Source organism: Mesocricetus auratus, unplaced genomic scaffold (assembly GCF_017639785.1).
Source record: "Mesocricetus auratus isolate SY011 unplaced genomic scaffold, BCM_Maur_2.0 Super-Scaffold_100040, whole genome shotgun sequence".
Classification (NCBI taxonomy): Eukaryota; Metazoa; Chordata; class Mammalia; order Rodentia; family Cricetidae; genus Mesocricetus; species Mesocricetus auratus.
In genome coordinates, this window is record NW_024429217.1 from 3,404,903 (window position 1) to 3,476,991 (window position 72,089).

Sequence of the window (72,089 nt, forward strand, 5' to 3'; positions counted from 1 at the left end):
AGAGAATGGGTCTTTGCTTAGTTGAGTGTAGATGTGTCGATGTAGGACTGGTATGTATTAGCACAAGGCAGTCTTGGCTATCTCCTATTTCCACAGCTCCCACTGCTGCCATATGCAAATATTTTCACAGTTCACAAAAAGGAACTTGAGTCTAAGCCCAAAATGACTAGTTGGACACAAAGTGTACTTTCTGTGCTTTCAAAACTCTGTGGTCAAAACCTGTCATATGTGTACATAGATTTATTTTAGTTTTTTAGAGGAAACAGCACAGTTCTTCACAAAGGCTGTTGGTATTTATACTTGGATCAGACATATAGGTTTTCTTTTTCTCTACATTTTTACCAGCAATGTTTTTTGACATTCTGATAATAGCTATTCTAAATGATATCTGTTAGGATTGTGTTTTTCATTCATTTGCATTTCCTTGACAGCTAATAGATTTTTTTCCAAATACATTTAGACTGTTTCTTTTGGAAAATATTTATTCATAACATTGCCCATATTTAATTATAGCTTTGTTGTTATTGAAAGTCTTGCATTGTTTTATTCATTTATTTTGCTTCTTTTTAATTTTTTTTATTTAAGTTAAAAACAAGCTTGTTTCACATGAAAATCCCTCTCCCTCCCTTCCTCCCCTGCCCTCCCCACCTGGTCCCCCAGTCCCCCACCCAATCTCCACTCTGATCCCCAGGGAGGGTGAGGCCATCCATGATGGATCTCCAGTGACTGTCATTTCATCCAGGGCAGAGCTTAGGCCCTCCCCCAAGGGTCCCAGCTGAGAAAGCATCCCATATTGTGGCATGGGCACTCAAAGTCTATTTGTACACCAAGGGTAAATACTACCCAAGGCCCCATAGATTACCTAGGCCTCCTCACTGACACCCACATTCAGGAGGTCTGGATCAGTCCCATGCTGTCCACCCAGCCATCATTTTGGTGTTCAAGAGCTCCCCCTTGTTCAGGTCAACTCTTTCTGTGGGTTAAACCATATTTTGCTTCTTTTATTTTCTTTTCTTTTTATTGAATCTTTGATCAGTTTTCATTCAAATAGGCTGTCTCTATTTGTTCTGTGGAATGAAACAGGTTTCAATAGATTCTGTAGCAGGCTTTCCTTTTGTGGTTGGTTTCTTCTCTGCTGCTTTCTTCTCAGTTGCTGGTTTCTTGGTAGCTTAAGGCCCCTCACCTCCACCCTCCTTCAGCTTCTCAGCTTCTTGTTGCCCAGAGACTTCTTTATTTACTTGCTCTCTGACTTCTGGGTCCATCCTTTCTCTGATTTGGAAGGTGGGTGACTTCTGGGGCCATCCCTTCTCTGATTTGGAAGGTGGATGGCTGCTGCCTTTTCTACTTTCTTCACTGGAGTTTGGACTTCTGGCCTGGTAGAGAATGGCATCCCTAAACAGTCTGCATAAGGTATAGCTTCTACCTGAATCTCAGGATTATCACTGGATTCTTCCTGAAGACAGTTCAGTGAATCTTTTTGAGTGGCACTTGGAGGGCTTTTTGGATCTCTAGGGCCTTTCAGGATTCTGTTAGTGACTGTATTCATCATCTTGGGCAGGCGAAAGTTACAGTTATTCTTGAGGGAAACAGTCTTATGCCAAGTGCCATACAAGTTATCTAACTTCTGGAAAGCACTTTGAGGGAAAATTCAGAAATGTCTCATAATCCCCCCATGAGCAAATACCAAAATGTTCAGGTGGCTTACATTAAGCAGATTAATACTTGGGGTATTTCTGAAGTTCCTGAACTGGATATGTGGTCACTTCCTCATTTTGTTTTGCTGACTGTCTTTCCCAGAGAGGAAAAGACGTTTTCTTTTTTTAATTGCAGTTCAAGCTTTAACTTCCTCATGCAGCAAAGTGGCCTACTCTCTCTCATAACTGCCAGCCTTATCTTCATTATCAGAGATAGTTCAGGGACTTCCTAACTTATCTTCAGTTATCAGAGATAGTTCAGGGACTTCCTAACAGGATTTCTTTTAGACATCACCAAAGCTGGGAAGGCTGCAGCAGCATCAGCAGAACAGAGGATTGTGGTACTCTGTGGTGGCAATGACTCCATGTTTTGGTTGGTACAAACATTCAGTCTCCCAACACTTATTAGTAAATGTACGCTGGCCAGAATGGTGAGCTGCAACACTTCACACTCATAAAATTCAAGCCAAAGCTCTGCCAGTACCCTGAAACTCAGCATTGGTATGGCAACTGACCTCAACGGGATGTCTATTGCTCCCAGCCCACCCCGCCCACCTCACCCCATCCTATCCCACCACATGTCTGATGGGGGATGTCCTTCTGTTTATATGTTTCTCTTACTTGTTGATGAAAAATAAACACTGACTGATCAATAGCCAGGCAGGAAGTAGAGGCAGGGCTACAAGATGAGGAGAATTCTGGGGAGAGGAGGCAGAGAGAAGCTCCCACAGCAGACTCCGTGTAGCTGCTGAAGAAGTAACATGCCAGATTATGGGTAAGAGGCAGCCTTGTGACAATACATAGTTTAATAGAAATGTGTTAATAATTAGGAGAAACCTTGCCAGTAAAGAGCCTGAGCCATCAATCAAACAGTTTATAATTGGTATGTCTCTGTGATATTTGGGGCTAAATTAAATATCTCTGTGGGATGAGATAACAAAGAAATTACACCACACATCCCACCCCACACCTGCAAGATGCTGTGAAAAAAGTTCCCACTATCTGGTCAAACAGGTTCTTTGAACACAGCTAACAAAACGGCATTTTGCCAAATGGTCCTACCTTTTGAGGGTACACCAATATAAGGGGATAGGTACATCCCTTGGTGTGGAGAGGAGGGCTTGTTCTATTTTGTCTTTTAGAGACAGGGCATAATTTTGTAACCCTATCTGGCCTGAAGTACCAGGTAGCTAACAGCCAAATGCATATCCTATGCTACTTCAACCTCCAATGTGTTGGGATTACAAGTATACACCTCCACACTCAGCTGTTGTTATTCAATTTTTAATGTTCTCTCTCTCTCTTTCTCTCTCTCTCTCTCTCTCTATCTCTCTCTGTCTCTCTGTGTGTGTGTGTGTGTGTGTGTGTGTGTGTGTGTGTGTAGTTCACTGAAACTTTTGTGACTTCAGTAAAGCTAGTTGTTTAGCAAGCTGGACTAAACATAGAGACAAATAGAGACAAAAACATAGAATAAGTTCTACTATTCTGTGGCTTGGCTTGGTAAGGTGATTATGTATCAGGATAAATTATTATATATTTTGTGAGTAATTATGAACAATGACCTGTAATATTTCAATCTTAGAAATTGATGATAAGAGGATAGAAATATTTCTTCCAGTTTATCAATACATATTGTACACTATTTTTGATGTTAAATTGTATGTTTATGTATTTATCACATAAATACTATGTTAATAAAGCACTTTTATGTTTAAGATGTGACAAGGGTTAAATTTTCTCCTTTGACTATTTTACACTACACTTATTATCAAATTATGATGTCTTTTCCTCAGTACATTTGTACAATCAAAATATAAATATACAGTGATTCTAGTTAACAAGTTGTTTATCAATCCCTGACATTACATTCAGAAAGCATATACTTTCAACTTTCATTACAGGTACACTTACTAGTTATAGTCCAAAATAGTATGAAAATTGTTAAGTGACATAATTTTGTCATGAATTTTATGCCATGGATCACCCACCTGGAGATTATCAGCCCCCAGAAATCCCAAGGCTGCTCAGACAAGATGTACTTAGCATTCCACTAAGCTATTGTTATTTCAGGAAATAGTGTAAGGGAATTTTTGCTAAAACTCTCTTTATTACTTCATTTCTATAGGAGGCAATAATCCAGTCCTAATGAAATGGAAGCAATTTTGCTGGCCTGCCAAGCTATGTTTATTTCTTTCTACTTTCCAAAATAACTCATGAAAGAAATGAGAGCTTGATATTGGTGTTTGCTAGGAGGAAGCAACATCCTCGATGAGGAGCTGTAAAATGGGCAGGAGAGGCTTCGATAAGAAGAGGGTTTGCTTTGAGGGGGAAGCTCTACTTCAGATCAACCTGAATTAAGTAACTGGAAATTTTAAAGATATGAGTTCAAGTCCCATCCTTTGTGCCTGGCCCAGGAGAGTCTCTTGTGTTTATGTCTGTCTTACATATTTTCCTGTTGCTGTGGTGAAATACTGTGAGAAAGGAGAAAGAGTTCTGGCTCACAGTCCATGATGGCAGAGAAGTCAAGCAATGGGGCAATCATATATACAACCATGGAGTACAGACCAATGAACACGTGCATTCTGGCACTTGGGTCCTTTCTATACTTGCACAGTTCAGGAAGGGAATGGCCTGATCCATGACTATATGGATCTTTGAATAGCAATTACAGTAATCTAAATAACCCCCCATATTGCACAGAGGGCATTTTTGACTGATTCTAGATTTTGTCAAATTGACAAAAATAGTTATCATAATGCCTTATTACATCTTGCATCATATTAGTGAAAAAAACAGTTAGAATAGTATTTTTAATGTGGACTACAAAAACAAACCACATAGTGATATTATTACAGTGTTAATCACATGCAGCAGGGACAGGTGAAGCCTGAGAATCCTCCTTTTTCATTTTTTTATTTTTTGGTTTTTTAAAGCAGGATTTCTCTGTATAGCCCTAGCTGTCTTAGCAGTAGCTCTTGTAGACCAGGCTGGCCTCATACTCAGAGATCCTCCTGGCTCTGTCTCTCGAGTGCTGCAATTAAAAGCATGCACCACCACCACCCTGCTGAAACCTCTTTTTTAAATAAGCTTCTATTAATTCCAGTGCTGTGTGGCAAGCTGGCCACCAGAGACCAATGGGTGTGGCATTTTCCAGAGTGCTGTTTTAGAAGAATGGGTACCTGGGACTTTCTGTAGTGTCGGGGACAAGCCAAAGGTGATTTATTGTCTTCCCTCAACTCCTCTGATGTAGTTACTACCTTACTTATTGCAGGAGCCATGGCAAGTTTGCCAGGTTCCTGTTGTTCTGAGTGGTTTTCCAGATACATCATGGCACTTGCAGCTCGATGAAAGTCAGTGTTCCCGTGAAAATGAACATGTGACCCTGTGAATGTCCAGTAGCATGTTATACCTGTTTTCAAATACTTGCCTGTGTGTGAGAGGGTGGTAGAGGAGAGAAATATTTGCATAAAAAGTAAAATATGCCAATAATGAAGCAAACCACCATTTATGTCTTCAATGAAGAGTAAGCATTATAGGCAATGTGCTTTCTGAATGAATATTCGTGAGTACGAATTTACAAGATTACATGGAAACACTTCCTTGTAGGCTTTAGATTTTATCACTGATTTAAAAAAAAAAGAATACTTTTGTTTGGACACTCTAAGCTTTACTCCCTAGGAGGCAGTTGCCTAGACATTTAATCGTTAGATCTCATTGATCTCAATATGCAAATAAGCCATATAACAAAAGAATTGAGAAGTCATGTGCTACTCAGAGGTAAATGAAGTCAGTGAAAATAAGAGTGTTAGGATTGCTCAGTGTGGGTGTTACAGTCCTTTAATTCCAACACTCAGGAGGCAAAGGTTGGTGGATATCTGTGAGTACAAGGCCAATTTGGTCTACACCACAAGTTCCAGGAAAACAGGGCCTTAGGAAACAGAAAGAAAAGAGCCAGTAGTTGCAGACATGTTCTGAAGGGTTGTAACACGAGTTCTAATAGGTCTTAATAATAACAGCTCAGAGTCAGATATTAGGGGGTGAAAGCTGAAAGATCAGAGAAGCAACATGGTCAGCCACTAGAGCTCTTACTTCTATAAATTCCTCAGACTGAAGAGGCCCAGATCCTGTTTCCTCCAGCCTATAATATCCTTTCTCTGCTCAGCCATGTCACTTCCTGTCTGTGTGTACAGACCTCCAAACCACTGTGGTTGCTAGTGACTAGCTCCACACTGTGATATCTCCAGGCAGCTTTTATTTCTTAGAGTGTAAACAAGATATCACTGCAAAGTGTCACTGTGAAACATGCAGAAACTACATTTCTATCCTATAGGCAATTGAGAACATTAGATCAAGTTCTACTGAAAAACATTTTTGCAGTTTGTCAGCAGTGACACACCCTTCTACCATATTTCTGTGTCCTGAGCCACTGAGCAAAACAGACCTTAGTACTTTGATGATTCTTTCATATAGCTAAGAAGAGGCCTGGACTTTGTGTTAGGTAAGGCACTAATGGCCAAGAAAAACAAAGCTATGCAACAGGAATGATGACTTCTCTCAGACTTGGAGTGTGAATTCACTTTACACTCTTTGTTGTGTAAGAGACATGTTATATCCTAATCTATCCCCATGGCAATTAGCCCTGTATCTCAGTTGTTGAATCCTTCATCAACCTTAGAAAAAAACACATGTGCTCACTCCTGCACAAGTAAAAATATGAAGCATTACTCCTGTGAGGATTTTTCTCTCATGTGTTGCTGTCTTACAGATGCTAGAAGGATTACATAAAAGTAGTAAGTACAATTACTGGATGATAAGTCTTTAGTAGTTAGTATGCCTTGACAAACACAAATTTAGCTCAGCAACTTCTCTGCTCAGGTTTCGTCCTAGAAGGTTACTTAACGAGATCCTCACAAAGGCCAGCTAGCATCAATACACTCAAGAGGAACCCAGCAGTTTCCATGTTTAGGGCTAATGTCCTCATGGGGCTGCAGGTGCTGCTTCCTGGGCTCTAAACAAGGAGAACTTCTTTGGATGGAAAGCCTAGATGCTCTGATGACTCATCAGTGTGGGTGGCTGATATTGTTGGATGTTTTCTTGGGTTCAGCAAGGGAGTGAAGCACTCCCTGGCTATATCCCAGGAGTCTTGCTTGGCCAGGTTCTGAGTAGAGTTGCTCTGTTGCTTCCTGTGGTAACAACTGTTGGAACTAAACACCATTCTGACCCCACCACCTGACAATGGGCAGGGCATGCACAGTGACATGGCCATGTCATCATTACGGGTCTCAGTGCACATGATCGAGCTCCCCTTTTTAAGCTCATGACTTCATCCCTCCCCCAGATCGCTCTCAGCTCAGGCTGGCCAACCCCTAGCCCCCCTTTCTTCCTGTTCTACTAATAAACTCCAAGTGGGTTGGTTGACTCAAGGTTCATGTTTCATTACCGGTCGCTGCAGCAAAATAATAACAACAACAGGGAAGTTAATAGACACAGTTGGATGCAAGAGGTAAATTAGGCCGTGACTACAAGTCTAAGAGGACAAGGCTGGCCAAGGTTTTGGTGGAGAATATCAGGCTCCTTCATAAGACCCTGTGTTGGTGGTATTCCCCAAAAGTGCTGACCACTAGGATCTTGTGTAAACACCATGAATATTGCATAGACACAGCTGTGAACATTTGCATGTTGCAGCACTATGCTATGGATTACTGAAAAGTTTCCCTGGATTCTCTCAGGGCTTGTGAAAGCTGTAAGTTTCTCCCACAACAAATTCCTCAGATCTCTGTGGTACTAGTGAGAGTAACATGGTTATTGTAGCTTACCTTTCCTTATTTGGCTCAGCTGCAGGGACAAGACAATGGATGTTATTTGCTTGGTAGATCTTGTGGGAATTTATGTTCTGTGACATCTTGGCCTTGTCACTGTTTCACTCTGCCACTCAGGCTTAGGCTCTCCAGTGTAGTAAGACTGGTTCTTCTGCTAAGCATCCTCTCAGTGGAGGGATGTATTCCAGCCATCTGGGGATGTCCATTTTGTTGGATTGCTAAACTTGGATATATATTATTACTTACCCTCATTTCCTTTTATGAATTGTCTTAATATCATTTCTTTGTCAATGACAAACAGCAGTATTGAAAAGAAAGTGTTCCTTTCACCTCACAATTCTAGGTTACATTCCAACACAGTAGGCAAGAAGTTACAGCATCAGGAGTTTGAGAGAGCAGGTCATATCACATTCACAACCAAGAGAAGAGAGAAAGGACACATACATGCCCCTCCAAATCCAATCCCCCAGGCTCATCCCTGTCTGTGCAACAGAACTCCAGCTGCAGCTTCCCTTCCCTGTAATTCTCCCAAGCCTACATTTCCTGTGGATCCCACAGACCATACCCTCTCAAGCTCCCTTCCACTGCTCATGGCTTTATTCCAGCCCGTGCCTCCAGCTGGCACCCCCGCTAACCCACAGGTGTCACAGGGCAGAAAACCAGGTTAGCTGACTTTAGATCTCTTCTCCCTGTGTTCTGGAAGCTCCATCCACAGTCTCCTCCTCATCTCTGCAGCAGGAACACCGTGGCAGCCTTCCCTGCACCCTTGTTCCCACGTCCTGTGGGTCCCACAATTCTTCCTGTTCTAATTCCCTGCCTCCACCTGTTGCTTTGTCCCAGCTCTTTCTTTTTCTTTTTTAGTACTAAGACATACTCCGTTCCTACCAAGAGCTATTCCAGGTGTTGTGGAAAGATCATTTCCAAGGTTGACTCCTTGGCAAGCCTGAGGTGTAGAGGGTAAGTTTAATTAAGGCAAGAATCATGCGCACACATGAATAGTGGCTATTTCTCAATCTACATACACGCCCTGGCTGAAAGGAACTTTCAGTTTCAGTACCTGCGGAGGGTAGGAGTGGAAAGCCATGGCTGGTGAGTTTTCCCTATTGCTAAACGGGCTAGTCTGCTAAATAAGTCGTTTGGGAAGGAACCTTTCTGGAAGCTGTCATCAGCCTCTGCAGATACTTAGGAGAGCTGAATCTGGGGAAAGAGGAGACTGTGGGGAAGAAGTCTGCACACTAGAAAGCAAAGGCCAGGGCCAGAAAGGAAATGGCGCTTTGCTGGTATCTGGCTGGCATTTTGCAATCTTAACTATTACGTGGCCCTAGTCTGACAGAGGCAACCAGGGGAGTGACAGATATGGAGCCTGCAAAGGAGTATGGTTTATTGTTAGTTCTTTGTTTTATTAATCTGATTTGAGAACACGTGAAACCAGAATGAGTGTTTATGCTTCTTTAGTTCTAACAGAAAGATAGTAACTTGATACTCCTGCATTTCTCTATTGTGCAATGTTGAGGGGACACAGGCAGCAGAGATTAAAAAAAAGAAAGGGATAAGGAACGTACATGAAAGAGTCCTTTTACTCATTCAGTCTGAAAGAGGCCATGCCCTCTTTACAACATGAAAGGTGCATGTGGCTATTTTCAGGACTTGAGAAATCTTTGTGTCTTAAACAGACAACATCCTCAAGGCAAAGAGGAAGCAGTTCATCCGTTCAGTGGGTGCAGGGACAATAAATGGCTTGCTGGATGAACTTTTGGAGAAGAAAGTGCTGAACCAGGAAGAGATGGAGAGAATAAAATTTGTAAATGCCACTGTCATGGACAAAGCACGGGACCTGTGTGATTCTGTCACTAAAAAGGGGCCTCTAGCAAGCCAAATCTTTATCACTTACATTTGTAATGAAGACTGCTACCTGGCGGGAGTCCTGGAGCTCGAATCGGGTAAGAGCCTTATCAAAGACGATGCTGACAGTCAAAACCTTTTAATAACCAATGCCTGCTTCACGTATTTTTCATGTGATTTGAAGACAACTCCCTCACCTAAGATGCCAGAGTGCCATTGTAGTGTCAATGGCACTATTTGCATGTCTCGGGTCTCTGCTGCTCCTGTTCCTTTTGCCTGGTATCGTGTAGCTCACAGTGGCTGCAAACACGCTGTATAACCAAGGATCATCTTGTAATGGTGAATTAATTTCCTTCGTCTCTCTTCAGGTCCACCAGCTGAAAATTTCGTTAGAATGGACGATTCCCGGGGAGGATACTCTCCTTCCTCAGGTACACATGCTTGAATGTAAAGGCAAGAATGCCCTTTAGACCTGTATCCTTTTGACCATCATCTTCACAGGGTAAAGCAGCTTGAAGAGCTGTGAGTAACTCCCAGGCACTGATTCTTAGATTTTCCTCATCTTATCTACATATCTTGCTTGAACCACAGCAGTTCTTGTGGCCTCACCAACTATAACTACACTAAAACTTTCTGAGTTTGTACCTCAAGTCTTAACTACCTAGTTGGGTACCAAAGATTACCATTCAAGTGCCCAGTGCACATATTCCCGTCTCCTTTGGAAATGTATTTCCAAACACCCCCAAGGGTGAATTTCTCAGTCTTCCTCTTTCTACTTCTTTTCAGTTTTCGCTTCCTTAGCTAACCCTGACATCACTGGCAGTTGTTCAAATATGAAACTCAAAATGCATCCTTAGCATTTCTTTTCCTCTCTTGCCTACTCTCAGTGTGTGTTTTAAGTTTTAGTGGGTTCCCCTGTCATGTTCAATAGCACCTTATCACATACCTGTTATTTATAGCATTTTTATAGTTGTCAAATCACTCTACGGTTATCTGTGTCAACTGTAATTTTCTTGGTCATTAGAGAAATAGTTATCTCATGTCAATTGTACTCTAGGCATTGTTCTATAACATCTTCAAAAATAATATCTCTGAATTGAACTTGAATGAATAAATATTACATGAATATTTATTTAATACTATTTTTAACACAAAGCTACCAAAACTTAAGCATAACAATTATAATGCAAACCCTAATTAAGATGACATGGAAGTCAGTAAGAACGTCAGTATTCACAGTGGTTCTTGCATGATAGAAAGTTGTTCCTTATTCATGATGGTTATAAAAGTTATTCACAACAAACAAGTAGCTCTCTTCTATGCCAGAGATAGTCCACACTGTGTCTCACACACCTGCAAGAGACAGCACTAACAGAACTGTGCTTATACCCATCCTGTGAGGGTCTTTGGGAAGACTGTGAGAAGATTGTGCAAGAGTTTGTAACTCAGATTAGATGTGCCCCACCAAATACATGCATGTTTTCTACTGGCTGCCACTGATCACTCAGACAGAGGTCTGGAATGCTGATAACAAGGATAACTTTGTAGCTCAGGGGGGGCTGGATCTTACAGACTTGGTACAGATTCTGAGAGGATACAGTAAACCTTTACTGGAGGAAAAAGGCAAAATAACCTTAATTTACCCAATTTTAGAGGAAATATTTACACCCCAAATACCACATTAATATTTCAGTGGTCCTCAATAAAATGCCGCCTCCACATTATAGAAGCTAATAGATCAGCTCACACCAGACCCATTGTTGGTAATGTTAGTTTTGAATAAGCCTGTGTCTTCTTAAGAAATGACTAGCATTACATGTTGCAAGAGAGATTTTCCACCACAGTTCTGAAATAATTTCATCCAGAAGACAATGCTTTCCCTGAAATCAAAAAGTCAAGTGTTAAAAAAAACAACTCAATTATTCTCCTGAATCTATTAATGATTATTAATCCACATTTTATTATGTATTTCATGTGATGTGACATTTCTATATAATTGAACACTTTAATTACTCTAAAAGTATTTCTAATACAATAAATATTTGTTTAATTTGTTGTTGCTTTAGAATTACTTGTGCTGAAGCAAGACAACTTTCTCCAGTTAATGGGTATTTTACACATTTTCATACTGTATTTGCATTAACTAGTCCATATTCTTGTCTACAACCAACACGTTTTGATGATTTGGCCCAACTCGCTAAACATATAGCAATTTATCAAAATGCCTTTCAAAATTAATTTAAATCTCCTAATTTTAATTGCTTGGTTTCCACTCTTGAGGCTCCTAAATAAATTATTTCTATTTTGAAAATTACTAAGTGTACATCAAATTATTTAGGAGTATACCACTTGATTTGACATATTGAACTTGGGATTCAATAGGAGCCCCAGAAACTCATAGAAACTGTTTTTAAAATACCCCTTTATTGATTTGTGCAATCAATAAACAGTGACATGCATTCACAAAATTTGCACATTAATTTTAGCACTTACATTCTGCTCCACTTTCATTGTAGTAAATACATTCAGTGTTGTTCCTCCATTGGTTAATCTGCACATAGTGATTAATCTGACAAAGTGATTCCCAAGGGAGAGGACAAAGTATCATTTCTCAAAATTAGTGATGCCTACTAATGTGTATAAGTTAATAAAATAGGAAAGCATACTTTTAATTTTTTTCAATGTAATTAAATGAAATATATTTCCTACCACCCTCACCTAAAATCTCATCCTAGGCTTCAAATACTTTCTAAAATAAATACTAAACATTTTAATACTCCATGCTTTGTTATCTAACATATTTATCAAAATACTAATCCCAAAGTAGATCTCATATCACACTACTGGGGATCTCTGGCTAGCAATATGTTCGTTAGTAGTGGTGTGTATCTCATTCTACAGTATGTAATGAACTCATGTACCTCATCTGTCTTCACACATGATAAGACTGGAAGGGATTTGATGTGAGACCAACAGCCTTCAATACAACTGGATCATTTTTGTCTCTTACAGAAATAAAGGAAGAACAGAAAAAAGAAGATGGTGTATGTCCAGGACCAAGTGGGAGCCTCAAGCTATGCCCCTTAGAAACAGTCCAGAAGATACGGGACAAAAATCCTTCAGAGGTGCTGTGCACAGAATCCAGGATGGAGCAAGCTGAAAAATACTGAGGCTGTCCTGAAGGGTGGTGTTGCTTTGTCACAGCCAAGTTCATTACAGTGTCCCCAGAGACTCAATGAGTCACTTTGCCTTACATAAAGACCTCTACTCAAGATTTTTGGATTTTAGTCCAATTCCTTGATATACAATAATAGCAAAAGGAAATCAATGACTGACAGATGCTTACTGTGAGTCTAATATTACTCCATGCACTTGTATATATAATAAACCTGTTATCCTTCAAAACAACCCATTTTAGAGATTAAGAAACTGAGTCAAGTGTGGGTAAATATTATGTCTACAGTCAATAGAACTCGGAGGAATCAGTTTTACAATTTAGGGATCCCTAGCTTTGTTTTTCAAAATTACACTTTCAAAGTTAAGGGTAGATGCTCAGAGACCACCTGGGTATTCATAAATACTTTGGTGCTCCTGAATTAAGACTTAGTTCCCTTCCTGTTCTTAATCTAATTTTCACAGGTTTGATTTCTTGAAAGGATTAAAAGGAGAGAATTAGGAAGGATCATAAACACATAGAGTAGACATTAAACTAAACAAGGCTGTTCACTCAATCTGCCCCTCCTACAGATTTACCCAATAATGGATACATCTGTGCGTACACGTCTTGCTCTCATTATCTGCAACACGGAGTTTGACTATCTTCCAAGGAGGGACGGAGCTGATGTGGATGTCAGAGAAATGAAGTCACTACTGCAGGACCTGGGATATACTGTGAAAGAAAAAGAAAATCTCACAGCTCAGGTAAGATTTCTCAAAATATGGAAAAAGGCTCATGTCTTTGATACCATAGATGATACTAGAAAGCATGTTACAGTTGCAGAAAACAAACTAATGCTAGTTTGTAATGATGAAATCCTTTGCTGAGAAGCCACTGAAGATTACTATGCCTACCATATTCTACATTGCTTTAGCTAAAGTCTCCTGTAACATCTAATTGGAAAATATTTCTACCACCTCAATGACCTCAGCATGACTCTGTATGATCTTTATAGCCTTGATTTTCATAAGTGGAAAGTTAGAAATTTTCTTTTCCATGTCACTCATTTTCATGGAATTATTCAAGGACTCCCTTTACCATTTCTAGTGAAATCTCACAGTGAAATGATAGCTCCCCTAACATCACTGGTCTGTTCTCTTCCAGGAGATGACTAACGCAGTGCAGGAATTTGCTGGCTGCCCAGAGCACAGGACTTCGGACAGCACTTTTCTTATATTCATGTCCCATGGTATCCAGGAAGGAATATGTGGGAAGTCACATTCTGATAAAGTAGCAGATGTTTTAAAAGTTGACACTATCTTTCGCATGATGAACACTTTGAAGTGCCCAAGCTTGAAGGACAAGCCCAAAGTTATCATCATTCAGGCCTGCCGTGGAGGTGAGTGCTGGTGGTTTAAATAACAGGACATTCACAGTCTGACTTTATCATTTACATAGACGGAGTACTTTCCACTGTTTGGGGATTGATACCTAAATAGCAAACTACTATTGACTACTCAGTTAATTATGCACTCTGTAGATTGTATTTCAAATTTGTAGATATATGCTTCATTTTCCACTAGAGACTGTCACTATATCACTATCAACAATCAATGCATATATATATATATATATATGTGTGTGTGTGTGTGTATATATATATATATATATAATCTTTGGATGTTATTGGATTCCATTTAAAGACTAAGAGCTAAGAGAGAAAAGAATCACTGACCCATGGCCCACACATATATATTCACATTCATATATGTATATATGACTAAAAGTCAGACTAATACTTTTTTTTTGGTTTTTCGAGACAGGCTTTCTCTGTATTATTTTGGAGGCTGTCCTAGAATTCACTCTGTAGCCCGGGCTGGCCTCAAACTCACAGAGATCTGCCTGCCTCTGCCTCCCGAGTGCTGGGATTAAAGGTGTGTGCCACCAAGTCCCTGCTTTTTTTTTCAGACTAATACATTTATAAATAGAGTTTACTAAAAGTTTCAAAGAAACAATAACTCCCTTGGAATTTGTTAGTAAAATAAAACCTATTTTGTCTTCCTAGAGAACCGAGGGGTGGTGTTGGTGAAAGATTCAGTAGAAGACACTGGAAAGAAATTCTTAGTGGATGCAGATTTGGAAGATGATGGCATTAAGAAAGCCCACATAGAGAAGGATTTTATTGCTTTCTGCTCTTCAACACCAGGTAAAGGAGTTTTTATGCAGATGATCTTTGTCAGGGTTACTGTTAGAATGGACCCCATACTTACTATTACCCAAGACTTTCACTGACAACTTTAAAAATTCATATTCAATCCCCCTCATCCACAAAGACAAAATATACGTATATAGTAAATTCTTCCATGATGCATAATGTTTCTCCTAGATTATCAAGGATAACAGAGTAATAAACAGAGGAATACGTAACCTGAAGTTGATTGGAATCTGAAAGGTGTGCACCACTGGGCTTAGTCAGGACACCAGTTTGCACAGGCATCAGGTATTTATGGAATCCTGAAGCTTGAGATGTGGAGACAGAAAAATGTATGACTGGACCTCAGATCCTCAGAGCCCAGGCCAGACAAACACCTGCAATCCCAATGTTGCTATGAGTAGTTGGAGGGAAGACACAGGAAAAACTACTGAAAACACACAGACCAGCTATCCTGTGCTGCATATTTGAGATAAAGTGGGTTTAATGTGAGAGGGTTTGATACATGAAAACAGATATTCATAAATAATTCAAATGTGTGTGAAACAGTAATAGTCAGATCACATCCTGACAGCTCCATTTACTACATCTTATATTAAATCTAGTTGTTTCATATTGCTGAGATTCCTTTGAATTTCTCACCAATATTTGCAAATATCCTGCCATTATGGAAAGGATTGAATAAGATGATACATGTGTGAATCACTGGACAATTCTTAAAGTACCTAACATAAAGTTGTTCTTTTTATCAAGGTTCTAATTTGTAATCAAACTCAAGTTACTTACCATGTTAAGGCTTAAATAAAACTTACTTGAGCTTTTCATTTACTGAATTTTGCATTTCCTGAGGCCTTCATTCTTTTACTCAAATGCATCCTTAAAACTCTGACTCTGATCAAATACCTTACAGATTATATTATTGACTATGGTCACAAACTCCAACACTGGGTAGACCAGGCCTTAATATAGGTCTCAGTACACTATTTTCCAATGATAAATGTCATGGTTATTGACACAATCTAGGCTCCTGGGGATTTGCAGAACTATTGGCTACTGATGTATTCTGGGCAGACAGAGAATGATCTTCAGAAATATACCAAGTAGTATGCAATGACACTCCACTGCATAGTTTCATACCATTGGTCAAACAGACAACTCTGATTACACCCAATAAATCATAAAAATTACAAAATGACATACACACAGGAAAGAGACATGTAAGGGGGAAGTATTGATTTATGAGTGGGGGGGACTTAATGAGAGGGCTAGGAATAAACATAATCTGATGCATTCTACATAGGAAAGAAATTGTCAAAGAACAAGTGTATTTAATTTTAAAACACCATAGCAAAACACCAACACATTTCCAGCTGGTTTTGTGTGTGTGTGTGTGTGTGTGTGTTTGTTTTTTGCATTGTTTATCTTTTCAGTTTTTCGAGACAGGGTTTCTCTGGTGGTGTTGGCTGTCCTGGAACTCAACTCTGTAGACAAGGCTGGCCTCAAACTCACAGAGATCCACCTGCCTCTGACTCCCAAGCGCTGGGATGAAAGGTGTGTGTCACCACTGCCCGGCTCATTCCCAGCTCAAAAATGCAGGGAACTTTATTGTTAGGTTTAACTGTCGTTTTATATAATCTCCTCTCATCTTGCATCCCACGTTCCTCTCTGGTTTTAGACTCTTCTTCAGGCCTTTCCATTCTTGCCACTCACGCTGCTGGCTTGTGTCTCTTTCTTTGGCTGCCTTCACTATTCTTTGTAAATGGCTCAGACTCTACCTGTCTTCCACACCCACTACCACACCCAGCTCCAATTTGCCCATGTAAACCCCAACCACACAGTAAGACCTTTTTTGAAAACAATCTGGCCTTAGTAGGACTTTTATGAAAAGAAGCCTTTTATTCTCTTCACTGTCCATGTTCATTCGGAAATACCTGCTTCTTCTCCTCATTTCATTTACCCTGCTCAGATATTTGTACTTATTATGTAGCCTTCAAATATCTCCTTTTTTTACTAGAAATAATTTCTCTCCACTTGTTGTTAAGAACACTGTATTTCAAAATGTGCACCAGACTTAAACCAGAGCCATTGCATGGCATCCTGGAGATGCACACTGAGATTCTTATTCTCCCAAACATAATCACTCTCTTCAATAGGGTCTGTCTCTCTGCCACGGGCAGACCCAGTTAGGACCTCTTAATTTGGGAGAATTAGGGATTTGGTACTTAGGTGGGCAAAGAGTTGGCGACTCACAAACAGACACGAACACAAGACAGTGGTAAATTCGAGTGCAATTTGTTAAAACATGCATTAGATTTTATAGTTATTATATGAGGAAATAAGGAAGTTAATTTTGAATATATGTTAAGGTATATTGAAATTAGCAAAATTGACACATAAGTCACATTATGAGATTAGAAGTTTAAAGTAAAAATGTTAATTTGGTATATATGTTAAGGTACATTGAAGTTAGCAAAATTGACATGTAAGGCACATTATGAGATTAGAAGTTTAAAAAAGAAAATTAAATACATAAGAACTGGCAGTAGCCAGGCAGTGGTTACAACATGATAATATTAGTTTTGTTTGAGATTAATTTATTTTTAGAATTATTTTTTTCTTTTATTGGCATATGCCCCAGCCATAGTTTTAATTTTTGGTTTAGTGCTTAACCCACCATTGGCCTGATTTTTTTAATTTTTTATTATACTATTTTGCTGTGCCTTGGATAATAGACATTAAGGGTGTTTTGCTTTAACAAGCCTTTTTTATGAAATTTATGGTATAGTACAGCATATGTTTTCTATATTTACTTATTATATTCATTATAAATTTTAGTATAAGGAAGGGAAGCAGCCATTATTTTAAGCACTTAGGGAGATTTTTTATTTAGTTGAAGAGCCCACCATTGGCCCCTGATTTTGTTAGTCTTGTTTTTGGCAAGGAAGATAGAACATGAGTCTTGGCCAGAGGAGGAACATTTAATTTCTCCCAAACCTAATCACTGTCTTACCCTAGGGACTGTCTCTCTACTAGATTTTTCACATCCTTGACATCAAGAAATACTGCTCCATCTGAAAATCTGCAATTCACACAGCATCCACCTTGAGTAAGAAGGAAGAAGCATTCATCAAATTTTATGTGTATATCCATTGAAAAATGGCAGGCAGATTATAAGATACAATATGAACTCTTTAATGATTCCAGCTAGAGTGGAAACGTGGAAAGGCTATGGTGGCCTGTATCCAGGATAAGGACTGTCATAAGATTTGAAATATATGTTATTTACAGACAATGTTTCTTGGAGACATCCTCTCAAGGGCTCTCTTTTCATTGTGGAACTCATCAAGCAAATGAAAGAATATGCCTGGTCTTGTGACTTGGAGGACATTTTCAGAAAGGTAGGACTAATGCTTTAATCAATTCTACTCCCCTGGTCTTTGGCTATTTAAGCTGCTCAGGACATGTTTGTCATGTAATAATGATGTCCTTTCTAAAGAACTTTGTATTATTACTTCTTCTTTTTAGTTAATCAACTATCCCTAAATGGGGCCAATGTTTTATGATCAAAAGCCTTAAGAAATAATCATTTATGTTAACCCCTACCCTGTATTTAATAGAAAATGGAGAAGAATATACTATCCCTGTGTTCATCATATTTGTCAGTTCCTGAAAAAAACTTAATAGTCTGGGAGATATTCTCACAGCTGAGGTTCTTACAAATACCTTGAGCTGTTGTTTAGTGTCATGCTAATCGGTGCAGTTTTTCCATCTCAAGTCAAGATTCTACTTTCTTAAAAAAGTGACTATAAATCTCTCTTTCTCTTCTAGGTTCGATTTTCATTTGAACAACCACAATATAGTTTGCAGATGCCCACCACTGAAAGGGTGACTTTGACAAAACGTTTCTACCTCTTCCCAGGACATTAAAACAAGTATGTTGGATCAATGTCTTTGTGTGTGTGTGTGTGTGTGTGTGTGTGTGTGTGTGTGTGTGTGTGTGTATGTGTGTGTGTGTGTACAATAGGGAAAGTTTGCATGAAGAGCACTAGAGTAATAAAACTCATCCTGACCCAGGTTTCTAGGTCTGACATAATTATTGGGGAGAACAGGGAAACAGTGAAGAGTGCATTGTTTCAGTATACTAAGGATGTTCTTTTTTCTTAATGTTCCCATACTTGGATTGTACTTTCTCAGGGTGGGTTGTTATGGGCCCGAGTTTGAAAGGCCTATGTTTTATATGTCTATATTTCATCTCTGTAGAGCAGAGCACTTAAACATCTCTGTAGCACTTAAACACTCTTGGGTTCTTCTCTGTTATGAGCATATATGCCAAAATTACAGGGTGATATTATAATCTGCACATACCTCAGCAGAATACTTAGGTTTGTGTGATTTTTCTTCCCTACAGGAAGCCAAGAGTTCCATTATTCTGTACCTGTTTTGGGAATCATGCCAATTAGAAGTGACATTTCTCTAAATGATGCAATAAATCTCAAACAAAACTTAAAGACTACCCTGGTTGTTCTGGCTATTGTTGTTGGTTTTTCCTTTGAGTTGATGCTCAGAACAATATGAGGAACTTATATTTTTTTAATTGAATTTAGTCTTTGAAAGTGCAATTTCATTACTATAACTTTACACCCTCTTTGCTTTTATTCTATCACTATAATTACTCTCCTCCCTAAAGTTCCCTTTCATATACCCTTGTGTCTTTTGTTTTTTAATGCCACCTAGTGCAACCATGGGAAGGGACTGTCCACTGGAGCTTGGTAGATACCTTAGTAGAAACGCAACTGCAGGCAGTTAATTGTTCCTTTCCCAGAAACCATCAGTAGCCAGCTTGTCAACAGAGTTCTTAGATTTGGCACTTAAGTCTGAACTGGTTTGGCACCATTATTTCTTTTAAGGTATAATTTGCTTGTGTTTTTCTATATAAAAGGAAATGTGATATCTTCACCACAGGTGTCTGAATTCCACAAATTTATAGCTTGGCAGAATATATTTAGGAGACAGAACTGGAACAGTGACAGTCAAAATGATAGATGACATCTCAAAATGAAGAGCTTGCTTGCTACTGCTGCTTTGAACAAAACCCAACAATTTCCACATGCTGATACACTTCATGGTTTCAAAGAAAATATGTATCCAGCCCATAACCTTAAGATTTCACATTTCCATTGAGATGAGAAAACAGACAGCACCCCTAGCAAATATGGTACAATTAGCAGACTCACATGACACTAACACACTGTCAGTTGTGATATCGCTTTAGCCATTTACTCAGTGACATTGATTAGGTTCAGGAAGACATGAGAGATGGCCACTGCACATGCTCCTTTCCAGTGCATCCTGTCTAAGCTGACATGCCCTGTATCCTCCAAGTTGGTCACAGTACAATCTTTGTCTATTGTCCATTGTCTAACTATGTCCCTGATATACCTGTTTGCTGAGATCATGTGACCAAGCATGCATTCTATTACTGCCTGAGACTGCTTCTGTGAGTAAGGAGCAATCTATGTTCAGAGGATACCACACACAGTGGTAATCAGTCTCTCTCAGCAAAAATTTATGCATAAAGGCAGTCTTGCACAGTAAATGAAACACACTCAGGGAGGATAAAATCAACCATGATATTAAATATGCTTAAAGAGTTGAATCAATCTTATAATAGTATTTGTTCTTATATTTAGTGACCAAGTGAGTCACAGAGAGTTATTGATGACCACCTTACTAGCAGAAGTAATGGAGACTAACTAATGACACAGGGCTTCCCAGAGCTTAGAATCTAATGGTAGAGTACTGATATGTAGGATGGAATCATAATTATGGGGCAAAAATGTCAGATTATAGAGAAACAGGTTCCTTAGGAACAAATACTGTTGATATTTAGGCAAGGTTGGAAGCATCAAGATAATATGGCAAATTTAGTATTAACAAAGATGAGATGTAGGGAGTAAACTGTAGAAAATAGGAAGACGAAGAAAGGAGTACTTAGGAGAACAATATTGCAGAGATTTGTATGTAGATTTCTAGGATAAAAGAGGATGGGATGCTCAAAAATCAGTGAACAAAATAGAAACTATATCAGAAAATGAGGCTGAATGATGAGGTCTAGTTTTTTGCCATTTTTTAAATTTTCATTTTACATGCAAACCACAGTTTTCCCTCCCACATTTCCTCCCACCCCACCCCTTGCCTCCTCCCACCAGCCCATCCCCAGTCTGCTACTCCTCATGGTTAAGGGCTCCTATGACGCATCAACATAGTTTGGCCTAGATTTAAATTGAGATCTTAGAATACTCAGTCTCATTGTCAACAATAAATGAGAAAAAGATGAGAAATTTCAAAGTCCACAGAGTAATTTTGAATAGAAGGATTTTGATGTATATGGGAAAAGCAAAGGGAAATAAGAAAAATGCATGGATTCTGCATATATTTAGCAAATATAATGAAGAAAACATAGATTTAAGTAGAAAATAGGGCATAAACTAAATACATTTACTGACATAAGGCTTAGCTGCTTTTTATATATTGGAGATAAAATATTATTTATTAGTAATTATTCAAAGAAAGATGATTAAAACGAGACATTTTCATTTTTAAATTCAATATAATGAGATTGTGGGTTATGGAAACACGATAGTTCATTGATTATTGAATATGCAACTCTAAATGATGAGATCCAGGTGTAGGCTGAATCTATTAAATCAAAAATTACTTATTATTTAAAGTTTATAATTGGTACACTGAGCATGTGTGGCTTACAAGTGTGACTTCTGGTGCAAGAATTTGCTTTTATGTGATAATTTATGTATTCATGTAATTGGAAAATAATATATATTTTAATTATACAAAATGTTTTAAAGTAAGTGTACACTACTCAACACCTAAGTAGGATTAGGATTAATTAACATATGTGTTGTTTCTGATCTTTTGTTGTGTGGTGATAAATACTTAAATTGCAACAATATGACATATGATTGTTAACACAGTCAATGATCTCCAGAAGCTATGGAATTTACTTGCCCTACTAAGGAATGGTAACTTCATTTCAACAGTATCTCCCTGAGCTACACCGTACCCCACCTCTCTACTCTTTTCCTGGATGTAACATTTTTAGATTCCACAAATAAGTAGAACCATATTGTATTTTGCTTTTAGTGCATGGATAGGTTAATTTCACTTAACACAATGTCCTACATTTTCATCCATATATTTACAAATGTCAGAACTTCATTAAAATACTAACCTTTACAAATACTAAAAGCACCATATATATCCTTTTCCTTATATGCTCACCTACCTGTCCACAAATACTTATTCCGCTTCTATACCTTGGCTGACACAAACAACTGCAATACGTGTTAAACTTAAAATATCCCTTAACTATTCTTATTTCATACATAGGATACAACCAAGAGTGGGTTTGATTGGATTATTTTATTTTTCTAGTGGCTATACTAGTTTATACTGCCACCAATAATGTATAAAGGCTCTCTGCCTTAGCATACTCTACAATACTAACCTTGTATAGTCTTTTAAAGTTTTGTTTATTCTTCTTATATACAATATATCCATACTTCGAGTCTCCCACTTCCACTCCTGCCGGTTTCATCATCACCTTCTCTTTTCCCCAAATCCACTATTCTCTCACATCTCATGCACGAAAAAAACCAGGCCTCCTTAAGGCATCAGGCAAACAGAATACACCAAAATATAGTAAGACCATCACAGACCCTCATATCAAGCTGGACTAGTATCCAACAGGAGGAAATCAATCTGAAAATAAAGTAAAAGAGTCAGAGACACACCATTAGGATCATTCCCAAAAAAACCAAGCCAAAGAAGCTGTGCATACAACCTAGTGCAAACCCATGCAGGCTCACCAATTACTACTTCAATCTCTGTAAGCACCCATGACCATGCTTAGTTCATTCTGTGGACCTTGTTCTCCCAATGTCCTCCCTCCTTCTTACTCCCTCAATTCCCCTTCACCCTTTTACATGTGGTTCCACAAAAACTCCAAACGGAGGGATCCAATGGAGACCTCCAGCCTGGACTCTGTCCACCTAATGTTTGTTTGGCTGTGGGTTTATGGTTCTGCTACGGTCAGTGTTTCTCAGATGATGACTGGCCTAGGCTCCAATCTACGTGTATAGCAGAACATTAAGAATCATTTCATTGTGACAGACTCTAGATATCCCCTATGTGGAAGGAAGTGGCGATAGGGTGGGAGGCTGGGGAGGATGGCTGGGGGGGGTTGCGGGAGGAGGGGAGAGAGAGGGAACTGGGATTAAGATGTGAAACAAGCTACTTAAAATTAAAATAATAAAACAAAATTAAAAAGAGAATCATTTCATTGTTTTTGTTTTGTTTTGTTTTGCCAGATGTGTTTGATTCTACCCTAGATTTCTGACCTATCTAACCACCAGTTCCTGGTCATCCACCTCCTAGCATGGCCCTCAAATTGGACCAGTTACTGGATGGTCACCCTCAGAACTCCAGTGCCACCACTGTCCCAGTACATCTTGTAGGCAAAACAGAATGCAGGCTGAAGGTTTTGTGGCTGGGTTGGTATCCCTGCCCCAACACTGGAAACATTGCCTGGTTACAGAAGATGGCTGGTTCAGGCTCCGTGTCCTCCATTATGAGGAGTCCTCACTAGGGTTACCCTGGAGGTTTCCATTGAGAGTCCTTTGTACAAGGTTTCCACACCCCTATGTCCTCTAATTCTCTCCATCCCTGTACCCATTCCCTCCATCTCCTCAACTACCTGATCCCCCCTATTCTCTCCATACTTGCCTCCAGTACACCTGAAAAATCAACTCTATTTCTACTTCCCAGGGAGATCCATGCATCATCTCCCTAGAGTCTTCCCTGTTTCTGAGCCTCTCTGGATCTGTAGATTGTGGCATGATTATCATTTACTTAACAGCTAATCTCTAGTTATAAGTGAATATATACCTTGTTTATCTTTCTGTGTCTGGGCTACATCACTCAGGATGTTTTTTTTCTAGTTCCATCCATATGCCTGTAAATTTTATGATGTCATTTTGTTACCAGCTGAGTAATACTGCATTGTGTAAATGTACCATATTCTCTATCTATTCTGGCATTGAAGGACACTTAGGTTGTTTCCAGTTTCCGACTATTATGAATAAAGACAATGTGAACATAGTTGAGCAAGAGTCCTTGTTGTAGAATGGAGTGACCTTTGGATATGTGACTAAGAGTACAGCTGGGTTTTGAGGTAGATCAAGTCCCAACTTTCTGAGGAACCACTGAATTGATTTCCATAGTGGCCACACAAGTTTATCTTTTTGATAAGGCCCATTCTGTTAGACATGAGATAATCTCCTCACGACTTTAATTTGTATTTCCTGGTTGCTAGAGTTAATGAAAGTTTGGTTTGCTTTGTTACATGCATATTGGCTACCATAATTTTCTATAAAATCTATCTATTCAGGTCCTGTTACTGTGTTTTTTCTTTAATCTGTTGTCTTGCTATTAAATAGTTTGGCTCTCTTATATAATCAGGATATTATATTCTTATCAGAATGCAAATCTGCAATGTAGCATGCTGTGTTCACTCTCTTCTTTGTTGCCTTTGGTTTTAGCTGTTTTTTACATTAATTGTTTTAAACTGTGCTTTTTAAGGTCTTGGGAGTAAAATCATTGCACAGACTAACATGAGTGAATATTCCCTCTATGTTCTAGCATTGCAAAATTACTAGTCTAAAGTTTAATTATTGACATAAGTTTCTAAAAATGTGGTCAGAGATAAAGAACTAATTTCATTCTTCTGCAAGTGTGGACCCAATTTTCCTAGAAATATATTTTAGAGGAACAATATCTTCAATATTGCTGGTGCTTGGAACTTTGGTTGAAAAGCAACTGAAGCATAACATAGCTGTAATTATGCTGTATCATATGGCTTTTGTGTTTGTTTTTCTGTGGATCTCAGTCCCACTTTATTTTAGATTTATAGCTATACAGTGTGTTCCATACAACTTTATTTTTTTTATTTTATTTTCCAGTTTAAATTTAGATAAGAAACAAGGTTGCTTCACAAGTCAGTTCGAGGTCCCTCTCCCATTCCCTCCCTTCCTCCCGTGCCCTCCCCCCCCCCCGTTATCCCCTCATTTCTCCAGGGAGGGTGAGGCCCTCCATGGGGGTGTGCATAGTGTGTCATTTCATATAGGGCAGGGCCTAGACCCTTCCCCAAGAGTTCAGGGTGAGAGTGCACCTCACATTGTTCTATGGGAGTCCAAAGTCCATGTGTATACTTGGGATGGGTACTGATCTGCTGCCCAAGGCTCAATAGATTCCCTAGGCCTCTTCACTGACACCCAGATTCAGGGGGTCTTGATCAGTCCCATGCTGGCTTCCCAGGCTAATGCCTGGGATTCAAGAGTTAACCTTTTTCTGCTCAGCTGTTTCTGGGGGTTAAACCAGCCCAGTCTTAATCCCTTTGATCATCAGTCCTCCCTCTCTGTTACTGGCTTTCTTGAGTTCAGCTCAGTACTTAACCAAGGGAGTCTGCCACTTCTTCGATCAGCCACTGAATGAAGTTTCTGTTTCCCAGACTCTCTGGCCATAGGATTGTAGGCTGGCACTCCCCAGATCTATGTCTAAAATCCATATATGAGAGAGTGCATGCCATGTTTCTCTTTTTGTGACTGGGTTACCTCACTCAGGATGGTTTCTTCTAGTGCCATCCATTTGCCTGCGAATCTCATGATTCCATTATTTTTTTCTGCTGAATAGTACTCCATTGTGTAGATGTACCACATTTTCTCTATCCACTCTTCAGGTGAGGGACATCTAGGTTGCTTCCACCCTGCTCTTACTCTCCCTGCTGTCTTACTCCCCCTGCTCTCTTACTCTCCCTGCTGTCTTACTCCCCCTGCTCTCTTACTCCCCCTGCTTTCTTACTCCTTGCTCTCTATCCCTTCTTGCTCTCATTCTAGCTCACAACCTAATTTTTAATTAATTTTTACATATGCATATGTATTTTGAATTTTAAGATATGGTATGAATTTTAATGGTTTTCCTACTTTCTAAAAAATGACAGTTGACTTTTGAGAGTGATTCCATTAAAGCTACAGTCTGCTTCAGTTGTGGCTATTTTAACAATTTTAGCCCTACAGTTCCACAAATATATGGTATCTTTCCATGTATAAATGACATTTATAATTGGTATCTTTTACTACCTTGGATACATGTATTTTTAGCTTTCTTTTTATTTATTCTTTGTGTCTTTCACATAATGCATCCCTATCCCATTCGTTTCCTCATCCCTTTGTATCTGCCTTCTGCCCTTGCAACCCCCCAGCAAATAAAAAAGAATAAAATTTAATAGAAAACAGGAAGGAAAAAAAAGGGGAAAATCAATCTCATCATGGAAGCTGTAGTGTGACACAGTAAGTCATACTGTAAGTCATTTTGTCCATGTGTACTTACTGCAAGTGTTCATTGCAATAGTCTTTGGTCTAGTTCCAAGCCTCTGGTTTTTGCTAATCTATCAATGCCGGGACCTCCCTGAGACTCCTCTTGGAAATTCTGTTTTGGCCCTGCATTGTAGATATCCTTCAACTTTGGATCTGCAGGACTAGCTTCTTCACATGCTCCAGATCACAGATGGGGTGGATGTTGGAGTGGGCCAACTCATAACCTTGATTCTTTCTGGACCTGGGTAGCTGTAGACTTCATTACCACCAGCTCTCCCATATCCTGACTACCATGGTGAGCCCACCAGCATTGCCCTGGCTAGTTCAACACTTGCAGCCATGAGCAATGGATGGGGCCAGTTCTCCTGTTTTCACATCCTTAGTGTTGGCTCTCCCACGCCTACACCATCAAGGTAAGCTCTACTGTGTTGTCCAGGTAACCTGCTCCACCATGCTCCTGAGTGCTGCAGCGGATGAGGGGCAGGACCAATCTTATGACCTCAGGGCCAGCTCTCTTACCAGGTGTCTAAGGTTGGGAGGGATGGCATCTCTCTTGTGCCCATACCACCATAAGGCAGACGAGGGGCAGGATCAGATTTTCCACACTGATGTGCTTGGGGCAATTCCCTCACACCCTTGTCTGTTTGGGTCAACTCTGTTGTGCTGCCCAGGTGAGGCGCAGGGCCTACTTTGACGAGTAGTGCAGCTGGTAAGGGGGGGGGGGTCAGCTCTCTTGCCCACCACAAATGATAGCGGTAATGGAGGATTGCATTGCAACTCTACCCATGCTGCTTTATGGCAGATGAGAGGTGTGACCAGATCTCACAACCTCACGTTTGTGACCCGCTCATCGTTGTTCCCATCACCAGAGTCAACTCTGCTGTGCTGCCCAGATGAGGGGCAGGGCCTGATTTCCTTACTGTTGCAACTGGTAAAGGGAAGGGTCAGCTCCCTCACCACAGATGAAAGAGGTGGTATGAGCTGTGCCCCTCTCAGACCTCAGGGCTGGCTCACCTGTGCCTTAGCTGACAGAGTCAGCTATGTGATTTTGTAATTTCTCATGATTTTGTAGGGCTAGAAACATAGTGGAAGTAGGAACTTGACTCCTCAAATGCTGGCCCTCAAACAAGGTTCTTTCCTCCAGACTACATACTCTACTCTTCCTGCAGAGTCACTACTTCTGTGAAGATGTTCCAATGTTTCATGAAATGAACATTCATAAAACGAAACACTGTCTTCCCCGTAGAAGTAATAAGCTGCTTTTCCACAAACCGAAAGAATCTCAAAAGCAAAGCTAGAATAGAAATAATGCATGCAATAAAGGTCATAATTAGATAAAGGTGCTCAAAATGCTTTGGCAACCTTAGAAATCACATCCAAATTCTGAGCTAAAGGGAAGTGCATGCTCAGCAGAGAGGAGGAACAAGTGAGAAATCTTAGGGAACCCTAGGTAATATCTAGAATGGAATCCTCAGGGTGACATTAGGACAATGTGACTGCACTGGCCCTGATAGACCAGGCCACATTGGGGAAGATGAAATATTGGAACAGGTCAAGTCTCCAGAGAGCCATGTGGATATGAGTTTAATTCTGAGGGATCTCAGTGTAGGTCTGAGAAGGAAGAGTGAAGTATAGAAGGAATCCAAGATATTTGTTTCATTGAACAACTTTTGCCAGGCAATTTTAATCATAGAGATGAGTACTCTTTGCCCAGGATGATACTTTTGTCTTATTCTACAGGACTCCCTCATTTTTATATCAATTTTATTGGATTTCTACCCAACTTCTGAAAATTGGAAATTAAAATTTATCTAAATTCCTAGGTTTTAAATTTCTTCCCATGTAACACAGTGACTCAGAGCTACTTGAGAACAGTAACACATGCAAAAAATGGGGAAAAATTATGATACATTGTACTAATGAGAATTACTAAGATTATTTACTTAGTTTTTCTCCCTTCATTAATTATGATATTAGAAAAGCTAAGTAGATGACACCGTGGTGAGTAAATTATTTCTCTTAAAATACAGTTGAAGTAAACAAAAATGGTGGGACATTTTAATATAAGACACCTGGAAATTTCAAGTCCATGTTGGGTATGAAATGTCAGAGTTGGTCCCAAATTACAGTGGTATTCTCCCAAGAATTATCAGAATTTAGGAATTTGTCATTGGGTTGTTCTACTCTCCACATCAAGGACTTCTCAACACTTTCCTAGGTGTACAAGGTCCTGTACTACAGATTAGCTATTTTTAATCTTCATATATTAGAGAGTTATTCCCTTTAATATCTTCTAGACTATTCTGCTCAGCCAGAAAAGAAAATCAATTCTCACAATCAAACACAGAAATTTACATTGTGTGATTTATTTTGCTGATGATCAAGAAATGAAGAAATCAGAAGAACCTGCGGACACTCTCCTGAGCAGCCCATGAGACCTATGTGGAGAAAAGACTCAAGATGTACTCTCCTTCATGCTCAGAATAGAGCGACAAGAAAAAATTGTTCATTCTAAAGACAATATTTTAAAACTCTGAGTCCAAGGTATGCGATTATAAATGCTGTAGATTACTATTTTTATATAAAAAGATTCTAGTTGTCTTTTATTCAGTAATTAAATTTATGGTGTTCATTTAGAACTTTTATTTTTTCTCTTCTATTCAGGGTTTATGAGAATTTTGTTTGCAGTCATGGAATCAAAATAATTATAAAACAACAAAGTTGAGTAGTAATTATCTGTAGTTTAGTTAAAAAGCACACACACTGAAGACATTTTATTATTAAAGCATACAAAGCTTGATGTTGATATACTAAAAATTGTACCACAACATTAATGAATGCCCTGTGTTTTACTACTTGCTTAACTTTAGTTGATAATATCTTTATATTTTAGATGTGACCAAACCTTGAATTATAGGGAATTTTAACTAGGTACAAAAAAGGAAAGAGTAGTTATTTTCCTGTTTTTCTAAAGACTTTTGTGTAACTACCCTAGCTAGATTCTTGTTATGGCCTGAGCCCTTGGGAAGCACAGAGACAGTGTCTTTTGGGGTAGAGGTTGAGGCAGAAGGAAACTATCTGAGATCTTAATACAGCAATGTTTATAATGGACAGGTCTTCAAATGCTCAAGTAAGACAAATTCACTGTGTGTCCATTTCCTAGAGATTTACCCAATAAAAGAAGTCAAAGGTCACACTTTAAAGGCTCTTATCATATGCAATACAGAGGTCAAACCTCTCTCTGAGATATGGCATTAACTTTGAAATAATTTTCATGAAAGGCCTTCTTGAAAACCTGGACCATACCGTGGTAGGGAAAAAGGAACTAATGACTGAGATAAGAGCCACTACAAACTCATATACAGTGAACATGTCATGTTTTACTCAAAAATGAGCATCAAGGACACTAGATACTGTACTCCATCATGAGACTTGCAAATGCTTTAGCATGACTCCTTCAAATTCCTTTAATAAGTAAATTATTCCTAGTGGACCCTGTCATAGAATTATTGCATGTAGAATTTGACAGAATGTTCATAAAAATTTGTTGTGGTAGAGTATTTGAGAAAAGCAGCCAGTCCTGTGATCTATGACTTTTTATACAATAATATTGAATGGATTTGCTGGGCGGTGGTGGCACATGCCTTTAATCCCAGCACTCGGGAGGCAGAGGCAGGCGGATCTCTGTGAGTTCGAGGCCGGGATGGACCGATAGCCTCCAAAACAATACAGAGAAACCCTGTCTCGTAAAAACCAAAAAAATATTGAATGGATTTGATACAAAAATGAATCAATTGTGTGTGTGTGAAGTAAAAGACATCACTGTGCTGGAATACCTCAGTAACTCCATATGTATTTCACTATACAATACCCTAATCACGGTAAATGGCCATTCTTAAAGACTATGTATTGGAGCACATTTTCTCAAAAAGAAATTAAAATTTATTTAGATGAAGGGGTGGATTCAGGACTTGAGTCAGAGCATTGCTATATGAAGGTAGTCTTTGGCCTGAGAAGCTTATCAGAGAGAAAGCACATATGTAAGGTTTAGAGTAGAAGGCAACAAAGTCCTTCTCCACATGGCTCAGCTGGACAGTGTCTGCCTCCACATTCCTAGGTGGATCTGTATCTTGGCTTTTGAAGACTCTCATTCACTTCCCCAGGGCTCCCTGCAGAGAAATTGCTTTCTGTATTGCTGGGATACACTTAATAAGACCTCCCCAATCTCCTACCTCAGTAAATTTTAGATATTATACAAATTAGTTTCACATGGGTGTGTCACACACACAGAGAGAGAGAGAAAGAGAGAGAGAGAAAGAGAGAGAGAGAGAGCTGCATCCTCATTAGGATCATTGAGAAATATTCCAATTTACTATAACAAGATTGTTTTACATCATCAGAACACCTGGCTGTAGCTAAGTTATTTCAACTTAAAATTTTTAGTTACTTACAGCTTCATGGTAATTTTCAGTGAAAGTTATTGGATGTGTTAGAAAGTGACTCATCCCAGCTCTCCAAAGACTAAGGCAGGAGATTACTATTAGTTCTTGGTGAGCTGAAGATTAACAGCAAAACTCAAAGGAAAAAAATGCACTCGGCATACACATGCACCCATATATTATTTCACGACTCATCATAGCCAAGTTGTGGCATCAACACAGGTATTCATTGATAAATGAATGCTACAGATAATGAAGATTCAACCTTATTTTTTTGAAAGAAAATGGGTTGAACTGGGGAGTCATTGTGTTAAGCAAAACAAGCTGCATTGAGAAAGGCAGTATGGTTTTGCTTATATGCTGAATCTCGATTAAAAGCTAACAGGACACAAAAGTGCAAGTGGCACTATTTCAGAAAAGGGTGTGGATCAGGAGGAGGGAGATGGAAAAAGAGGGTGAGTGTGATATAGAATAGTCAAAGCACATATGAAAGCATAAAAATATAATGAACCAATTACATTATCCATTTAGGACATGGTAAAATAACAGGTTATAATTACATATGGCCATAGTGGCCTGCTGAGTTTTGTATGTAAGTTTATATTTTATGCAGGGACTGTACCAGTAAATGTAACTTACAGTGTGCCCTCACACATGCCTTGACATTTCCACACTCATTTCTGCTGACTCATTCTGCCTTGTTTCTTGCCCCTTAATTTCCTTTGTGTCCCAGCCCTCTTTTATTCCCTTAAGAACATGTTTATATTTTCAGATCACATTTTGTATACTTTTATTCAATTTCCAATATATGAATATGTGAAACAGCATTTCACAATCTTCATTCTGTGACTGGTTCTTTTTGCTTAATCTGAGGATTTAAATTGAAAACTATTTTCCTTCAGATTTCAGGATGTTATTACTTTGTATGGTTATATAGTTATCAATTGTGTATAAACACCACATTTTCTTTATCCAGTCATGGTAACCATGGTAACCTTAAGGTGCCTTATAGCTGATTTGTGTAATTTGTAAATTTTCAGGTGTTCTTTTTGAAAATATTTTGTGGAGGTAAATTTGATAACCTCAAACTAGTCTCAGGGTTTTGGTCACCCAAGAAGTGTCAGGAATGAGCTCTATTTTGTGGAGTGGTATTGCAGTCAAGTGAGCTGTTCGTTTGTTATGCCACAAAATTAAGGCACCATTGCACTAGCATATCTTGTAGGCCCAGGACAATTTTGGATAACATTTTGTATATTAACTGTCTATCAGATGTATAGTTGATAAAAAAATCATTTTTTTCAATTCTTTAAGATGTTACTTTATCTGAATGACAGTGTCCTTTTTCATGTAGGAACTTCTCAGCCATGTCATGAGGTCCCATTTGTTAAATGTTGATGTGGCTGCTTGTGGTACTCAATGTGTTCTGTTCAGAAAGTCCTTCGCCAATGAGTTCAAGGAAATTCCCCACTTTGTCCTCTATCAAGTCACTGTAACTGGTTCTATGTTGAGATCTTGATCCATTTTGGGTAGAGTTTTGTGCAGAGTAGTAAGTATACAAACATTCTGCATGCAGTCATTCAATTTGAAAATCACCATTTGTAGCAGATTCTTCTTTTTTCCAGTGTGTTTTTCTGCTTTTTTATTTATTTAAGAAACATCATGTGTATGGATATCCAGTTAGACTCCATTTATCAGCATGACTTCTTTAGCCAATAGTATGACATTTCTATTTATACAGTTTTGTGATGTAACTTAAGATTTAGAATAGATCTGTAATGAATCTGCAGTTCTTTTATATTTCAGGACTGTGTTAGTCATCCTGCATTGCATGTGAGTGAGTGTGTATGTGTGTGTGTGTGTGTGTGTGTGTTTGTGTGTGTGTGTTTCCATATGAAACTGAAGATTATCCTTTCCATATCTGTGAAGAATTGTGTTTGAACTATAGTGGCTATTACATTGAACCTATAGATTGCTTTTGGTAGGATGTCCTCTTTCGCTATATTAACCCTATTTTAACATGTTTGATGACACATGATGAGTGATGGGATGGATTCTCTATGGCATGAACATGATCACCATCTGTTCCTTGTCTCCTCTGCAGAAACCACAGGCAACTGAAACTCCTTTCATCATCCTGAAGAGGTGATTTTGACCAAGGATCATGTTGTAAACCTACAATCCCAAAACTAGGGAAGCTGAGGAAAAGATAATTGTGAATTCAAGATCAATCTGAGAATTATATTGAGATTTTATCATAGAAAGAACAAAAATCATTTTACAAAAACATAGCATACATGTATTTAATTGTGTGTTTAAATAAAATAAGGCAAATAATATGTCTCTTGGTTTCTTTAATGGAGAATAATATTTAAATTAAACTAATAATGTTGGAGAGAAACTAATTGTAGTATCTAATGTTGTGGCTCATATGATGTCCATGGTACTGGAAAAGTTAGTTCTCACAGTATGATGAAAACGGTGACTGTGATGGTTGGCTTTAACAGTCAACTTTACAGAATCTAGACTCATGTTGGAGACAAATATCTGACTATATGGGTGCAGCATTTTGTTGATTAGATCATCTGAGATAGGAAGGCCTAGGCTAAAATTGGGGAGCACCACACCCCAAGCCTGAGTCCTAGAAACAATTTGAACATAGGAACTCATTGCTCTTTTCTCAAGCGAAAGCTGCTACATGGCTGTGACTACCTTACATGAACTTACTTTAGTATGACTATGTTTCATGAACTCATTGTGGGGGGATATACTGCATGAAGTCATTGTAGTTCTATCTTGAATGAAGTCACTACAACTGTGGCTATCTCACATGAATTCACTGTGGGTGTGACTATCTTACATGAATTTACTACAATTGTTACTATCTTACATGAACTAACTATGGTTGTCACTATCTTACATGAACTCACTAGAACTGTGACTATTTTACATGAACTCACTAAAACTGTGACTATCTTACATGAACTCCCTGTACTTGTGACTATCTTAGCTGAACTCACTACAACTGTAGCTATCTTACAATTCAGGCTCACGATTGAACCCATCAACATTTTATCATGGGTAGAGGAGAGGTCCTCCCTGAAGGACTGTTGACAGCTGGGGTTCTTTGAAGAGGGGTTGTCAACTTCTCAGTGGTATAACCACTGCTAAACTTCCATTAAATAATCTCCCACCAGTGATCAGGAGAGAAACTAATAAAACACACTGGGATACTCATAGAAAGGGAACATGACAGGAGGGGACTTATTGAGAAAGTCTTCAGCAGGAGAGACATGGGGATAAGAGTGGGGAATAGGGAGTGAAAATAGATGAATAGCTACAATTCATTCTGTATAAAACTAATTTAAAAAATTTTACACTCTTCAAAAAACAAATAGCTTAGGGAATTTGTATCTAAAATACAGAACAGAGGCAAATTGGAAGATCTTATTTTAATTCTAAGCTTCTCTATACTTTGCTATTCATTGAATTTTGGATGTACTAGTTTGACAAACATTTTGAAGTTATAGTCTACCAAACTTGATAGTTTTCGATTTATCAGAATATATGCTATTCATTATGAAGTTTTAAAGAACAAGTTAATTGATTTCTGATACTATTGTATGACACTGTCTTTGTGGTAACTTTTTGATTCTTGATTTGATTGGATTAAGAAAGGCTTGTGGCCAGGTGTTGGTGGTGCACACCTTTACTCCCAGTCCTTAGGGGGCCAGAGACAGGTGGATCTCTGCGAGTTCGAGGTCAGCCTGGTCTACAGAGTGAGTGCCAGGATAGGCTCCAATGCTACACAGAGAAACCCTGTCTCAAAAAATCAAAGAAAAGAGAGAGGGGGAAGAGGGAGAGAGAAAGAGACAGACAGACAGACAGACAGACAGACAGACAGACAGAGACAGAGAGAGAAAGAGGCTTGGGCCATCCTTGAGAGAGTGATGACTGAGAGGGAGTTTCTGGAGAGGACTGACTGTGGAACAGGAGGGAGAGTGGGCCTGAATGTGGCTCCTTTCATTCAGAGCTCCTGAAGTGAGTAAAACAGAGAAAAGGAGAATTCCAACTGTCTTCTCCTTTCTCTTCTTCCTGCTCTGCTAAGAAATGGGCAAGCTCTCCTTTTCCTGGAGTCACCAGGTAATCTGCCTGAGTGTTCACGTGTCCAAGCTGTAAAAGTGTACAAGGTTTTGTGAAGTCAGGATCTGAAACTGCACATAGTTCTTTGAGGGTGATGTGTTAGCCACACCCATCAACTCCTGAGGTCAATAGATCGAGGGACTACAAGAAGGCTGGTGTCAGGAGTCAGCAGCATTAGAATTTTGTTGAGTACTTTACAAAGAACCTGAAAACATTCACAAGGAAGGCAGGTAGCATGTAGCCCATTGCATCATGAAAATAAAGCAGCTGTGTAACATTCTTTTCTATTTTATAAACATTCCCATTATTTAACTTTTACTGCCATCATTTATCTATAAATTCTTGAAAGCTAGAGTGAAAGACTCTCTTTTACAATTTACAACCAAAAACACCTGCTTGTACCTCCAGATAAATAATATACAAAATTGGCAAATAAACATGCTGACTCAGAGAGAAGGTTACTTACTTGGGTTGGAGTTGGTGGTATCAGCATCAAGGTTTGACAGACACCAGCATATCTTTCCTCTGGAGCTGAGAGGTGCCACTGCTGTCAGGTTTCTTACCTGTGCAAAGGCCCACGGAGGCACTGAGAAAAACAGAGGTCACAGTGCATTTTGAAATTGTGCTGAAACACAGACTGGACTCAGAATGTATCTGTATGTGAATATGCATTTTCAGCCAGAAAACTTTGTTATGTCAAGCGGAAGCATTGCATACCAAAGTAATTCCCTGATTCATGTTCTGGACAAGGAGCAAGAAAATTTGCCAGGCTGGAGTTTCCCAGTGAGACAGCACCATTGGAATGTTTCTGCAAAGGAAAGGCAACTGGTTCTGAGAATGCTTTCACTTTCATTGCTTCTTATGCCCAGGAAGCCTGCACAGCCATGGCAGGTGAGTCCTTTCTTTGTTTAATGTTGTATTCAGGGAGTTACATATGGGTTTCCAGGAGAAGAAATAACGGTGTGGAGGGACTTCGTAGGAATGGAGTTGTTTCAGTCTGACAGTGGAGGGGTTTTGGCAGCCCACATTGCAACGGGAGCATGCAAACACTCAGAGGCCCTAATTTAGTATTTTACAGCTGCTGTAAAAAAGAGGAAAATGTAACAGACCCAGACCCATCATTTCAGTATTTTCCTGTGGGTTAAGGCTTGCCTTTTGATTCCTGACTTAAAGCTCTCCCCAGCTCTGTGGGTGTTCTGCTGTGAGGGCAAAAAGCTGTAGGACTGAACAACGACTTGCATGTTCTCCATCATTTTAGTCGCCATCAAAATGCTTGCAGCAGCAAGCAAGCCAACTAGCTTGATTTCTCCATCTCTATACAGTCCTGGCAATATAAACAGAATGAGTGACACTCTAGCTGCTACATGTTCACACCTCACTATCCCGTATATGGAATACAATGCCTTTTGAAGTTATTAAGAAACAGGAGCAAAAGTGGGAGGACCATGGGTGATAGACAGAAATGCCAGGTATCAGATATCTATTACCAAATTGCTTAATGGAGTTTTCTCTCCTAGCAACCTCAGTTTCCTCCTGTATAAACTTGAAGAGTGTTGGACAAGACAGATGCTGTGTGCTTCTTAGACAAAAACAAGTCACTCAGACATCTCAATAAATAAAACAAACAATTATGAAAAACCACATGGGTCTCGTCCTGATGTATTAAGCAGAATTTCCAAGAATTCAATTCAGGGAGTCCTGTTTATTTAGCTATGTAGGTGATTCTTATGTGTCTTAAAATGTGAAAGCTGCAATTGTGGGAACAGATATCTAAATTTCTTTCCATGATTAAATGCTATAATTTTCACAGGCAAGAGGACATTTGAAAGAGATCCAATCTACAAGACCAAGAGTTTTTGATGACTTGGTAGAAAAGAATGTGTTAATGGAGACTGAGAACACGGAAAGGCGTGAGCTTCCTTCTCAACCACACTGAGAGCAAGGTTGAGAATATCTTTGAGAAAACAGAAATGGCAAACAAAATATTTGCAGGCCACATTGTCAGTTCCAAGGAGCAGCTGAGTTTAAGTGAGTAGTTCTGGCCAAAGCGCCATCATCCCACTCTTCTTCTATTGCCCATGAGGCTTTTATCTTCATTTCTCCTCTTTTCGAGGGAAGCCTAACCTACCCACATTCCTCAGGATGTTGCTTGTCTATTTGTTTAACAGATTAACAAACCTCCTTTCCACCCTAACTACTTTTGTACTCCTGCATATTTCATTATTGGTTTAACAGTTGTACCACCAATTACCCCCATCGAATCTACATATCCATTCCCTTATTGCGTTTCCCTCTCCAGAACATGGCGTGCATAAGGCCGGAGCCTTTGGTTGCTTTATTCATGAATACATATTGATCTTGTAAGGGGTGGCATCTGACAGATGGCACGTGCTCAGAAAGCATTAAGTCATGTTGGGTTAGGAGACAACATCTATAGTGATCTAAGTTTCTGGTTACTCACAGAAATTTAGACTTATTCTTAAATAAAGACTTTTGAATGGGGGACTGGAGAAGTCCCCACTCCTCTCTCAGCTATGGCTTAATTCCAAAGAAGAAAGCTTCACCTTAATTTCTACTGGGAAAAATAAGACAAACAAAAAACCATAAATTTGAAGACTAGTGAAATATTTATTTACTTAAAAACAGTAAATATTGTGAGTTTTGTGTATGTAGTTGTCTCCTTCACACTTCAGGTTTTCTATTTTGGCTGGACAATGTCAATCACTGAAGAGCAGTGAGTGTTCATGTGCTCCATTAAATACTTAGCACAAGGTGATAAGTGGTGCTTGTTCTGCACGTCCACAGATCCTAACCCAGCAAGTGATGCAGAAAATGTGTATCTCAAGTTCCTGATGTTTTCTTCTATGTTATTTTTGTTGTACAAAGGCTACCTCTTTATGTAAAAATAATTTCTATTATAGAGAAACCCTGGTTATAGATTTTGGCTAAATCTGTATTTGTATAATAATCGCAGAAGAGAAAAGTTCTTGCTTCATAGAAGAAATGCCTACTCTTTTTCTTTGGAAGAGAGCACATAAGCAAATGTGAACCTTGGGAACAGATGGAACCTCCATGTTTCAGAGAGCAACATCATGATTTACTTAGCAGTGCTGTGACAGGGCCCAGATATTTACTTACATCCCTGCAAAACGTACTGTTCGTATTGTTTCAGAATTTCATTCTGATGATGAGGATGATGAATCTCGGAAAATATCTACATCATCTTCTCAATCAGGTAACTGCTCCCATGCTCCAGAGCACCACATAAACCATTTGATCTCAATATTCATATCCCAGTAAAGAACCAGGGAACTGTGGTCTTACACATTTTCATTCTTAGAAATGACAACAGTAGATAACTGCTTAGGGAGAGACAGTCACTTTGCACTAGGTGCATGGCCAATGGTTGTTCATATCTAGTGGATGGCCATACACCCATGTGCAAAGTGGCACATTATTTATACTCAGGGTTAATAATAACACAATATAAAAAGCAAAACAAGGGCATGACTATGGAGGGGAAAGGAATGGGGAAATGAGCAGTAGTGAAAGAGAGATTAAACCTGAGAATCTCAAGGAAGAAGGACCAAATCCACTACTGTCCAATAAAATCAATCCATATTTTGGGGTATAACTAGGGCTGGTCAGTGACTGTCTCACCCTAAGTCAAGATTTGAGAGAGCACCCCTATTGGTCTCTTGTGATTCCTTTCATAGTAGAGATAAATGGTGAGATAGTAGGCGCTTATATGGGGATATACATCATATGAATGGAGTCACAGGTTTAGTGTAGGTTGAGAAACATCTTTTGCTTCTTAAATCAGACCTAAGAAGGAGGAACTAATTCTTAGTTACAAATAGATTTCTTAAGTTATTCCTTACCTACCTTAACTGCAAATAGAAGTCTTAACTTTGGTCTCACAGGAGTGGTGGATAGGTCTGGCCAAAATGTATTGTATAACCATATGGATCTTTAAAAAAAACACATAAACAAGAAAATGTCTTTGGAACAAAGAGCACTGATATTCCTCCTTTCTCCAGACTCTGAAAATAGAATTAAAGACAGCAAAGATGAAGAACAAACTTTATCGGAGCACACATCCACTTTCTCTCTGATGAGTAAAGGCACCAAACCCTTTGATTCATGGGATCTTGCTTATCACTACAGGGTGGGGTTACAGGTTCCCTGCATTACAGAAGAGACCATTTCACTGAGCCTTGTTTAGAATGTTTGGGTTTTCTACACCTCCACAACTAGAAAGCTCTTCAAATCCTTGTTCTCCACTTCTCTGCAGAAGCCATAAAAGAAAAAGAAGAAGAAATGGAGGAAGATGCTGGAGTGGCCCATGCATCAAATCTAATAATGAAAGGTAATATCAATCCCAAACTGTATACATATGCTATTTGTGATAAAGTGGATTTTAAAAGCCTTTATTGGCTGCAGGGTTAGGATAGCAGTCAAGAAGGTCATGCAGCAAGGCTGTCATTATCACTAACTTATGTCCTCAAGGCTCACATTTTTAAATGCTGCTAGTAATAACTTTACATTTATAAACACTTAAGATTTCAGAAACTATTAGCACAAAGAAGATTGATTAAGTTTGCAAGTTTACTGTGTTTTATAATTTATATAATACACATGATAACATAACATGGTATGAGTCACACATTCCTTGTGTTCATCAAACTGATTAACTCTTGGGGTTTATTGAGGAATTACACTTGTATATAAGGAGTAGTGATAGTCTTGATTGGCTGCTTTATCTTCAGAAGTTCTTGACAAACTAAGGAATAAAAACTTTTATTTTTATGATTGTTTTTATGTTGATGTTTTTATGCTTATGCCTTATATTAAGTGAAATATCAAACTACTGTTGTCGATATTTGGTTTGTATAGCACCAAGAAAAATAGCTCAAGGTCAAGATTCCCTTCCCACTGAGATTATAATTTAGTGAGTAGTGATATACAATAATCATGTAAGAAGGATATGCACTCAGATGTTTAACCAAGCACACCCCCACTGAGAAGATACGCTAGCATATAACTTAAAGCTGTGAAGGGAATCGTGCAAAACTGTTGAGCAAAACAGGAAGCCTGGATAGAAGTCCTGAGACAAGAATGACCTTGCCATGTCACAGGTCCATATGGAAGGCTAAGATCTGACTGTGAAGTAGGAAACTAGGAGTGAAATAAGTAAAGCTGTAGGTTCAGAGTCAGAGGTGAACAGCCTAGCAAATGTATTCAGTGCAAAAGGAGTGTTATGACAGGTGTGTGTGTGCGTGCGTGTGTGCCTGTGTGTGTGTGTGTGTGTGTGTGTGTTGCTTTAATTAGGAGTTGTCATTCCTGAAAAATTCAATCAAATGGTAGACCCAATGCTCATCCCAGTCATCCTCAGAAATTGACACCAATCACTGAAATGTGTTTCAAGCATTTGTGAATATTAACAAATGCTTTGTGTGTAAGCTGTTTGTTTCATCCCAGCTTGCGTACCATAAATCAGCAAAAAAATAAAAATTAAAGTGAGAGATATAATGAATAGATTTCTCTGACTGAGAATATAATTATCCCTTCTTGCTAAGATTTAAAACAGAAGGCCAGCGAAAGGTTTAAAGACAACTTTCAGTCCTCCAAGTCTCACCTTCCACTTGGCCTTTCTTTCCTTTCCTCCCTTTCCATCATATTTCATAGTGACACTTCCTACCCCTTTTACACCTTTGTTTTATTTTGTGTTCTATTTTAATATCTTTGAATATATTCACTTTCCTTTCATACTTTAAACTTCCCTTTTACATCCCTGTGTTAAAATTAGCATTGTTTGTGGAGTCAAACACATTTTTAAAAAAAATCAAGAAGAGAGAGGGGCAAGGAGACAGCACGTTTCTTCAGGTCAGACAAACGACACACATGTTTTCAGTCTCAGATCCTATCATGTCACCAGCGGAACATAACCCCCATCAGCAACAGTCTGTTCACTATAGCTATTTTTGTCAGCTTTGTTAAGATTTTGGAGGCATGAGGAGGGCACGTGATTAAATCACTCTGTGTCTGTTGACTGCAGATATATCCAGTGATGGAGACAGAACACGCTTGGCTCTCATCATCTGTAACAAAAAGTTTGACTACATTTTTGATCGAGATGATGCTGAGGTTGATATTTTGAACATGCAAGAGCTACTTCAAAGCCTTGGATACTCAGTGGTGATAAAGGAAAACCTTACAGATCAGGTAATGGCCCTAGAGAGCAGGCCAACCTTCCCTGAACTATTTTCAGTCCCTCCTTTGGTAACAACAAGAGCAAATATGTCAGAGTACAGGAATTACATCTGCTCCAGGATAGGATTTCCTGGGTTTCTACTGTCTCCAAAGTATAGTGTAAGAGACTATTTGCAGAATACCTGTGCAACGTTATCTCAACAAGATGGGGTCTTTCTTAAGAGTCGGTCTGACTGTTTCTATTACCTGCCATTCTAAGAGAGACAAGAATAAACACACGATACTTTAAAAATATAAGAACAAAATGTCTAATTATTAAGAGTTATATAAGCTTTTGTAGTCTCGGTTTTGTCTAAAGCAACCTGGGTAAATTTGGTTAAGAATGTAAAACTTAATAAAAAAGTGTAATTAAAAAAAAGAATGTGAAACTTGATGATTATTTTTTGGTACCAAGAAATTTCATATTTTTAATTTTTATCAACATATTTTTGTCTGTCCCTTCTTTCAATGAGAGTTTCCCAAAACCTAATTTTAATAGAGTTGGTTTTGATTATATTCCATCTCTCAGAGTCTTTAGAAATCCAAGATTCTCTTGAAATGCATACTATAAACTATGTAAAACAGAAAAATGTAGTTTTCTCTTACAACTCTGCACAAATCACTTAACTCTAGAAGTTATTATTTTCTGTGAATGTCCTCTGCTACTGAGAGTGACTCTAGACTCTTTTCCGGAAATGGAGACAGAATTAATGCAGTTTTCTGGCCGTCTAGAGCACCGGTCCTCTGACAGCACATTCCTGGTTTTCATGTCCCACGACATCCTGGAAGGAATCTGTGGGGTGAAGCACAGGGACAAAGAGCCAGATGTTCTTCATGATGACACCATTTTCACAATTTTCAACAACTCTAACTGCAGGAGCCTGAGAAACGAACCCAAGATACTCATCGTGCAGGCCTGCAGGGGCAGTGAGTTGGAATCGGGCTCCAGGGTGTGGTTCTGAACTTCCTTATGAGTCTGGCATATACATGTCAGGCTCCAGAATATAAAGAGGGGGACATTTTAGTATTAATGGTGCATTCTGTCCAAAAGAAACTACCTTATGTCCTATGTTTTAAAGTAATAACAAGTAGCCTAGAATAATAAGAAACATCTCATTGTCAACATTGTTGTTCTATACATGATGGGTATTGTATTGTCGTGGTCAATGGGAGTTTCTCTAATAGTTTGGTATTTTCTGGTCTGGGGAGATGACTCAGTGAGTAAAAGTGCTCACTGTGCAAGAACAAATCCCAAGAACCTATGTGAAAAGCCAGGCATAACATGTGATCACATATCCCCAGGACCACAGAAGACAGAGACAAGCATAGCATGTGATCATGTAACCCCAGGACCACAGCAGGTAGAGACAGGCATAGCATGTGATCATGTAACCCCAGGACCACAGCAGGTAGAGATAGGCATAGCATGTGATCATGTAATCCCAGGACCACAGGAGGTAGAGACAGGCAGATTACTGATGTTTGTTAGCTACCAGATTAGCTCCAAGTCCACAGTGAAATCCTGCCCAGAGAATAAGATGAAGAGTGAGAGAGCAAAACAACTGATACAATTCTTTTTGGCCTCTGAGTGTGCAGAGGATAACTTGCACCCATGTATGTACATGCACCCCACACACATACAATATGCACTCATAGATCTTGATATTTTCAATAAAATCATCATGCAGTGTACCAAATGAGAACATAACGGCGGCAGATGTACTTTGTCTCTGAGGAGTGTGTGTGTGTGTGTGTGTGTGTGTGTGTGTGTGTGTGTGCGTGCGTGCACAAACATGTGTCACTTTTGTTGAAGGAGTTCATTCTCTCCTAGGACACCATGAAATTGTTTGCATATCCACAAGCAAAGGGATAGCCACTGCTGACACATGTGAGGAGAGTGTGCTGAGCTATAATTGGAAGAGCAGCATGACAAAGGCCCATGTGGAGAAGGACTTCATTGCATTCAAATCTTCTACCTCACGTAAGTGACTCCAAATGTTCCGGATCCATTAGTAGTATTTTTATACAACACGCTTAGCTGAGCTAATATGCTTTCAGTGAACATTCTGTGTCTAATTATTGGGATATTTTCATTAGTGGAGATATTTAAAGTATTTGGATTTTCATAATTATATTTGCTTAGAAATTTTTAATATAAATAGGCTGTTTTGGGGAACCCAAAATTCAGATATTTTAACTATAAAAAGGGAATGATATTTCACTTTGACTTGTTCTTAAAATGTATCCATGGCACATCAATACAAAACATTTTCTGTCATTTCCCAAATCTCAACCAGTAAAAACTGCTAGGTCCACAGCACATACTCTAGTAACCTATTATTTTAATCTAATTTTTGGAAATGAGTAACTCTGAAATGTCTGCCTTCACATTAACATAGTCAACAAATGACCAATGACCTCCTTGGAACAGGGAAAGTATAATAAAGGTAACATACAGCCGAGAAAGAGAAACAGAACAATCCCAGTAGCTAACTGACAGTCAGTGTAGCTGAACACCCTTTTTATATAGTCATCTACAACAGGGTTCATGAAGGATTTAGAGAGTAAGGCATCTTGAGACAGTAAGTTTGCACAAACCATGCTTCCTTGCATTCACACTCTATGATTATAAGATCTAATGTATGTAGGAATCACTTGGAGATATTGATATACAGGTGTCAGCAACCTTTCTAATAAAATATGGTGATGTATCTGCTGCTAATCCGTGGCCATATGTGAGCTGACAGACATTAGCAGATTCTCCTAGTGTGTACCAGAGAATGAAGGCTGCACATACAGTGGCCACCCACAACTAGATAAGGCCTGCTTTTATTTGTTTTATGTATTGCAATTTTAATGAGATTTTATTTAAAAGAAAAATTCTATACTTTTAACTGACAAAAGAAAATAAAAATTAAATGGGATCTAAAACAGAAAAATTGTTTAATGGTGGAAATAAAATACGGTACACAAAATTATTTCATTAAGATTGTTTATTCCAAATCCTGTGTTAGAATTAGGCTAGTAAAAAACACATTTCCACAAGGAAATCACATGTGGACACTGATTTTGAGCTAACTCAAGCTTGTAAGACAGGCATTAACTGGGGCATGGGAGGGGGGAGGCATGGGCACATTGTAACAGAAACAATAGTGCCTTACATTAGATGCTATAGAAAATTATTAGGTTTAAGGACAAAGAGGTTATCCACCTCAAGAGAAAGAGAGGGGGACTTCTACATGGTATAAACACTGTCTATGGAGGCACTGAGATATGCAGAAACTTGGCAGAAAAGACAAGGTTTTCTAAACACAGAATCAAGAGAGACTGGAGCAGTGGTCAGATAAGGGCAGGTCTTAGACTATCTTCCACGGTGACACATTTGGTGAGTTTCCAGCAATGAAATGATGGAGATCTAACTCTGAAATGAATGAAATGCCGTACAGTGAGCGTGGATGCAGCAAGGAAGGTGAGATTGCAATTACAGATCTGTGGCCCAGAGGTGATGATGATAACGTGGGGTGAAGCGAGTCATTGGCCCAGCAATTAGTAATGCAATCAGCATGACCCTTGACCTAGGTGCTTTGATTGTGAAAAGATGGGGAATATGGAGGGGATACAGTGTCCAAGAAGATGATCATGGTGGATTTATTTAAAAGGATATCTTTACTTTTCCTAAACAGTGTACTATCTTGTTTCATACCATGCTATATTCTATTTAGCAGAAACCTATGTGGAAGGATGCACTGCAAATATTTTCTGGTATTTTACAAATTAAATTATTGACAAATGTGACTGTTTTAAAGGGGGGAAGGAATGCTGCAAGAAAGTTTGAGATGGCAATGGCATAGCTTGGGGTGAAATGATTAATAAAGATTTGAACTATTGTATATTTCTCCGAAGAGATCTGCCTGAAAAATTAAATCTGGGCATTTTCAGCTGTCAAAAATATTTTACAATCCTATCGATAAATAAAAGCAACAGGAAAGTGAAAATAGTGTTAGAAAATATCTTGGAGTAAGGATGAAAAACTCTTAGACATGAAGACTAAAGATGGAAAGACTAGTCAGTGTGCTTGATCATCAGGTCTCCAGGAGGAAAACCAGAATAGATTTCAGAGTTATCAGTAAGCCTATGTCAGAGCTGGAAACTTCTAATGTGAATGATGGACCAGGTGAGGACCAATCAATGAATTTCATTTAGTGATTTGGAAATCTTGGGTGACAACAGCAGGTCTGTTTTGTGGTATTGGTAGAAGATCTAGGAGGAAGAAGCAGATAGATGCTGGTTAAGTGGCAGCTGGAAAACTGTCACTCTCTTTTAAGAGCAGAAACTAAGAACAAATGGCAGGGAAATGGGCTTCTTAGGAGATTGTTCAAAGGATAGACGTGCAAAAATTCATAGCAGGAAGCAAGTTGGGTGAAGAGCAGGGATGTAAGGACTGATCAAGATGGGACTTATTCTCCACCTCAAGTTGGTGCTGGAAGGCTTCTCTTTCACAAGACTTGCATGCAGGAGGCTGTAACTTTGGCCTTGCCTATTTAAAAAAAACATGTGGTTTTATGATTCAGGGTCTGTGCAGCTTTGCTCTGTGTCTATTATGGAAGCCTAGTTGGCCTCCTGTCTTCTGTGAGGCACCAAGTTACACTTTGTTCCTAAACTGTGATGCCAGGGGTCCTCTGCTCCTCATCTTTCACCATACCCATGCTTTTATTTGCAGATAATATTTCTTGGAAGGTAAGCAAGAGTGGCTCTCTCTTCATTTCTAAACTCATCAAATGCTTCAAAAAGTAATCTTGGCATTATCATTTGGAGGAAATTTTTCGAGAGGTAGGGGTTTGGTTTTAATCTTTTATGTCCTTAAAAACTGTGAAGAGTCATATGCCAAGGGCCATAAATGGTTTTATTTTGATGCTACTTGGTACTTAAATTTATTTAAATATTTATTTAAATAAACATTTGGATTTATTTAAATAGATTATATTAGAGTTTATTTAAAGAACAATTTTCTAGAATACCACATAAAAGCAGTATTTGTTTTTCCAAAGCCCTTTGATTTGAACACCTTGCTTCATCACTTTTCATAACTTAATATGTCATTCTGTCAGCATGGTATCCAAGAAAAAGCTAAACAGTCCTTCGGATACATGGCTCAGTCACAGCCCTAACATATAGGGTCATTCCTTTCCCCTTTTGCTGTTAAAAGCAGCAAAAGGGGCTGGAGAGATGGCTCAGAGGTTAAGAGCACTGACTGCTCTTCCAGAGGTCCTGAGTTCAATCCCCAGCAACCACATGGTGGCTCACAACCATCTACAATTCAATCTGGTGCTCCCTTCTGGTATGTAGGCAGAACGCTGTATATGTAATAAATAAATCTTTAAAAAAAAAAGCAGCAAAAGATTTTCCCTTCTCAGGAGATTGATAAGGACTTGTTTCATCACTGCAGGTTCAACATTCATTTGAGGTTCCAGGTGAATTCACCCAGATGCCCACCATCGAGAGAGTATCTATGACACGATATTTCTACCTCTTCCCTGGGAATTAACACAGGTGGCACACTTGCAGGTACATGTATATGGGAAGTGAATTTGGAAACCCATTTACAGTCCATAGAAAAAAGTCTGCATATGATGGAAAATGGTGGTGACACACCAGCTTCCTATTAAGGAGCTTTCTTTAATGAAGCTGTGGTAATGCCTTAGTTTTATTTGGTTTCATCCAGCTATGGTATAATTATTGAGTAAGACGTTACTAGTCGTCTGGTAGCCAAGTGGATGGAAATGCACCCAGAATTAATGTTTTCTTTCTGGAACTCAATCAGTGAGGGAAAATATTGGGTTTGATGCATGTAAAGAATTCTGTAATTGGACACCATGTCCATGAATTATCTCTTATGAAGAAGCCTGTTTGATGAGCCTCATACTTTATGTTCATGATGAGGGCAGTGTGATTCACCATGTAGCCTGAGAAGGCTTTGTCAGAACTGTGCTGAGGTAACCAGTGTCTCCTAAGTCACCCCACTCCACCACCACCACCATCCCTGTGGGGGAGATCTTAAATACAGGTCACATTCTTTCTGTCAATATATTTCTAACTTCAAAGACCATTCTAGCTATATCTTAGAACTAGTACAGTGAAGGTCTATTCACGCTCCTCTCTACCATACCAAGTTTTTCTTTTAAGAGACCTGTTTTCCATCAAGAAGTTCAGAACCAAGCTTGATGTCTATTGACTTTCCACAAATGTCAGGACTAAAAATACAATCACAAGTGGACTTGTGAACAAATGAATCTGGAGAGACCATGCGGGTTTTTCATTTTATAAGAGTAAATCATGCTCATTGCAAAACAAATATAATAGATTTTTAAAAATAATAATCACTGCCAAAGTTTTTTGGAAAAGTATATTTATAAAAAACTTCACCTTTATTCAATTTTGCCAGTTATTGTGTTGTTATTACCTTTAATAATAGCAAAGAAATGTTTCTCACAGTTTTTATTATCATAATACCTGTCAAACATGCACAACCCATCATGGGCGTGTGTATATTACTAGTGCAGGATAGTTGCGAATAGATAGAAAATGACTCCTCTAATAGTAATAAACATCTAAGAGTAATGAAAAGTTGTGGAATTCACTGTCACATTATTAATCACTTGGCTTCTCCAACACCAGTTTCCAAGTGTGAAATGTTTATGCTAACACCTTCCTCCACAGGTGGATGTGTGCATGGCAGGCCTCTCCTGTATTGCCTAGCATGTGGACAATTGCTCACTGCATAAGTCATTAACATTGTCTGTACTGGTTTACCTCTCAGGGATGAGCCTCATGCCGTGCTGTGAATGATCCAATTAAAAAGTGGGCTATAGAACTACTAGAGAATTCTCAATAGAGGAGACTAAAATGGCTGAGAGACACTTGAAAAAGTGTGCAATATCCTTAGTCATCAGGTAAATGCAAATCAAAACAACTCTGAGATACCATCTCACTCCTGTCAGAATGGCTAAAATCAAAAACACTGAAGACAATTTATGATGGAGAGGATGTGGAGAGAGGGGAACACTCCTCCACTGCTGGTGGGAGTGCTGACTTGTGCAGCCACTTTGGAAATCAGTATGGAGATTCCTCAGGAAGATGGGTATCAGCAACCCAGCAATTCCACTCTTAGGCATATACCCAAAAGATGCCCCTTCATACAACAAGGGTGTCTGTTCCACTATGTTCATAGCAGCATTATTTGTAATAGCTAGATCCTGGAAGCAACTTAGATGCTCCACAACTGAAAAGTGGATAATGAAAATGTGGTACATTTACACAGTGGAGTACTACTCATTGGAAAAACACAACAGAATCTTGAAATTTGCAGGCAAATGGATGGCAATAGAAGAAACCATCCTGAGTGAGGTAACCCAGTCACAAAAAGACAAACATGGTATGTACTCACTCATATATGGATTTTAGACATGGATCTCGGGGAGTGTCAGCCTACATTCCCAGGGCCAGTGAGTCTGGAAAACAGGGAGGTTCCCAAGAGATATGCATTATACACCAGAGAAGTGGAACGAGGCAAGATCTCCTGAGCAGATTGGGAACATGGGGGGAGAAGACAGGGAACCAGGAAAAAGAGAGGTGTTAAGAGGAGGGTAGAAGAAGACATGGGGGACCAGGAAGGCTGAGTCGGGCTAAGAAGAGGGGAGACCAGGATGAGAGATACCAAAATAGTTGGAGTCATCATAGCTTTAAGGAGAGAGCTGACACTAGTGAGATTCCCAGAGATGTACAAGGATAACACCAACGGAAAACTAAGTAATAGCAGAGAGACTATATTAATAGCCCGTACATGATGATAAGGTTGGTGACTACCTTATGTGACATCCTAGAACCTTCATCCTGTGACTGATGGAAGCAGAGACAGATACTCACAACTAAACACTGAACTGACCCCCTGGAACCCAATAACAGTTGGAGAAGTGATGAGCAAGGCAGTCTAGATCATGCTGGTGAAACCCACAAAGACAGCTGACTGGACAAGGGGGAGCTCTTGAACCCCAGACTGATGAGTAAGAGGCCAACAGGGGACTGATCCAGACTCCATGAGTGTAGTATCAGTGAGGAGGCCTCAGAAATCTCTGGGGCTTTGAGTAGTAGACTAGTGTTCACCATGGCATACAAGTGAACTTTGGGAGCCCATTCCATATGGAGGGATGCTCTCTCAGTCTGGACACATGGGGAAGGCCCTAGGCCCTACCCTGGATGAAAAGACAGACTCTAAAGATCCCCCCAAGGAGGGCCTTACCCTCCCTGGGGAATGATGTGGGGATTGGGCTGGGGGTGGGGGTTGTAGGCATGGGGCTGGTGGAAGGAGAAGGGGGGAACCGTGATAGACATTTGAAGCATGCAAGTTTCTAATTTAAATAAAAAACATACAAAAATGTAAAAAATAATACAAAAGTAAAATCATACTATAGTTTGACTATATATGATGAACTAATATGTAGTATGTATGACATCAACTGCATTTATGTCACTTAGTAAAGAAGTAATGACATATGGATTATAAATTAGAAACCAATTAGATGGCAGATGGTGAATAAACAGAAAGTATTATGGGACAAAATATATTCCCTAATGACAAAAACAACCAATAGATCCACATTATGATGACACCTATTCTTTTAGAAAATATAATTTTTATATTTGAGTATATTTTGTTAACGATAAAACATAATTAAGTCATGGTTGCTGAGAGATGGAGAATAAAGTTTTCTTAAGAGATGAGCCATTTGATAGATTATCCAATCCCAAGTGGTCAACCTTAAACACATATGCATATAAGTAACACTACTAGATGAGTGATCAGAAATCCCAGAGAAAGGGAGGAGAAGAAAAACTGGAAATTTTGTCACCGCTTGGTTGAAAAATGCACCACCTATACTAGCTCACTGACGTCAAACATGTTACAACCCTGGAAAGCATATGATCAACCCAAGAAATGCAAATAGCGCCTAAAGTTCAACCATTATATAGTACAATACCTCTCTCTACACACTGCTGCTCTCCCCCTGACACAACAGCCATGTTTGTTATCTTCCTTTACACCCCTTAATTGTGGTCATCATAACTGAACCACTCTATGTGAAGACTGATATGTCAAAAAGGAAGCAGCGTTTGTCAGTGTGGTAAATTCTAGTACCATTATACTTCTCAATAACATTTCCTTGCCTAACTTAATTCTCTTTGCTTATTTCTCAGTATTTTATTCAATTGAATGGGCTATGGGATTTGGCCGTTTTGGTGTACTGTGAACATATTTCTGTTCCTTGGTGTCTGAGCTACTTTGCCAATTAGTGCTTACACAGATCAGAGGCAACACCCCACACAACTTTTTCACAGTTAGTTCTAGTAGCCTTCAGTATTAAATGGGGACTTGAAAAGAAGGCCAAACATTTTCAGTATGATAATGCCAAGGCTATTATCTTTTAAGTAAAGATAAAGTTAAATTAATAGAAAAAATTTACATTTCTTTATCAGATTCAACTATTTATTCTTTTAATAAAGTGTAGTATACTTGCAAATGTTAAGTTTGCATTTAAGTAATTTGAAAATAAATTCAACTTTAGTCTCTCTGGATGATGAAAAAGCAGCTTCTAACCAAAGAAGTTTTTAACAGAGTTATGCAAGCCTTGGACAAAGGTGAGCTGTCGCTAGTATCGAGTTAATGCAGGAGGTCCTGGATTTCAAGACTCAGAAAAAAAAAAAGAAATGGGGAAACTTGTTGCTGGCAGTAGTTGAGTTCTAGAAGTATTAGCTTCTGAGGATAAAGCAACACTGGATAACTAACTGAAAGATTCAGAACACTCATCCACACCTGGTAGAAGAGAAAAGGAAGATGACCTCTCTCTTCTGTCTGGTTTTTAGCTCTCTGTTTTCAGGACCATTCAATCATAGCCTCTAGACTGACATGACAATTCTAAGAAAACAACATTATAATTTTTAGTTAGTTTGGAACATAAAAATCAGAGTTATCCAAGGCCATATTCCCTAGAGGAGGACCTACTATATCATTTCACCAAATAGGCACAGTATTAAAATTCTTACATTTACACTCGCAAAAAGTGCAATACTCAATTCCCATCAAAGTATGTTTTTGCTGTAACTGGAAATTTGTAGAAGTTAACAGCTGGTCAACATATATAAATTCATAAACTTTGGGGGAATCATCCCTCAATGGAATGGAGCATCTGTAGCACAACCCCCCCCACCTTATTCACCACAGAAGAGGAGGCAGAATGGGTATCAGAGCCAGAGATGATGAAGAACCGGTGAAAACCTTGTGTTTAAAGACATGGGAAGGCCATCACAAACACGAACTTACAGTGGCGTGACTGCATGCACAAGACCACCACATGACTGAGGCAGCCAAAACCCCAGCAGGGGTGAGGCCGACTTACTGACTCCACTACCCCAGCAGGGGTGAGGCCGACTTTCTGACTCCACTACCCCAGCAGGGGTGAGGCCGACTTCCTGACTCCACTACCCCAGCAGGGGTGCTACAAATAATTGATGGCTGCTAGGGGAAGCAATGTCTAAGCTTTCTTCAGGTACCTAACTCCTGATAGGTTGTCAAAGCTCAAGGGATGGCAGCATAGAACCTATTTTATGTTTTGAAAACACACAGTAAATGAGGTGGGGAGGGAAAACTAATGGGAAGAATATTGGAGGAGTTGGGGGGAAAGTGATGAATCTGACCAAAAAGTTTATATGCATGTATGAAACTATCAAACAATATTTTTAAATAAACAAGGGTTCTGAGCTTCTGACCCACTATGAAACAGAGCTGGGATTTTTTAGAACATAGTTTAGTACAGATTTTATGCAGGGAGGTTGAGAGGATGGTAGTACTCAGAAAGAATGGGTGTAGGCTTCTCAAAAAGCTACCCTTCATTTCTTTCAATGTTGTCACACACAGTTTGGGAACTTTTGAAGTTATTACTTTCGAAGAGTTGAGGAAGTTAAATGACACCACAGGTGGTACCTGAGGGACATGGGACAGAATTACAATTGATAAGGCAGAGTCTGGATTTCAGACATTCTGGGTTCAGGAAGTTTAGGTGTCCCCACTGAAGACAAAGTTGAGGGTCTCTTTTTGAGGTTCTCAGAAAATATCATGGAGTGCAGTGAGACCTCTGTAACGTGAGAGACAGTGAGATGTCAAGCCAGCTATAAGATGTTTCTGCATTCTTAAAGGAAATACTTGTATCTTTGATAGCACATGCGTCTAATTATGCTGGAATTCTTGATTTTCAGCTGGCAAGAGGGTTTGTTCAAATTTCCTTCCCTTTCCTGTGCCTCCCAAGTTTCTTCTGCCTTATCCTTTCTTTCTACTTCCTTGTGTTCAGTTAATTTTCTGGAGCCTTCACAGTATTAATGGAAATACTGAATAACACAGGAATATTAATAATGGATACAGCTGAACATCCAAAGGGATGCTGGGCCAGACAATGTTTGGAAGGGTCTAGAACACTGGAACTTCTGCCCTAAGTATGGACTTAGGTTGTAGTACCCTGCCTCAACCCAGCACTTGCAACATGACTGCTGCTCAAAGCCTGGAGTTGAGAGATTGTATTAGGATTTTGTGTGGGATAAGACAGGCATTATCTGTAATGACAGAACCAGCTCTATTTTCTTTACAGAATAAGGGCTGATATTTTCAAACTTATGCTTGTGATTTGTGTTTTCCGCTAGCCGGACACTCATCAACAGAAACATCACCAGAACAGAGTTCCCCAATGAATCAGGAAAGCCCAGGGGTTTAGAAATTCTAAGCCAGGGACCAGGGTTGAAAACCAAATATAAGTGGGGGGTTGATGGGGGGAGTGGAAGGTCAGGTGGGATAGGAAACTGGGATTTTTATGTAAAGTAAGATTATTTTAATTTAAATCAAAATTAATTAAAAAGAAAATAAAGAGGCCAGATTGTGTTGGTGCACACCTTTAATCCAGTCTAGGGAGGCAGAGGCAGGCAGATCTCTGTGAGTTTGAGGCCAGCCTGATCTACAGAGCAAGTTCCAGGACAGGCTCCAAAACAATACATAGAAACCCTGTCTTGAAAAGCAAAAATAAACAAATAAATAAAATTAAAAGAAAAAAGAAAACCAAATATTTGCACAACAGATTCACTTCCTACCTTCATCTGTCAGGAGTCCTGACTCAGAAAACATACCGAAGTGCATGGCATGGGGGGGTCTCTCTAGTATCTCAGTCAACTAGGGAACATTTAAGACTTTAGACTCTTGGCACAGGACACCTTAGCAGCAATAAACACATATGCTACTTACTGACTTTCCTCCCTATTGAAGAGAAAATACAAGGTATGTGCTGAGAATAAGCATCCAGAACATCAAATTCTCCTACCTTTCTTCATTGGGTATCAGGTATTGTCTTCATAGAATAGCAAGAAATGGAGAAGGCTAGCACACTAAGATGACTACATAGTTTAATCCCTTGTTGTACATCCATACTCACACTTATCTCTAATTTATTTACACAACAATAGGCTGGGAGGCCATAAAAGGGCCTTCTGATCTTTCTAATTCACTCTTTACAATATATTCTCTGAACGATGCTCAGCCAGTCAATTCTAAACCCCAGAGCCTCCTCACATGCAGGATTCTGTGCTGGGAATGCTCTCCCCTTCATTGCTCTTGGAGCTAACTCAGTTGTTTCCTTCTTAGTACCAGTCTCATCATAGAACACTCACCTGCCCTGGACAGCCTGCCCATTTTCTAGCAAAAAGACAATAGGATTATTTTTTTCCTTTTCAAAACAAGTCATGATTTAGAATCTTATATTAACCTGCACAATTTGCTGTACACTCTCACCTAACACCACACATTTAATTCAAGACCATGATTCTTTCTGCCTATAGGCACAGTGCCTCTCAAAGCATAGGAAACATAAGGGATATGCAGAAAATGCTTATTTGATGGAAAGAATTATCTCCATTTAAGAGTTATGTTTTGACATATTAACATTTTTATGTATGTATGCATGAATATATTCTGTAAATAACAACATAGATAGATAGATAGATAGATAGATAGATAGATAGATAGATAGATGATAGATTTATAACACTACATATACTGGAAATTAGACTACATGAAAATTTACAGGCAAGAATTTGAATGGAATTCAACCTATTTATCCTAACACCAAAATACTAGAAACAGGTCATTAGATACAAGGGTACCAGAACACTTTTAAAAATAAAAAAAGTACTGATCTGAGAGGTTTATCCACTTCCCTTCAAGTCTATTAGAACATCAGAAGATTCTCTTGACATTGCATCACCAGAATTAATTTTCAAAAGCAAGATTCAAAGCTCCAAATACTATTTGGCTTTGAATCACTAGTGACCCTGTGACCCAGCACCACAAAGTTAGGGAAACTGACAAAAAATTACATGATAGGAGTCATGTTTGCCTCTGAAAGAATTTATGATACATTATAATGGACATGAGAAGTGTGAAACCTCATCAAAGACTCAGAAATATTTTAAGACTCGGAAATATTTTAAGTTCCCATTTCTATTAGAACAGAATAAAGCCTAATCATTGTCTCTAATTTATTTTTAACCCTGATTCAGAAATAAGCAAAACACTCAGTATAGCAGACAATAACCCACCACCAGTAAGACAAAAGGGTAGAAAGAGTGTAAGAGGGAGTGGAGAAGAAAAAGGAAATGGTGGAGGGAAGGGAGGGAAAAAAGCAAAAATATTTTGTGTCCTTCAGCTTGAATTCATTTCTTATCAAACTCAAAACTAAAAATTAGACATATAGTAATAGAATCAAATCTCTTCTCCCACAAAGTCTGAGTATGTTTTCCAGCACCATGGGATCTGGTGCCCTCTTCTGACCTCCACGAGCACCACTACAAATGTGGCATACTTACTCACACACACACAAACACACACACACACACATGCACAGAAAGAGAGAGAGAGAGAGGGGAGAGAGAGAGAGAGAGAGAGAGAGAGAGAAATATCAAAACAAATTAGTTCAATTGGGAATCCTTTGCTGGTGTTTTTCTACTGGCAGATTGTAGTTCTATCTAAATTATGAGTTTACATCGGACACAATCACTGCTATATATTACAATGCATGGTTAATAATTGTGGTCTCCTTTCTATTGGTTTTTAGACAATTATAATTCCACACACTATTTAGATGAAAATAGAAATAAAAATAGGTGCTTTATGAGTGATGAAATCAGTTTCCAAATAATATTTCTAAATACTTTTGCTGAATGTAAAGGATCTGTCCAGAATGGCGTGCCCTTTAAGCTGCAATAAATAAGTCTATCACAGTAAAATTGTTTCACTGGGAAGGAGACAATGAACACATTCTTAAGACTACTCCACTCTGAAAAGAGGTGAGGAAAAGGCCAAACTAATTAAATGCAATATGTTGCAAGCTCCCAAATTAGATAGATTACTTTGCTTCCCATGGTCAGGGATGAGCAGGAGGGGATGGGGAAGTGCGGGAAGCCCATGTTGCTGTAATTCTTTCTGGTTAGCAAATGAGAGCTTCCTTCTATATGCTAACACAAACCTGCAAGGGCAACAGAACTGCGGTTCTAGTGTCAGACATCCCTGACACCTTAGTTATACAGTCTGAAAATCTCTGATTATAGGTTTAAATAAATATGGAGATGAATCTATTTTACTTCCCCTAAAAGCACACCTCACATTCTGTGTTCATAAAAAGCACATGTGGAAACAATAAAGCTTGAAATATAAAATTTATGATGAAGAAAAAATGTTGTATTGAATCCTATACATGGAAATGTTTGAAAACATTATATTAGTAAGGACAAATATGAAGAAGCTACAATATAATGGAGACAGGTTTGTTTTATAGATAAGAAAAACTTTAAAATAGGATGAGTTTCACTGATGACCATAGACACTAAGAAAAGCAAACTGACAGGTGGTAGAGACACCTCAACAGTAAGTGTGCACTGCTCCTGCAGAGAAGCTGTGCTCATCCCAGCACCCACACCAGCTGGCTCACGGCCACTTGTAACTCCAGCTCCAGGGGCTTTCATGCTTTCTTCTAACCACCAATGGCACCTGTACACAGGTGCACATACACACACACATGCACATTTCTCTTCTGGAAATGATGACTCAGTTATAATGATTATTTTTCCGAGTCCCAAATACTAATTTCTCCAGGGTCAGAATTGTAATTGCATTATCAGCAGGCTATTTTGTTGTATCTTGTCAGGAAGGTGGAGATTAACTTTTAAAAAAATGAAACTATTATAGACAAAATAAGCAAGTGACACTACACAGTGATTATTGAACTGGACTAAAACAAAGTTGATATAGCCTAGCTCATCAGAAAGTGAGGAGAGAACTAAAGAGTAGAACCCGTGCAGAGTTAACTCTTTAATCTCTCTGATTTTCTACCCTGTAACACATTGTGACAGAAACCGATTCAAACCCTATTTGAGCAAAGATTTTTTAAAATTTCACATTTATTTGACTGGGAAACTAAGTAATACGAATATTAAGGATAAGTTATGATGAAGGAAATTGATAGGAACTTAGAAGTTCTAGCAAACTTCTTATCACTACTAGCCATGGAGTAGAACAAATGTAGGATTATTTTAATAGCCCTGCCTTCCACTCATGGCCTAGAACCACATTTATGTGTGTTTTAGGGTGTGTTAAATTACACATAACATTAAGGTCTCTTTTTACCCTTGCTATATTTTAAATCCAATTGTTATTAACCTGTCACAACTTGAACAACCACCACCACTAACTCAGTAATTCAGGATATTTTTTTGTCACACTGCAGTGAACCACTTGTCTATCAGGGTATCATATAAGGCATTTTCCTCCTTCCCCTAATCCTTGATGTTACAACAAAGCTATGTCAGAAACATAAATGAATATTTTATGCCTTTATACAGTATTAAATAACAATAAATTTACAAACTGTCATCTTCATTACTTTACTTCAGTTAGTAATCCTCACTCACCAGGAAGCCATAGTCATCAAACACAGGTCTCTTCATTCTTGCCTTGTTTAGTTATTAATCTTGGGGTCATATATTGCTCTCAGGTAATGATACTAAATAGTTAATCTAGGGTTAAGTGGATGTAAATTCAAAATTAATTTTACTGAGTATAGGCAGAGGGCACCAATAAACTTGGAGAATTATTGAGTGAACAGGGAATAATAAGACCAAAGACACTAGCACCTAAGGGATATTGTAACTTACTTTTTCCTGAATCCTTCAAAATGAGAAACCAGAAATAACTTTCTTGTCTCAAAATGGTATAACTAAGTATTTTATGTAGATATGGTTAATTTAATGTATTCTTCTCATGTCCTCACTGTTATGAGATGTGAAGCATTAGTTACTACCATCAAGTTGGTGACTTCGGTCTTGACCAATGCTTCACTAAGCATAGGTTTTCTCATCCCTGGGGACATCAAGAAAAGTAGGGCATAATATTTTAATGGTAGTTCCTTCTGCTCGCCCTCTCCAGGAACTCCAGGCCTGGGAAATGCAGCAAGCTCAACTCACCCCCAGAAGATAAAGAGACCAGGCTCCTACTGAGAAAGCCTGCCTACTCCTGCCCCCACTCAGGGTAGAAGGCAGATATGAGCTCCAGGCTCCCATCCTGGTCCTCACTTCCTTCCACTAACCCTCTCCTGGATCTCCTGGACTGGGAACTACAGCAAACTTGACTCTCTCCTGGAGGACATAGAGACCAGGAGCATGTTGAGAGAGCCTGACTACTCCCACCCCCAATCCGGGTAGAGTGCTGAGGGCAGACCTGCCACCCACTGGGAAAGGGAGTGCCTCAGATACATCTGAACCAACCTGGAGATCTCTCAGTGAATTGGACCTGCTTGCACCCACCAGAAGAGAACCTTGGACCTGTAAGGAAAGCAAGAGACCCCACTGTTCCCGCTGAAAGAAGGGATGGGAAGACGACAATACAAGAACAAATTCAATGACAGAAAAACCAATGTGACAACACCAGAATCTAGGGACTCTACGCCAGCAAGATCTGAACATCAAAACACAGGTGAAACAGAAGAGAATGACCATAAAAGAACTTCATGAAGATGATAAAGACCCTAAAAGAAGAAATAAGATCCTTTAAAGAAATGGAAGAAAAGACAAACCAAAAATTACAAGAAACAATTCAAATAGTACAAGGTTAGAAAGCTGAAATAGAGAAAATAAAAAACATAGTCTGAAAAGATATGCTGGAATTAGAAAAGGTGAGTAAATGACCAGGAACTATGGATGCAAGCATAACCAACAGAATGTAGGAGTTAGAAGAGAGAAGCACAGGCATTGAAGATTGACTAGGAGAAACAGGTTCATTGACCAAAGAAAATCTTAAGTAAAACAAATCCTTAACATAAAACATCCAGGAAATATGGGACACTGTGAAAAGGCCAAATCTAAGAATAATGGGTATAGAGAAGGTGAAGAAACCCTGCTCAAAAGTGTAGAAAACATATTCAAGAAAATCATAGAAGAAAACTTTCCCAACCTAAAGAAAGACATGCCAATAAAACATGAAGGTCCTGGATAGATATTCTACCAACACTAAGAGACCACAGATGTCAGCCCAGACTACTATATCCAGCAAAGCTATAAATCACTATATATGGAAAAAACAAAATATTCCAGGGCAAAACCAGACTTAAAAAATACATATGCACAAATCCAGCCCTATAGAAAGTACTGGTAGGAAAACTTCAATCCAAGGAAGGTAAGTATGCTCACAAAAACATAGGCAATAGATAATCAAATTTTACCAAAAGTCAAAAGAAAAAGCAGGGAAAATCCACAAACAATAATACCACCAGCAAGAAATCAAAAGCAAACAAGAATTAACATTCAATGGTCCTTAATTTCCCTCAGTATTAATGGTCTTAATTCACCGATAAAAAGACATAAGCAAACAGGATGGATACAAAGACAGAATTCATCCTTGTGCTGCATACAAGAAACACAGCTCAACTTCAAAGACAGACATTACCTCAGAGTAAAGGGTTGGGATAAGATTTGCCAATCAAATGGATGCAAGAGACAGGGTGGTGTAGCTATCCTGGTATTGAACAAATTAGATGTCAAACTAAAATTAATCAAAAGAGATGAAGATGGTCATTTCATATTCATCACAGGAAAAATTCATTAGGATGAAGTCTCAATTCTGAGCATCTATGCCCCAAATAAAAGGGCGCTCAGTTTCATAAAAGAAACATTACAAAAACTCAAATCAAAAATAAGACCTCATACGGTTATAGTGGGAGACTTCAACACCCCACTCTCACCACTAGACAAGACCACCAGACAGAAACTTAACAAATAAGCAAAGGAACTAACAGAAGTTATGACCCAGTTGGGTTTAACAGATATCTATAAAAATTCCATCCAAACACAAAAGAAAATACCATCTTCTAAGCGCCACATGGGACCTTCTTTAAAATCAACCACATACTTGGAAACATAGTAAACCTCAACAGGGGAAAAAAATTGGAATAAGCTTCTTGGAATAATCTTATTGGAATAATCTTATTGGATCACCATACTTTAAAGTTACAATTCAACAACAACGCAAATTGCAGAAACCCGACAAACTCATGAAAATTAAACAACGCCCAATTGCATCATTCCTGAGTAAAGGAAGAATTAAAGAAAGAAATCAAAAATTACTTAAAATTCAATGAAAACGATGGCACAACATACCCAAACTTATGGGACACTTTGAAAACAGTACTAAGAGGAAAGTTCATAGCACTAAGTGCTCATATGAATAAATTGCAGAATAGTCACACTAGAGAATTAACAGCACAACTGAAAGCTCTAGAACAAAAAGAAGCAAACTCACCCAAGAGGAGTAGACACCAGGAAATAATCAAATTGACCACTGAAGTAATGAAATTGACCACTGAAATCAATAAAGTCGAAACAAAGAAAACAATACAAAGAATCAATGTAACAAAGAGTTGGTTCTCCCAGAAAATCAACAAGATAGAAAACTTTATCCAAACTAACTAAAAGGCAGAGAGAGAACATGCAAATTAACAAACTCAAGAATGAAAAGGGGGACATAACAACAGACAATGAGGAAATCGAGAGAATATTCAGGTCATACTTTCAAAAGCTGTATTCCACAAAATTCAAAAATTTAATGTAAGTGGACAATTTTCTGGATACATATCACTTACAAAAATTAAATCAAGAGCAGATAAGCAATATAAACAGACGTATAATCCTTAAAGGAAATAAAAGTGTCGCACCTGCTGTGCGGCCTGCATCCGAGAATGTAGCGAGGTGGTCGGGATAGATGACACAGAGACTGGTCAGTTGCTTTAAGAAAAACTTTATGCTTCCCAAGTCAGCTTAGGAGGAGACTCCAAGTCCGCCTAGGAGAGAGAAGTTCTCTCCAAGAAAAAACGCTTCCCCTTTTTAAGGACTTCTGCCATCCATCTACATACAATTCTTTCCAGATTTCTCACCCTCCTGGCTGGTGGTTTAATCTCCGGCCCCAGAATCGGGGAGACACAGCAGGGGAACAGGAAGAGGCATCTAGCCATAGGGCGTGTCAAAGTCATGGTTTTTCAGTGAGGGAGCCCTTATCTGAGCCCTATCAAAAGCTTTATAGCACTGAATTGTTTTCAGTAAACATTATCTCAGAGCTGCCTGCTCCCAGGCCGGAGGGGAAGTGGGTTTCTGCTCAAGGTCTGGTGTCCCCACAATTCACCCCTTTTTATTTCTAAATGAGGCACTCCTGGCTTAGGTCAAGTAGGGTCACCCTCCCTGGCCAGTCTTTGGGGGACCTTGAACCCCTGTCTTAGGTGGGAGGGGTCTTCCCCACAGGTTGCCCATCGATGGAGAGACCCTAACCTTAGAATCATCTGTAATAAGGCTTTATGGCTATCGGGATTGCCATGGGCTAAGGCACTTTGAACTCAGCATGAAGCCAGAATGCCTACTGCCACTGTTACCATTCCTAGGACCCCCACTGACATAGCACCTCTCTGTCATCTGCCCTTCCCCCCAATCTGGGCTGTAGCATTTTACCACCAGTCTTCCTTTGCTACAAGGGTGATTTATAGTTACAATTTGACAGTCAAAACAGTGATAAAGTTTACAATCATTTTAAGATCTACTTAGGAAAGCATTAGATAGTGCACTTGCACAGATACATTAGGTACAATCATTGATGTTACACATGTAGCATTATAAAAAATATGAAGGAGAGGCTTGTTGCACTATTTACAGAGTACCAGTTTGTTTCTGTGGTGATGTAGTCTGTTGATTTAATGTCAGTAGTATCAGCAGAACATGTAACCCGAGTCAAAGTCTTTTTGTCGCACCAGGATAAACCACATTTCTCTAGAAAAACACACTGGCATAGGTGTGATTCCAGAAACAGGAACTACCAAGTCTGATATTTCAAGTGACCATGTCCTGTTCAAATACTGAAAAGAGGCTTTTGCCACTCATCACAGTCCATACCAATGTCCAAATGTTTTAAATGGGTCCTTTTTTCCCCCAAAGGGAAAAGCTGGCAAAATGAATTCTGTTGTTTTAAGGTGTGTTAAAGGCAAACTGCTAATCTTCCAGTTTTGTTGGCTTCGGGATGAAAACTCACGGGTCCAGGAGGTTGATGTAGCAGGCCTAATGAGAAACTGGAAATCTTGAACTGACTGTTTTATTTCTTTCTCAGGCTGTAGATTTGATGACATCAAGGGTCAAGAACACCAATTTAGGAGATCTCGAACTGGTTTGGGCAGGCACCCACGGCTCAGGTCCAGTTTTTTCTGCTCCATGCATCTTACCAAATGTTGTGACAGCTACTGAAGCTTTATTCTTTTCCTGCAAGAAAACACAAACATGCCCTCGACCCCAAATTAGGGTCTTCTCTACTGTCTAGTGTATGGATGTTTCCATTTGACCTGAGTAATAGTTGTTTAACTTTCATTACGTCAGAATCTGTCTGAAGCAGATTCCTCACTGGCATTTACATTTTAAAATTTTTTAAATGAGGAGTGGATTATTTAATGAATCATGTGGGGACTGGGGACATTACTCCCCCTTTTATTTTTAAATTTTGTTTGAACTGTTGAAGTTGGACCATAACAGTAGAAGGATTTGTCTACCCTTCTTAGTCAACTATCTAGGTGAATTGGGATCACTATTTAAATTATTAGTAGATGTCCTTTAAAAGGGACATAACCATTAAGTACCTTTGAGAATCATTTAAGGATTGTAAACTATACTATGTCCCAAATAGTCCCCTTTTTTTTAACCTGTAGCTCTCACTAGCTGACAAGGCCCCATTTGCATCTGAACTGACAAGGCCTAATTTGCATCTACACAGACACCTTTGGGGGTAGGGACCTGCCAAAGCAGCAGGGCAGCTCTCTGAAAAAAAAAAAACTCTCTCTCTTTTTTTTTTTTTTTTTTGACTGGCTCTGAGGGCTTAACTTGAATTTTTTGTTAAAATATTAACCGACTGACTGGATGTTTCTTTTGGCTATATCTAAATCGATTTAGGTAGTTTTTAACTGTTTGAAGGGATTTAAGTATCCCTATAATCATATCCAAGGCAGTTAGAACAGTTGCTTTTGTCAACATTCACGCATTTACATTTCACACTTCATAATACTGATGTGGCCACGTCCATACACACAGACCATGCATACATATCTCTCCTTTTGCCTAGGTTATGATTAGTTTGTTGAACTGAAACTTCTTTAACAGAACAACTCCAGTCAATCTTTGTATTAAAACAAAAGGTTGAAAAAGTCCTGCATGTCCCTCATCATTTCTTCATTAGAGAAGTTTTGAGCTACACTCAGGGGCTACAGCCATACCCACTCCTTGTAATTCTGTAGATTCAAAGTGGAAAGGCCAGGCTTTTGCCAAAAGTTTTTAGAGATGACTCACAAAATTCAATAACCTACCCTATATAAATGTAACCAAACATTTTTATTTTATATACCTTTGCCTTTTTCTTTACTGAATACTAATACCTCATTTATTAACTGTTCCCAATTTTTTAATTGACTTTAAACTTGTATCAATAACCTACCCCTTATATAAATGTAAACATTTTTTATATACCCTTGTCTTTTTCTTTTCATTTATTAACTGTTACCAATTTTTTTTTAATTTACCCATCTTAATCCATTCTCCCATTGAGAATGGTCCCTTTAGACAAGGGCCTGGAAATTTAATCCAATCCACCTTCCAACTGAGGACAACTTCTTAGGTTCCCCTTTTCTTTCTTGACCTTGTATTAGGTGAAGGCCTAGACATTTAATCCAATCCACCCTTCAACTGAGGGTTTAATCATGGAGATATTAAATATTTTTAACAAAGCAGAGATTCCCCTTTTAGGAGGGGGAAACTCAGACTCTCGTGTTGGCAGCAGCCACTCCCAATGTATTTATTAGTGCTATAAAGGCAATGAATGGGGAGCTGCAGTGACTAACTGGCATCAAAATGGTGGGAGGGGTTTTCCTCACCAGTGCCCATACTTCCCTTACCTGAGTTTGGCAATGTTTGGATCATTTTTATCATGGTGAGCATTCCTAGTTTCGGGAGCAGAGTCGGGGTCGACATGCCTGATGCACCGTTCAGGGACCCAAATAGGCTTCTCACTTCCTGGAGGGAAAACACAAACAGCCCCTCAGACCCTAGCTAGTAGGGGAGTGGGTGGCTGCCATTTTCCTGTAATCAAATCCTTCCATCTGACCCATCCCAAAGACTGGGAGGGTTTGTTCCAATGTCTCTCCATAGCAGACAAATTATTACTGTCTATGGTCAAAAAATTTAAAATATAAAATATGGTGGATAACTGAATATTGGGGGAGGTGACATATTCCCCCTTTTTTATTTTTTTTAAAATACTGTTTGAGAGTGACATGGGTGCACTCCACAATGGCCTGTCCGGTAGGGTTGTGAGGAATACCAAAAGAATGGACAATGTGATGTTCCCTGCAAAGGCAGCAAAGAGATTGCTGGCATAGGCAGGGCCATTGTCCATTTTTAGGGCATCAGGAACGCCCATGTAGGCAAAGGCCTGCAGGCAATGAGAAATAACATCTTTAATCTTCTCTCCTGAGTGGAGAGAGGCAAAAATCAGTTTAGAATAAGTATCCACAGAAACATGCATGTATTTTAATTTCGCTGCCTGTGGCAGGTGAGTTATATCCATTTGCCAAAGATGGTTGGCCCTGAGGCCCCGGGGATTTACCCCCTCACTGGGACAATTATGATAAGGGGCACAGTCAGGGCACTGAGAGGTAATCTGTGTAGCCATGGATAGGGGGCACCCAGTATGAAATTTAATGGAGCGGGCATTTAGATGATATCGCTCATGGAGCTGGTGGGCAAGCTGCTCCTGAGTGTATAAGACCCTAGGGCGGGTCAAGGAGTCAGCAAATTGATTGCCCTGGGCAAGGGGTACTGGAAGGTTAGTATGTGCACGAATAAATCCCACATAAGCAGGGTAGATGCACTGCCAAATAAGATGTTGGAGCTGAACTAATAAGGAATGAATCTGAGAGGTTGGAAGAACATATGGAGAGGTTTCTAAAGGCCTAACAATGTTGGCAACATAGACACTATCAGTATATAAATTAAAGGGCTCCCCCTCAAACATTTGGAAGGCCATCAAACAGGCAAACAACTCTGCAGCTTGTGCTGACATTTGCCCTATGGGTACCCTCTTCTGCACCTGAGAAGAGACCACCACCGCGAAACCTTTGGAGGAACCATCTGTAAAGACTGAGCAAGCTCTAACTAGGGGGCTCTCCTTTCAAACCTTGGGAAAAATCACAGGGTGTTGTTTAAAAAAAGACATCAAGGGGCTATTGGGATAATGGTTATCAAACTTGGCACCTGTAGATGTAATAAACAGGGTCCACCCATCATGGAACGTCTGTAGATGTTCCATCTTCTCTTTATCATAAGGAAGAATAATTTTATCAGGACTCTTTCCAAAGGTTTGGATGCTAAACTTGTGTGCCTTCCATAACAATTGTAAAATCAGATTATAGTAGGGGGCCACTACCTTCTTAGGGGAGGCTGACAAATGTATCCAATAAATGGGGCCAGTCTGCCAAAACACAGCAGTGGGCGAAAAGCTAGATGAAAGTACAACCAGAACAAGAGGCTGTCCATAATCTATACGCCCGAAGGTGGGCTTGCTCTATACTTTTTAACAACAATTGTAGGGCATTCCTGGCCTCTGGGGTAATCTGTCTAGGGGAAGTTGGAGCGGGATCCCCAGGAAGAATATCATAAAGGGGTTTAAGAGCCGCTGTTTCAATAGAAAGAGAAGGGTGAATCCACTGCACCTCTCCCAAAAATCTCTGCCAGCCATGAAGCGTTTTTAAATTTGAACAATCAATTTGGAGTCTTTGGGACCGGAGGCCAGTTTGTTGAATTTGATGACCCAAGTAAGTATAAGGGGGTCTCTTTTGGATCTTTTCTGGAGCAAAAATAAATCCGCGGGCCTCCAGGAGCTCTGTAGCTCTGCAAAGGCGATGTAACATTGCCTCTCCTCGGCTGCGGCCAAAAGAACATCATCCATGTAGTGGATAATGTAAAGATCAGGGAACTTACGCCTGAAGGGATCTAAACAGGCAGCTACATAAATCTGGCATATAGTTGGACTGTTAGCCATCCCTTGGGGGAGCACCACCCATTGGAAGTGAAGTGCAGGCTCCCTAAAGTTAATTGCAGGAAGGCTAAATGCAAACCGAGGACTATCTTGAGAATATAGGGGAATGGAAAAGAAGCAATCTTTTAAATCAATGACAATCAAATGCCAGTCTTTAGGAATGGCCACAGGTGAGGGCAAGCCACACTGGAGTGCCCCCATGGGCTGCATGGTCACATTTACGGCCCTCAGCTCTTGCAGTAACCTCCACTTTCCTGATGGTTTTTTAATTACAAATATGGGGGTATTCCAGGGGGACATGGAGGGGACCAGATGGCCCGCCTCCAATTGTTCTTGAACTAGCTGATGAGCCGCCTGGAGTTTTTCTGATGGTAAGGGCCACTGTTCCACCCATACGGGATCATCTGATAGCCATGTGATAGGTATGGGGCTGGCTGCGAACAGTGACCCTCATTAAAAATGGCTAAAATCCTTCCTGTTCCCTGGGGTCCTGGTATTCAAAGGGGGGGGGGGGGGATGCCACCAGACAAGCCTCTCCCTGCTCTAGTTTATCTAGTCTCTTCCCCTGACAGAAGCCCATCCCTTGCTGGGGGGCCCTGCTTTTGGACTTGGGTGCCTGGGTGGTGAGGACCACTCCCATTTCTCGTAGGAGGTCTCATCCCCAGAGGTTGGTAGGGAGGCCAGACAAAACATATGGTTGAAAAAACCCTGTGTGGCCCTCAGAATCTTGCCACTTTAGCATTCTGAGGCTCTTTTGTGGCACAGCCTGTCCTATTCCCTGGAGGGTCACCTTCCCTTCCTGCTTGGCCCAGGCAGGGGGCCAGAATTTATCTGAGAGGACAGAAATGTCCGTGCCAGAATCTAAAACGCCTTTGAAGGACTTGCCTTCTATCTTTAATGTAAGCTGGGGGCGGTTCTCCATGGTGGCTACCCAAAATAATGCTGGGCCAGTACTTCCAAAACCTTGGTTACCCCTTTTCTCTTTAATTTTTTGAGCCTCACAAGGAGCTGTAGGGAGGAGGAGTAACTGAGCAATCCATTCTAATGCTGGGATGGCAACAACCCCACTGTCCACTGATGTCATTATTTTAATCTCTCCCTCACTATCCTGGTCTATAACACCAGGGTGTACCTGGATGCCTCGAAGGATAGTACTGGGCCGTCCCAAAAGTAGTCCAACTGTGCCTGGGGGCAATGGCCCATGTACCCCAGTAGGGAGAGCCTGGATCCCCATCTCAGGTGTTAGGACTGCCCGGGTGGAGGGACCGATGTCCAGTCCTGCACTGCCTGAAGTGGCTCTAAGGAGGTCTGAGATATGAAGGGGTTGCTCTGGAGGAGTAAACAAATCTTGCTGCTGCCCACAGCGGGGGGTCATTGCCCCATACACATTGGTTTTGGGGCCCTGGGGTGGGGCCCTCTTCCAGTTTTTTTGATTATTATTAGTAGTAAGGAAATTGCCCCCCAAGTCAGTTCTAGAGTAACAGTCAGTGGCCCAATGATATCCCCTTTGGCAGCGGGGGCATAAACCAGGTCTCTTGAGACTAGTAGTACTATTTTGAGGGCACTCTCTATGGAAGTGTCCCTCCCTACCGCAGCTGAAACATGTTTTTCTCCCTCCCTGATTAGATCTTTTTTTTCCCCCTTGGGGTCGAATAGTAGCAGCTAACACTTGGCCCTGGATGAAATTACCATTAATGTCTCTACAGATCCGGATGTAGTCATTTAGACTTTTGTTGCGGTGGGGGCAAAGAGCCTCCTTACAGTACTTATTTGCATTTTCAAAAGCCATCTGTTTGATAATTGGCATCGCAGGCCCAATGCCCCCAAATATTCTCTCTGTTACCTGACTGAGGCGGTCTACAAAGTCTTGGAAAGGTTCGGAGGGTCCTTGAAGGACTCTGGACAGGTGATCCCCTCCTTCCTTTGAAGGCAATGCTTTCCAAGCACCTTGGGCTGCTGCCGCCACTTGGGCATAGACAGCGATGTCATATTGCGTTTGATTTTGAGCGGTGGCATACTGACCACTCCCAGTAAGCATCTCCACATTTCTCTGGGGCTGTCCGGCCTGTGCATTCCTTTGGGCTGTCTGGCTGCATCTTTCTTGAAACTCACCTCTCCAAATCAAATAATCTCCCCTGGACAAAGCTGCTCTGCAAAGCTGCTGCCAATCGCCAGGTGTCAAATTAACAGGCACAAAAGACTCCATTAAGGAAAGTGTAAAGGGAGCCTGTACTCCATGATTTAGAGTTGCCTCTTTCAGTTGTTTCATATCTTTGAAACTTAAAGGGTTATGGCGCCTAATGACCCGCTCAGGGTTGTTTGGGTCTGGAACTTCCATTACTGGGGCCACCACCGGACAGCATTGGACCCCTCCTCTGGGTCTTCCCTCCAGGTCCGAGAAGGAGGAGTCCCTCATTTTAGAGTATGGAGGGTTTCTCACCCTGTCCTGTCTTTTTTTAATTCGAGTCCTTTTTAGTGCCTTTTTAAGGGCCGAGACCTCAGCAAGTAACCATTCCTTCTCAGACTCTGACAAGTCAGAGTCTGGGTCTAAGCTATTTTCATTTTCTAGGTCTGACAGAGTAGGATATACCCGATTCTGACTGAAGTCCCTCCTTTTGGGTCACGCCCCGAGATTTCTATTAGCTCTTTTGTTGTTGATAAGAGGCTCCTCCTCATCCTCACTAACAATGGAGCCTCTAGTTTCAGGCAGGGTTTCTCCAGATGATTCACTGTCACTCTCTGCCTCAGAACTCAGGGAGGCTTGAGTCTCAGTCTCTTGTAACTCTGAAAAAGCCTCTTTTGTGGCCTGGACTACCTGGCGGTGGCTAGCCTTATCTGTCAAAAGTGCGCCCTTCACTAATCTCAGATCCCTCTTTTCGTAAAAGTTGATGAAGATCACGGTGAACCTCCTCCCAATCTGGGATATTTAAGCTCCCCCCGGTAATGAACCATGGACTGGCTCGTTCGATCGATTTTAGAAAGCCTTCTAAGGTTTTGGACTTTACTGTAGTCCCATGTCCTTCAAGTAACTTTTTAACTTGATACTGTAATTTAAGCTTCCCAGAACTATTCCCCATGGTTTCTTTTCTTTTTTCCCCAATCTGTCCCTGGCCAGAAAAAGAGACGAACCTGCTCACTTACCTCGCTTTCACAATCTTGGTGGGATCCTCCAATTGTCGCACCTGCTGTGCGGCCTGCATCCGAGAATGTAGCGAGGTGGTCGGGATAGATGACACAGAGACCGGTCAGTTGCTTTAAGAAAAACTTTATGCTTCCCAAGTCAGCTTAGGAGGAGACTCCAAGTCCGCCTAGGAGAGAGAAGTTCTCTCCAAGAAAAAACGCTTCCCCTTTTTAAGGACTTCTGCCATCCATCTACATACAATTCTTTCCAGACTTCTCACTCTCCTGGCTGGTGGTTTAATATCCGTCCCCAGAATCGGGGGAGACACAGCAGGGGAACAGGAAGAGGTATCTAGTCGTAGGGCGTGTCAAAGTCATGGTTTTTCAGTGAGGGAGCCCTTATCTGAGCCCTATCAAAAGCTTTATAGCACTGAATTGTTTTCAGTAAACATTATCTCAGAGCTGCCTGCTCCCAGGCCGAAGGGGAAGTGGGTTTCTGCTCAAGGTCTGGTATCCCCACATAAAAGGATTCATCAAAAGTCTCCCAAACAAAAAATGCCCAGGCCCAGATGGGTCAGAGCAGAATTCTACCAGAAATTTAAAGATGAGCTAATTCCAATACTCCACAATAGAAGCAGGAGACTCACTTCCAAACTCTTTTTATGAGGCTACAAATTCCTTGCTACCCAAGCCACACATAGACACAACTAAGAAAGAGAACTATAAACCAATCACCATCATGAATATTGATGCAACAATACTCAATATACTATTAACAAATTGAATCCAAGAACACATCAGAAAAATCATCCACTATGATCAAGGAGGCATCATCCCTGGGATGTAGGGATGGTTCAACATATGAAAATCTGTCAATGTAATCCATCATATAAACAAACTACAGAAGAAAAACCGCATGATCATCTCACTTGATGCTGAAAAAACCTTGGACAAAATCCAACAACCCTTCATGATAAAGGTCCGGGAGAGATCATGGATAACAGGAACATAACTGACCATAATAAAAGCAATATACAGAAGACCAACAGCTAACATCAAAGTAAATGGAGAGAAACATAACACAATCCCTCTAAAATCAGGAACAAGACAAGGCTGCCCACTCTCTCCATATCTCTTCAATATTGTACTTGAAGTTCTAGCTAGAGAATTAAGACAAGAAAAGGAGATCAAGGGAATAAAAAATTGGAAAGGAAGAGGTCAAACGTTCACCTTTTGCAGATGATGTGATAGTTTACATTAGTGAACCGAAAAACTCTACAAGGGAACTCCTACAGCTCAAAAACACCTTCAGCAAAGTGGCAGGATACAAGGTTAACACAAAAATATCAGTAGCCCTATTATATACAGATGATATATGGGCTGAGAAAAAAATTAGAGAAGAATCATCCTTTACGATAGCCCCAAACAACATAAAATATTTGGGGACAGCGCTAACCAAACAAGTGAAAGACCTGTATAGCAAGAACTTTGAGTCTTTAGAAAGAAATTAAAGAAGATACCAGAAAATGGAAAGAGCTCCCGTGCTCTTGAACTGGTAGGATCAACACAGTAAAAATGGTAATCTTTCCGAAAGCAATCTACAGATTCAATGCAATCCCCATCAAAATACCCACACAATTCTTCACAGACCTTGAAAGAACAATACTTAACTTCATATGGAAAAGCAAAAGGCCCAGGATACCCAAGTCAACCTTGTAGAGTAAAGGAACTTCTGGAGGCATCACCATCCCTGATTTCAAGTTCTATTATAGAGCTATAGTCCTGAAAACAGCTTGATATTAGCACAAAAATAGACAGGTAGACCAATGGAATTGAATTGAAAACCCTGATACTAACTCACTCACCTAAGAACACTTGATATTTGACAAAGATGCTAAAATTATACATTAGAAAAAAAGACAGCATCTTCAACAAATGGATCTGGCATAACTGGATATGGGCATGTAGAAGACTGCAGATATATCTATGTCTATAGCCATGAACAAAAGTTAAGTCCAGATGGATCAAAGACCTCAACATAAATCCAGCCACACTGAAACTCTTAGAAGAGAAAATGGGAGGTACTCTTGAACGAATTGGTACAGGAGACTGCTTCCTGAAAATAACATCCCTAGCATAGACACTAAGATTGACAGCAAGTGGGACTTCCTGAAACTGAGAATCTTCCATAAGGCAAAGGACACAGTGAACAAGGCAAAAAGGTAGCCTACAGAATAGGAATAGATATTCCTGATCTCCAAAATTTACAAAGAACTCAAGAAGCAAGACTCCAAAACACTAAAGGATCCAATTAAAAAATGGGCTACAGAACTAAATAGACAATTTTCAATAGAGGAGTTTAAAATGGATGAGAGGCACTTGAGAAAGTGTGCAACATCCTTAGTCATCAGAGAAATGCAAATCAAAACAACTCTGGAAAGTCATCTTTCTCCTGTCAGAATGGCTGGAATCAAAACACCAATGACAATTTATGCTGGAGAGGATGTGGGAGAGGGGAACACTCCTCCATTACTGGTGGGAGTGCCAACTTGCACAGCCACTTTGGAAATCAGTATGTAGATTCCTCAGGAAAATGGAAATCAGTCTACAGCAAGACCCAGCAATTCCCCTCTTAGGTGTGTGCCCAAAAGATGCACATCCGTACAACAATGACATGTGTTCCACTATATGCATAGCAGCATTATTTGTAATAGCCAGAGCCTGGATGCAACCTAGATGCCCCTCAACTGAAGAGTAGATAGAGAAAATGTGATACATTTACACAAAGGAATCTTGAAATTTGCCAGCAAATTGATGGCACTAGATGAAACCATACTGAGTGAGGTAACCCATTCACAAAAAGACAAGCATGGCATGTACTCTCTCATATATGGATTTTAGGCATGAAACAGGTAAGTGCCAGCCTACAATCCCACAGCCAGAGATTCTGGGAAACAGGGAAGCCCTAAGAGAGGTATGCATGGTACCCCAGGGAAGAGCAATGGGATGCAATCTTCTGAGGAGATTGGGAGCATGTGGGGGAGGGAGGAGAGAGGAGGAAGCTAGGAGAAAGACAGGGGTGAAGAGGAGGGAAGAGGAAGACATGGGGAGCAGGAAAGTTGAGTCGGGGGAAGAATTGAGGAAAGCAGGATAAGAGATACCGTAACAGAAGAAGCCATTATATGTTGAAGAGAGATCTGACATTAGTGAGATGTCCAG

At 39.7% G+C, this 72,089-nt stretch overlaps 2 protein-coding genes across 6 annotated transcripts; both read left to right on the forward strand.

Moving 5' to 3' along the window:
* Nucleotides 1-8,451: 8,451 nt before the first annotated feature.
* Nucleotides 8,452-32,947, forward strand: LOC101833858 (caspase-1). Of its 5 annotated transcripts, none has more exons than XM_040734749.1 (10): nucleotides 8,452-8,470; nucleotides 9,187-9,453; nucleotides 9,724-9,786; nucleotides 12,368-12,480; nucleotides 13,103-13,276; nucleotides 13,677-13,911; nucleotides 14,578-14,718; nucleotides 18,013-18,122; nucleotides 18,553-18,656; nucleotides 19,133-19,237. In XM_040734749.1, exons 2-9 carry the CDS (start codon nucleotides 9,297-9,299, stop codon nucleotides 18,649-18,651), a joined length of 1,092 nt encoding a protein of 363 aa, XP_040590683.1. In that variant the 5' UTR covers nucleotides 8,452-8,470; nucleotides 9,187-9,296; the 3' UTR covers nucleotides 18,652-18,656; nucleotides 19,133-19,237. The 5 variants fall into 5 exon arrangements, with proteins under 5 accessions (XP_040590683.1, XP_040590681.1, XP_040590682.1 ...); XM_040734747.1 differs by lacking the exons at nucleotides 8,452-8,470; nucleotides 19,133-19,237 and adding exons at nucleotides 8,475-8,602; nucleotides 32,715-32,947; XM_040734748.1 differs by lacking the exons at nucleotides 8,452-8,470; nucleotides 19,133-19,237 and adding exons at nucleotides 8,475-8,602; nucleotides 23,112-23,903.
* LOC101828435 (caspase-12-like) lies at nucleotides 26,514-47,514 on the forward strand. The gene is given in 13 exon segments (XM_040734722.1): nucleotides 26,514-26,587; nucleotides 35,623-35,644; nucleotides 36,564-36,640; nucleotides 36,642-36,781; nucleotides 37,926-37,988; nucleotides 39,048-39,122; nucleotides 40,563-40,639; nucleotides 40,812-40,827; nucleotides 40,830-40,977; nucleotides 41,697-41,932; nucleotides 42,837-42,986; nucleotides 45,726-45,835; nucleotides 46,452-47,514. Coding segments are annotated over 13 exon segments (1,287 nt in total). The 3' UTR covers nucleotides 46,551-47,514.
* The last annotated feature ends 24,575 nt before the right edge of the window (nucleotides 47,515-72,089 follow it).

Excerpts from the sequence above, each read along its gene's own strand:
- LOC101833858 (XM_040734747.1), top strand. Across the intron at positions 9,454-9,723 it reads AGTCCTGGAGCTCGAATCGG|GTCCACCAGCTGAAAATTTC; the intron begins GTAAGAGCCTTA and ends GTCTCTCTTCAG. Across the intron at positions 12,481-13,102 it reads GGGACAAAAATCCTTCAGAG|ATTTACCCAATAATGGATAC; the intron begins GTGCTGTGCACA and ends CCCCTCCTACAG.